The sequence below is a fragment of the Lactuca virosa genome, chromosome 7 (genome assembly GCF_052849685.1).
Source record: "Lactuca virosa cultivar CGN04683 chromosome 7, Lactuca_virosa_CGN04683_v6, whole genome shotgun sequence".
NCBI lineage: Eukaryota > Viridiplantae > Streptophyta > Magnoliopsida > Asterales > Asteraceae > Lactuca > Lactuca virosa.
Window position 1 is genome coordinate 6,432,176 of NC_136432.1, and position 60,948 is coordinate 6,493,123.

Consider the following 60,948-nt stretch of genomic DNA (forward strand, 5'->3'; position numbering starts at 1 on the left):
AGTTTTCCATCCTGCTCTTTGTGGGGAATCACCCCACACTTATGTGATGCCATTGCTCCAATTGTAATTTGCACTTCAGAAATTTACTTTACACCATTCTGACCATCACCTGTTTCTAAGCTGAAAAGTAACTTTCACAGAAAAATAAAACCATTAAAAAGCACTTTTATTGAAAACAAAAACACAAACTAAAAAGAAAATTCACACCAAACATACAGAAAATAAACACACCAAATTCAAAAATCAAAACAAACATCGGGTTGCCTCCCGCAAGCGCTTCTTTTTAACTGAGTCATGAGCCAGACTCTACCCCTCACTTAATTGTTTTCAGTGAGTTGGAGGGGTATATCCTCTTTCTCTTTTTTTCTTCTAAAGGTGGAACGACTGTGAAATTTGAACTTCGGGTCATATATTAGGGAATTTCTATCTTAAAGTGAATTGATTATATTGCATAAATTATTTATTTAATTTTTGTGTAATACTTTGACTATCAAATAGAGAACAGACAGAGAGAGGCAGCCGGGAGACAGGATCATTGAGAATGTTAAACATTTCGATAAAACAAACCCGATGTAGTCCCTAATGCCACTGCAATCTTCAATTCCTTAGCTATTTGACTCTTGAATCCCCAATTGTAGAAAATTGGTTCAAAGGTTGGAAGAAATTTGTGTATCAAAATGCATAATTGCAATGTCTTCTCTTTTCTTTCTCTTCTTGTGGTGAAAAATAGTGGTATTTATAGTAAAAATTGGGAGAATTAAATACCAAAAAGAAATAAATTGAGATTGGATCTAAGATCCAATCTAAATCTTATGAAAAAGAATTCAAAAGAAATAAAAAGATGGGAATAAAAGGTTGGAAAGTTTAAAGGTAGTGAATTATTGAGTATTGGTTGGAAAGGAATGAGTTTAAAATAAGAAAAAGTGGGGAAAAAATGGTTAAAAACGGAATGAATCGGAATTGGCAAATCTGGAGGCCAAAACGACGTCGTTTAGAGCTGTGAATAGTACCGGATCGGACTTGGGTCGTCAACCGGGTCGAGGCGCGGATCCTGTGTGAGAGTAAACGAATCGGATAAGCAGGTCGGAGCCGGGCCGGAATCTGTTCGCGGGTCAAAAAGGTGACATCACCGATGACGTCACAGGTTAAAAAAAAGCGCGGATCATATATCGGGTCGGATCCGGGTACCGGGCATCGGTGGACGGATTTGGCTGTGAGTGCATATGGTTCCGGATCGGATGGTTCGGATCAGGTTCGACTTTTTCGGATCTGGGTCGCGAGAATGGATCAGGGCTTCGGGTTTTGGGCTCCGATTTTGGGCTAGTTCCGAATTTTTTTTTGTTTCTTTTATATATATTTTTTTCTTTTTCCAATTTAAATTAAATTAAATTAATTTAATTAATATAAATTATTTAGAAATTAAATAATTAATTCCCAATAATTTATTTTAATTAAACATCATTAATTAATTTAAATTCTTTTTTTTATATTTTTATTTTGTTTTCTCGTCTTTCCAACGCGGCTATTTTTGAATTCTTTGACTTTTTGATCTCGTTTTTCTTCGTGTAATTTCTTTCACTTCTTTTTGCGGATTTTTGCACATTTTCTTCTCCTTTTTCTTCAGAAATGATTTTTAGCTGTAAAATGGAATTTCAAACTTTATAAGTACCTTTTATCTTAAATCATACCAAAATATAGCTAAAAATACATAAATATCGCTCGAAATATATGTATAATTATTGTGATATCAAGTACCATAACAATAAAATCATAAATAAAAGATGATAAGAAAGCAAAAGATACGCACCTGCAACATCGGAAGCTGCTCGTGCCTCCTCCGTGGTCAGCTAGAAAGCCCTGCTCCTCACCATCGCAGGGGCAGGTGCTATCACCTGTCCCGTGGTAACCAAACTCGGACACTGGGCATTCTTGTAGCCCCGCTGACTGCAATGGAAGCAGATCAGGTCTGATCCCTAGGTGATGGTAGCTGTACAATCTCTGCTAAAATGACCAATCCTGCCGTACTTGAAGCAGCCAGAATCACCACCACTACCACTCCTACACACGCCCTCGTGCGTCCTGCCACACTTGCCACATCGGCTGCGGCTCTGATAGTCCCTCGATCTCAATTCTGACCCCTTGGGTCTCTTGCATGAACCGGTGGCTACCTGAATCTCATCCGGCTTCCTCTTCCTAAGGTTCTCTAGGTCGATCTCCCTCTCCCTAGCTCGAGCAATCATATCCTCTAGCGTCTTGCAGCTGGACCTGCTCACAAACTTCCTGATGTCATCCTTCAGCATCTCGTGATATCGGGCCTTCTTCATCTCCTCATCCTCCACATATTGCAGGACAATAAGAGCCCTCTCCCTGAACTTGGCGGTAATCTCTGTCACTGTCTCTGTCGTCTGCTGAAGGTCCTGAAACTCCCACGTTAATTGCTGCACCTCAATCACCGGTGCAAACTCGGCCTTGAACCTGGCCGAGAAATCACTCCACGTCATCGCGTCCAACGCGACATCATCCCCAATGGCATGCCCAACCTCCTACAAGCTCTACAAGCTCTGAACTCTCGGAATTTCAGGGTACGCACCCCCATCATGGCTATCACCTTAGTACGGAAAGCTCCCAGCTTCTCATCCAAAATCTCTAGTATACCCTCCTTGACCGTACCGAAGATCAAAGGAGTCTGGTATAAAATATTGCGCGTAAGCTCTGCTAGAATAAACTCTCTCATCTGCTCCCCGAGCTACTCGGCTCCTGAGCCCGAGCCTGATCCCTCACCGGTGTCTGAATCGCCAACTGCTCTACCCCGTAGCATCACCATTTTGCAACATATCATAATCACCATCAGAATACTCATCACTTCTGAGGGATCACACACGCACTACAAGTTCTCTGGTTTTATCTCAGCCCTCTTTGATTCGAGTACAAATCCTCTGCTTTCAATAGTATGGGCCCCCACTACCTTCCACATCTATCCATACTTTCCTCTAAGATTGCCTTGACTCCACCGGATCCCTTGCAACACTACTATTACTCCCAACACTAATCTCATCCTAGGCTTGACCTAGGGAAATATATAACCCAACCCAGTCCTCAGCTGTTGAAGGACTCTTCATAATGCCAATTAACCACTACGTGAATACCACCACATGTAACGAGGCTTGGATAATCATTCGAGTAAAGGACTTATCCCTACAACTGTTAGACTCAAACGAGAGCTGTGCAATAGGGTCAAATCCAGCACTCTGAGATTATTCAACCCTGGTCACATGTGACTTATCGTATTCACCTAGTAACTAACTCCCATCACTCAAATTCCCACAAAGCACAAATCAAGCAGCATTCAGACCCACGGAAAATCTAACCAGAAACATAATCAAGCAATTTTGTCCATATATCAGGAATCTGTACTAGCATGCGATTCTAAACTCATACACATATAACAGGCACATAAGGCATCTTCCTAGATCCTTAGCCCTAATCTAGCATGCAGTTCTCATAAGAATATCATATCTAAACAAACATGTATGGATAATTTGGGAGAACTTACTTGAGCTCGGCTGATTGCATGCACCACACCCTTTTCTCTTTTCAAAATTATTTTTTCTTTTCAAAGTCCATTTCTCTTTTAAAAATTCCTTTATATAAAATTATTTTCTTTTAAAAAAAATTCATATCAAGTCCTCAGTTTGAGTTCAGACACACCCGAGAGCGTGCCCGAATCCCTCAAACCAAGGCTCTGATACCAACTTGTAACATCCCAAAATTCAAGACTAAAAATTTCATTTTTGATTCATTAATAAAACCATAAGTTATCAAACATTTCATCAAACATTGTCATCAGAGGTCCATATCAAAAATCAGAGTAAAACATCTCAGGCTAAACATCATGGTGTGTGCGATGCAGTCAGAGTAAAACGTGGGGCGTACTCCCTTGTACGCTAAGCGTACTGGCTGATGGTGGTGTACGCGGAGCGTACCTGCATGTATGCCCATCGTACTCCTCTGTTAAGCTACTTTTCCATTAAGTGCTTAATACTCCATTCCAGCAGCTACAATTATAGATCCAAGTCCTCTTCGACATCTTAATCCATAAAGTTGATTACTTGGTGGCTTGCAATCCACCAAATGAGCCCAAACTTAAAATATGACAACAAAGTTCCATAAAAAGGGCTAGATCTCATGCATGGCCACAAATGAGCCCTAAAGATTGAAACTTTACTGCTTATAGGACTCATATGACACTAAGCGCGGCAACCCTGGACTTAGAAACGTGCTTGAGTCATAAATATCCATTACTGGGACCAAAAGAGTCCATAAAATCATCCTAAGAGAGATCTAAGAGATTAATCATCAATCTCGAGACTTTATACCTAGAAAATATCTGAAGTAAAGCAACAATCCCAGATCTGAACCTTCTCTTTTGCACCAACACCTTGCCTTGACCTTTGTTTCCTTGAAAGGGTGGATTCAAAACACCAAAATGCTCTCACAAAGCCTTCCAAGCACCAAGAACACTCAAAGAAGATTAGGGTTTCATGAAAACTGTCTAAAGGTGAGAAGGAGGCTGACCCTTGAGGGTATAATGTTCTTTATATAGTGGCACACCCTAAAAATTAGGGTTTAGGGACTCTGAGCGTACGCTCGGCGTACGTCTCCAACACCCGCGACCAATTATCCCCTCTACGTTGGGCGTACTCTTGTGCTGGCCACCTTGCATGCATGGGATCTCCTTACCACTTTTCTCCACTAAGGACCAATAATGCCAATAACCTCAAAGTACTATAACTTCTTCATTCTAAGTCTGTTTCCTACGAACTCCATATCCACGAAAAGGTGGAAAGAAACCCTACGCTCCCTGCTCCACACCCAAGCCCTACAACCTTCCGAATAAGACCCGAGACCCATAAAAGGACGAATCGACAGATTATGCTTATACCCTTGGCCTCCGAAGTCGCTACCGAGCATCTTCTAAACTGGGTGTTACACATATGTTCAACGAGATGGGTCATCAACCTCCAATTACCAGCATCAGTCAGTTCAAGAAGTTCTCTCTGCCTTGTATCTGGAATTTTCTCTTTGGGATTTTTCTTTGATGTCTTATAGGTCAAAGTGTTGGGCTTGACAAAGCCAAGTTGGAACTCTATGCCCTAATTGTTGGGATATATTATGACTTGAATGTGGACGATGTTTCACAATTATGGGAGGAGTTAGGAACTGGTATCTCCCATACCAATGTTGCCAATGGAGTCTTGTGTGCTAGGTATTGGAGTTTAATTCTTCAAGATGTATATGAGAAAGGAAGGGATTCTTGTTCCAACTGATGTTCCAAAAGCTGAGTTCATAATTTATCAACATCCGAAGACTGTTGAAGATGACTCGAAGATTTTTCCTTCAGTTGCACGATTTCCAGATGCCATGCTTAATAAGGTGGATCCGACGAACCCTATGCTTATTGCATATCTAGCCAACATAAACCCTAATGTGGAGACGGGGGTTTTATTACCCAAAGGAGTTGAGGGCATTTCGAAACGAAGCAAAGGGTCCAGGAAAGTAACAAAGGCTGCTCAATCGAAGCCTAACATTGTGACAACTGAGAAGGAGATTGCGACGAAAATTCAAGATCCTGTTTCCCAAGCTGCCAAAGGTCCTGAAAAGGAAGTGGTTCCTTCGAAAATAGGAGTTCTTAAAAGAACGAAGAAGCCATCACACAGACCTCGTCATTCACCAGAAAGGAGTCCTATTGTCGAAGAAGTTCCTGAAAAGTCTCTTTCTTCACCAACGAGGGTTTCTGTTTTGAAATTCAAGAAGATTCGTAAACCTCAGCTAAATCGAAGGGGTGTGTTGATTCACGAGGTTCCAACTCCCGTTTCACCTGCATCGAAGAAAAGCCAAGCCAAGGAAATGGTGAAAAATATTAGGAAGAAGACGAAGCAATTAGAAGAACCTTTGGATGAGGTTATTCAGAAGACTGATTTCGAAGATGATAGTAATCCATCTCCAGTTCGCAATGAAGATATTGGCTTCAAATCACATCAGAGGGACTCTCCAGTCAAGTCGACTTTCGAGGCGACTGGAAGTCTGGGTGGCCCTATGAACGTATCTAACACAGACACAACCACTACTTTGGGTGATTCTTCAACGATTTCCATCCCTGAGCAGACAACAATCATACCACCCGAAGTCTCGATGGCTGAATCCGTTTCGGAGCAGGTTCGAACTTCATGCATCCCTGTGAAAATATCTCATATGGACACAAATGTTAACATGGGTGATGGGATGTCGACCTTCGAAGCTCAAGGTAACCCTCATGTTATAACTTCATATGTTCCTATTTCGCTCGTTCTTTCCTCCATAATCGAAACCACTATTATTGACACTTCTACTTCCTTACCACCATTTCATACACCTACTCCTACTTCATTACCGGCTTCCACTATTTCACCTACCTACAACAATATCATGAATCAACCTATTACTTCTTTTTTCTCTTCTCAATCCACCGAAGGTGAAAGATCAATTCCAGATGTCGATCCAGATGATGATGAAGTCATGGTTTCTTTTGCTGATATTCGGTTCGACTCAAAGGAAGAAAACATTCCTAATCATATGCTTATGTCAGGAAAGCATTTCAAGATTTCGAATCAAAAGCTGAATTCCTTAATCCAGATTCAGGCTGACACTGGGAGTCGAAACACTATTTCTGGGATTGAAGTTGATGTTTTGCTTAAAGCCCAAGAACATTGGTTGAAAATGGTCATGGAGAAGATTGAATCAAAACATAAAGAACATTTGAAGCGTTAGGCTACCAATTTTCAATCTGAGGTTAAGGATCTGAGGGTAGTTGCTAAAGAACGACATATTTTGTTTGTTGAAGAAGTCCAAAAAGTAGAGAAGGCTGTTAATCTCCAAGTCGAGGCCATTAAAACCGAAAGGTCAAAGGAGATTGTTAAACTTGATCAGAATTACTCAACTCTTCATTCTAAGGTTGATGTAACTGCTGATGTTGTTACCAAAGTTGAGGAGTTTTACAATTATCGTATCACTAAGTTTGATTCGAAGACAGAGTCTGATTCCAAAGTGTTTGCTAAACTGGAAGAGTTTTTGGGGAGTTTGAAGGAATCCCTTTCGACACTTAATGTTACTTCTCCATCTTCGGTTTCTCAGGAGTCTCTCTCAAAAATGTTTTCCTCTCTGGAGTATAATCTGAAAGTCGAATTGGCTCCTCTTCTAAAGCTTGTACATTTGATTCCAACAGATGCCCCACCTGTTAAAACAGGGGTGCAAGGGGGAGAAAATGATGTTGGATCATCAAAGGATTCTGATCAAGGTAAGTTGGTTGGGAAGGTAATGAGCACACAAATTCCAACTTCACTTCTTACTTCGATGTCAACAACCTCAACCACAATGACTTAGAAGCCATTGAACAAAGGCATATTTATTTGGTCTTCTGCTGGGGGGTCAAGCTCAAATCCAACACTTTCGAGTCAAGCTAAAGGTGATAGAGGGAAGGGCATAGCGAAGGAGTTAACAGAGGAAGAGAAAAAGAAAAATCTTGAAAAGGAGATTGAAAAACAAAGACAAATCAACAACATCATGAGACAAAGACAAGGTGATGCACCAGGTCTTGATAAAGGAGATCCAATAAAGCAATATTGTTATGAGACAATTGAGCATATTGTTTCTCTTGGGAATATGCATGATTTCGAAAAGGTTCCGAAAAAGAGCTTTGATATCGAAAATACATATTTCAATCAACTGGATTTTCCCATCAATCAAATGATGTTTATTTCGTCTCAATATCAGTTTGTAGATAAATTTGAAAACAAGGAAGAATACAAGAAGCTGAAGATGAGATTTCATGCAGTTCTTGGGAATAAGGAGGAAGAACTCTGGTCCTTAGTCAAAATTGTCAAAGTTTTGGGTGTTTCCAAGGATCAACTGTTCGACGGCTTACTACATAACTTTTGTTATCATGTAGTTCGAGCTAATAATGTTGCATGTGACTTCTCAGTTGCGGATTTTCCTTTGATGAATCTTAATGATATCATCTGTGTTGCGGAGATCTCGAGCAGTGTTGATGCGTCGAAACTTCAAGTAAATAACAAAGAATATTTCTTGTTAGGTTTTGCTCATATCAAGTTGTTCATAGACAATTACTACGATTGTCTATCCTTGACTGATGTGGAGCTTGCTTTAGCAATGGGAAGACAAGTGACAGTTCCTCAATCAATGTTGAAAGGTCCAGGAAGTCTCAGGAATTTCGAAGATGGGGAAAATTTTGTTAAACCTCTAGGTGTTGTATTCGTTGGGAAGAACAAAAACCAGAAGATGACCAAGTTCTTGTTCAAGGTTGAAGATATTGAAAGATATACAAATTCGCAGTACACGAGTCTTCTAGTTCGTCTTAACAAATGCAAACGGAATTCAGTTGGTGATAAGGCTGAGGTTAAAAAGACGATCATTTGGTACATGACGATTCGAAGAGTACTACATCAAGCAACGAAGATGCTAATGACATAGGATTTGACACTTCTCACAGAGGGGGAGAAAGTAGGGTTCGAAATATGTTGTGAGATGTCGAAGCATCTTGTGTCATGTTTAGTGTCGAAGTCAGTTTACATGTATTCGTTGTATGTATTTCATAAGGGCTGTTTTAGAGTTCGAAGCGTATGTGTCATAGCCCTTATGCACTTTTTGTTTACTTCTGGTGTTCCTATAAATAGGGATAACTATAAGGGTTAGAGTAACTTTTGGGCACTCGATGTACTTTACTCTTTCATTCCCTTGTATCCTTCCAGAAGTATTAAGTGAGTCAAACATATTATATTTACGATTTGTGTTCTTGAATTATTTTATACTCTGATTACGTTCCTATACTCGATTCATACGAACTACATATTTTTGAATACCCATGTAATTGATATTATCCGTTAAAAATTAATCTATTTCTAGCTTTATAAATCCATACATTTTAAATAGCACAAAAGAATTTTAGTAGTAAAAAAAACAAGTCCAATAAATTTAATTACTAATCTAAGCCCACTACCCTATTTCTTTTGTTTTTACGGTAGCTAAAAGCCTAAACGCCTTGTTCCCGAGTTTTTTTTGTAAATTCAATAAAGGAAGGGGAAGAAAAATACTGACAGGAAGAAAGATAGGGGAAGGAAAATTTTATTTATTCCATGTTCCCGAGTTCAAAGGAAATGAAAGGAAAATTTCAAGTTTTTTGTGTTCCCAAGTTAGGAGGAAAAAGAAAATAAAACTTAAAGATTTTCTTTCCCCTCATTTTCTTCTCAAATCCGTCCAATTTGGAAGAAAAATCTGGAAGGAAAATATGGCTCCAAAATCCTTTCCTTCCCCTCACTTTCCATCCATTAATAAAACTCAGAACATGATTTTCCTTCGACCTCCCTCACTTTCCCCCATATCCATCCATATCCCACAACTCGTGAACAAGCCGTAACGGCTACTTCCCGAGTTGTAGCAAAGAAAAGAAAAAAAGAGAAAAGAAAGCAATGAGAGAAAAGAAGAGAAAAGAAAGGAAATAAATTTGTCTTTTGTGTTCCCGAGTTGGAGAGAAGTGGAAGGAATATTAAACATTTTGTTCCTTCTCTCCAAATCCTTCCAAATCGGAAGGAAAGTTAGGAGGGAAATCAATCCTTCCATTTCCTTCCACTCCCTTCCACTCCCTTCTACTTCCCTCCTTTACACCCCATTCCCGAGTTCAACTTAACGAGAGAAAATAAAGGAAATGGATGGAAATGAGAAAAAAGTAAAAGAAATTGGTGTTACCGAGTTTCATTAAAGAAAAGAAGTTGAAGGGAGTGAAGGGAAATGAAAAGATCACTTTCCCTCCTAACTTTCCTTCCGATTTGGAAGGATTTGGAAAGAAAGAAGAAGATGATTAATTTTCCTCTCACTTCTCTCCAACTTGGGAACACAAAAGAAAACTTTTTTTTTCTTTCATTTCTCTTTCTTTCCCTCCTTACTTTATTTTCTCTTCTTTTCTTTTCTTTTCTTTGCTTAGACTCGGGAACTAAGAGTAAATGAAACTCGGAAAACACCAATTTGTTTTAGACAAAACTGCAAGATTGGTCTCTGTGGTATTCAAAAAACTTTGGATAGGGTCCAAAAACTTTTCAACTTGCATGGAAGGTCCAAAATCAAGAATTTTTCGTGATTTTGGTCCAAAAAAACTTGAAAAGACGATTATACCCTTTTAATTTATTTTTTCCTTTTTCTATAATTATTTTAATGTTATTTTATCATATGTTCATTACTTCATTTATTATATTTTAATTTAATGTTTTTAACAATGCAGCATGAATTGCTTTGTGTTCTCTACCCAGTATTTATCCACTGTTTCATGGATCTCATAGCAAAAGGCCATCTTCAAGAAGGTATACACATATACATATCTTGAATTTAGTTATTTACAACATATGCCACTCATTAGTTTAATTGTTATTCTCACTTTATTAAAAAATTTGGGTTTTCAGCTCGAGCATTCTTCAATACCTTTCGTGAAGATCATGAGATGATGCATTCACGTGATCTCACAAAATTAGAAGGTGTTCTTTCCCCATCTCATTTAGAGGTTAATTACCAAAACACCCTAAACTTATTAACTTTATATCACTATTTCACTATTTCGAAATAAACTCTTGTAAATATCCAGGAAATGGAGTTTGCTCACACTCTAAGGCAGAGCAAAGTGAATATAAAGATATGCCAGGTAGGTTACCTTTTGATCCTTATATTTATAAATTTAATCAATATTATATGATTATAAATTAATAATGATAGCCTTCTTTTATTTTTCTTTGTAGTATTCTTATGATCTTCTTATGCAATATCTACACAAGACACAATCCATTACAATGCTTGGTATTATCAATGAGCATATTGACTTCCAAGGTAAGTTTTTATTACAATCTTTTATATACATTATCATGTAAAAAAATGTTAACTTTTATTTGGACTATTTTTTTTTTTTTTTTTTTACAGTTTCTCCTGGACAACCTAGCTCAATTTCTGATGATGCTGAAGCCTTTTCACTTGTTGGAAGTGGACAAGATGCTGCTAATTTAATAAATCAGAAAGAAATACATTGGGGGGTTAGTAAAGTAAAAAACTAAATATCTCATTATTTTCACATTGTATGTAAGAAACTAAAAGTTATAATTTACAATTTTTTATAGCTGCTTGAAGATTGTTTAGAAGATCGGCTTGATAAAGCAGGTGGGTTGCTCTCAGATTCAGAAAAGACAGAAGGAGAAGGCAAAGAAGGAGAGATAGATGAGAATAAGGTATTTTTAGTTATTTATTTATTTTAATACACTTTTACTGTTTATGATGTTTATTTTTCAGAAAAAATCAGCAGATGGTGGAAAGCAAGGTGGGCCCCTCAAGAAGCTAAAGAAGGACAAGGTTGTTGGTGGGGCAGGGAAAGCTGCCCGAGGGGAGGGTGACAAGTCAACTGCTGCCCCAAGAGTCAAACCCGAGCTTACTTTGCCAACAATGTATGTTACATAGTTTTTTTTTTTCAACATTTGTTTTATTTATTTATTTTTTTAAATCTCAGATCAACAGATGTAGAACATTCTATTCTTGAAGACCTTAGAAACCGTGTACAATTAAACACTTCCACACTTCCTTCAGTTAGTTTCTACACATTCATTAATACACATAACGGGTATTTGTATTTCCCCTTTTACTTTAAAATATTTCGTGTCTTGTTTTTCTTTATCTTCTATTTATATTATTATTATTATTATTTTCTTCGTCTGTTTCAGATTAAATTGTTCATCAATATCCCACGATGGATCATTAGTAGCCGGAGGATTCTCAGATTCATCACTCAAAGTCTTTTTCCTTCATTTTATTTCTTAATATTCTAATACAAAATTACAAATCCGGTTTATATTATAATCTTATTAATATCTGGTAGGTGTGGGACATGGCAAAACTTGGGCGTATGGGGAGTTGTAAGTCATCTAAATTATTTACTTCAACTAACTTTTTAAATATGACAAAAAAATGATTAAATAAGACTTTCTGGTTTTCAGCTGGTGAAAATGATTCGGATGGATCAAATGGTGGAAAAAGGTGTTACACTTTGTATCGGGGGCATTCTGGTCCGGTTTATTCAGCTTCATTTAGTCCTTTTGGGGATTTTCTTTTATCATCATCGTCAGATTCAACAAGTATGTTTTTTTTTTTTTTTATGAAAAGTATTTCATGTTTCCATGTTGTAGAGTAGATTTATGAATATTTAGTGCAGTTCGATTATGGAGCACAAAGTTGAATGCAAATGTTGTGTGCTACAAGGGTCATAATTACCCTGTATGGGATGTTCAGGTAGAATTTGAATGGAATATTAAATTAAATTTATGTGGTAATTAATTATTTTACTCAATTATTGTATATACAGTTTAGTCCACTTGGACACTATTTTGCAAGTGCATCTCATGATAGAACAGCTAGGATTTGGTCAATGGATAGAATTCAGCCTCTAAGAATACTTGCAGGACACTTATCTGATGTTGATGTCAGTTTTCTCTCTCTATCTGATTTTTGCAATTTTGGTCCAAAAAATGTTTTTGAACAAGGACCCAAAATGTTCCAAAAACATCAATTAAGTACCAAATTTGCAAAAACCAGCTATACCAAGGGACCAAAATGTACTTTACTTTTTATCTAGACAACACTTGCTGGAAAAAAAAAACAGTAAGAAAGTTGTAGTTAGATAGTTATAAAACTTAAAAAAATAGGGTTAATCTCATAAAAGACCTTATATTTTGTGTTTATTTCAACTTTATTTTTTGCCTGAAAAAGACCTTGTATTTTTTCATTTTTTCCAAAAAAAACCCTCAAATTTGTCTTTTTTTTTTCCGAAAAAACACTCAACCTTCTAAATGCTTCCAAATAAACCCTCAAACATTTTTAGTTTTTCTTGAAAAAACCCTCGCATCTTACATTTTTTTTTTTGGAGTTGATCTCACAAAAAACCTTATATTTTGTATTTTTTCTGGATTAAACCTCAACTTTATTTTTTTCATGAAAAGACCTTGTATTTTTTCATTTTTTCTGATCTGGCCTTTTTAGTCATTTTTCTCCAAAAAAACGTTGTAAAATGTGAGGGTTTTTTCAGGAAAAACTAAAAAAGTTTGAGGATTTATTTGGAAACATTTGGAAGGTTGAGGGTTTTTTTTTTCAGAAAAAAAAATACAAAGTTGGGGTTTAATATGGAAAAAAACACAAAATGTAAGGTCTTTTATGAGATTAAACCCTAAAAAATACACAAACAGGACGTGTTATGTTTTTTTTTAATAATAAAAAAAGGATATATATATATATATATATATATATATATATATATATGTTTTTTGGCAGTGTGTAGAATGGCATATGAACTGCAATTACGTTGCAACGGGATCAAGTGACAAAACAGTTCGTTTATGGGACGTACAAAGTGGTGAATGCATACGGATTTTCATTGGTCATAGGAGTATGATTTTATCGTTAGCCATGTCACCTGATGGTAGATACATGGCATCTGGTGATGAAGATGGAAGTATCATGATGTTTCCAATGCTCGATGTCTCACTCCTCTTCTCGGCCATACTTCTTGCTTTCAGGTACCCTACCTAACTCATTCACATCACACAACACCTTCTTCTACTTGTACTTACACGGGCTTTTGAACTGATATATATATATATATATATATATATATATATATATATATATATATATATATATATATATATATATATATATAGTTTAACTTAATCCATGTGTTGTTGGATTTGTTAGTAAAAGTGGAAATACAAATAGACTGAGATCACTCAAGACTCTACCTACCAAATCCACCCCCGTTTATGCTTTACGGGTAAACACTCAACTTTATCGAAATAGCAACCTACTTTCATCTATTTCTGGATTATTACTTTTCATTTCTTTTTATTACAACATTACTTACATATTTTCTTATTAAGGCAAAAAAAAAATTTCTGCCCAATGATATAGACAAATAATGAAAGTACAATGCTCTATTTCTTGTATTTATTCTTACATATGAAAATTTGTAATGATGACATTTTTTTTTGTTGACAGTTTTCGCGAAGGAATCTTCTTTTTGCTGCTGGGGCTCTTTCTACAAATGTGTAAAATTGGCATATATCTTAAAAAGGACGGGGTGGGGCGTGTTTTTTTTTTTTTGTTGCTTTTATGTAGTTGTGTTGACTTATTTTTATCTTGTAGTTTATTTAGTTGAATCATTTGACTATCTAGTGAAGCAAATGCAGTTAATTTTGTTTTTGTTTTTATTATTTGTTTGTTAATATTTATTTTAAAGCATGTTTCGCTTCAGTTTTTAACCAAATCTGAAACCGAATTGAAAATTTCTGTTTCTGACTTTGTAAAAACGAAAGCAGTTAGTTTTATTTATTTATTTATTTATTATTAGGTCATCCTAACATTCAACATAAAACAATAAATTTACTAAAAAATAATGGTAGACGTTGTAAATGCATAAATGCATGTTTATTATTTTAATTTTCAATAGAAGGTATACATGAATTTAACGTACTTAATAAAATAAAATAAGCATGTATCAAGTGACATAATTTGGGTATTTTGGTTTTGGTTTTTTTGTTTTTTAGTTTTTATGAATAAAAAGGTGAAATGAAAAAAAAAAAGTCAAACGGTTGGCTTTTCAATTTTTCATTTTTTTTTTTTTTTTGATTCGGTTTTAGTTTTTGGTACATCCATAATTATAAATATTTATTATCTAAATGGTAAATTGAGGGGGTGTTTGGATGAGTTTTAGAAAAAAAAAAAAAAAACACTTTTGATAAAAATGCTTATTAGCTTATTCAAAAATATATTTTTTTTTCAAAAAAATGGTTGGAGTTTTAGTTAATTAAGATCCATACTTGTCTTTTTATCTTTGAGATGCTAGAAGTGGGTTCAAAATGTCTGCATCATTTGAACTTTTTAGAATCTCTTTTGGTCTTAGGAAAAACCATTTTAAAAGACTAGTTTACTGAATATACTTTTAAATTTATTAACTTTTTAAAAAAATAAATAAGTCATTAAGTTGTTTTGAAAAAATTTCAAACATCCTTAAAACCAATAAATCAAAACAATTTATTGATCTTTTTAAAAGTCGATAAAAAAAATGTTTAACAAACTTAAAAGTAGTTTTGAAAACAAATTTTTAATACATTTAAAATGGAGTTTCTAAGAAGTAGCTAATTTTTGACTTTTTGAAATAAAATCTCTCTCTCTCTCTCTCTCTCTCTCTCTCTCTCTCTCTCTCTCTCTCTCTCTCTCTCTCTCTCTCTCTCTCTCTCAATTATAAAGCTTCTTGCTACCACAAATGTTAATCAAAATACTTTTTAAAATATTCCTTTTTCCACCACAATAAATCAATAAACATTTTTGCTAAAAAAAAAAAAAAAAACCTTTTGAATTCAAAAAACACTCTAAACACAAAACCAAACATCTCAAGTTAATTACAATGTGTCAGAAGTTATTAATATAATTGATATGTTTCATTTGTTGCACTAATTCACCAAAGTTTTGTCTTTTTGCAACATTTGTTGATGGTTCTAAACCGGCAATTTTGCCCCAAATTCATCTCCATAGTCCTCATCTTCTTAAATCAAAACCCCGAAAAAAAAAATCGATCCCATTTATTATAAACTCTATAATCAAAACAAATTTAATCATAACTCAAAAATTGAACTAAACTTGAAATTTAAACAAAATCAAAATCAAGATACAAATAGAAATTCAAAACGTCTAACCTAAAACTAAAAGATGACGTTCTTCCTTTTTATTCTTTGTTTACACCTGATTGTAAAATTAAGCACACAAAAACCAACACATACTAGGCACAAAATTAACAACAAATCAACAAAGTTAGTCATAACTCACGATTCCTCAAAAGAATTCAAACCAACGTTGTGTCTTTATAACTCTTATAAAAGAGGTCATCCAAATCAATATGGTTCAGTATAAATCATGTGTCTTGAACCATATTCATTTGAAACGCCCACCCTTTTAACTTATATTAACTAATTGATTGGTTAATTGAAATATTTTATCTATATAAGAACATTATTTTCATGTTTGGTTACATATATTTCGTCTTTTCTTTTTTCGTTATTGTTATTTATATTGGATGAAAGTGAATAAAAAGATGCACATGTATGATTTATAAAAGAAAGAGTTGAATGGTGAAGTATATTGGGGAGAACTCAAAGCGTGATTAATAATCAAGGTTTTTGAAAGAGTAAAAGCTATATGGTGCTATTGTTTTTCAGTTAGTTTATATCCATATATTTTTCATGCTACTTTCTTTATATTTCAAGAAAAGATTTATGGTTGTATATTTAGAGCCAAAAGAAAATGATGATAACATTTTAGTTTAATTGTTATAATTTTTTAAAGATGTATGTTCTTAGTTTGCAATATCTTGTTCAAAAACAAAAAATTGGTCAATATTTTGCTTTTTTTTTGCTCTTGATATCAAAGTAAATTACCTTGATCAAAATCTAGCAAATAACCTAGGCATTTGCAATTCTTGATAACCAAAACTTAACATGTTGCTAAAATATTTGATATTTTGGTTCTATATGTGTAGAGTCCCTAAAAATATAGAGTAAAATTTTCATTTTGAGATATAATAAAACCATCCAAATATTGCTTCCTCAAAAGATAATCAAAGTAATAAGTTACAGTTTCAAACAAACATTAGAGTGAAAATCACAAAAACAGATAGTGCGAAATCTCCGGTGGATGTGATGCAATCAATCATGGCTCTTCCCCTTGCTACAAAAAGTACCTAAAACATTTAAACTTAAAACCGTAAGCACAAAGCTTAGTGAGTTCCCCAATATACCACATACAACACATAACAATGGGCCCCACCCTAGGGGTATATTTCAACCTGCTATGGTCCCCCATAGTCTTTCATACAATTGCTATGGTCCCTCACAATATTTCATGCAAAAGTCACAAATACAATCTAACATATCATGACACCTAGTGTTCTACATAGTATAATGAAAAGACTTGCTTGGATCACAAACTGAAAACACAAACTCTCGGCCTCACAGGATCATCCACACAAACCACCTATAACAAACAGGGTCACACCTCAGTCTACAAACCTAAAGTCATCAATCTGACCAAAAGTCAACCTGGTCAAAAAGTCAACAATCAAAGTTAACGGCCATTTTTTCCAATCCATCGCGTTGTGGCGAGACCTTGGCCATGTCGTGGTTCGACTTAATATCTGCTATCCACCTCATACTAACAATAGGCTTCTTCTTCCCGAAACACTCAAGAGTCCCACAAGCGCAAAAGTCACAAAAAAGGGTCACGGGCCCTGAACTGTCCAACAGTTAGTTCCGCCCGCAAGGTCCGCACATGCCCATCCATCATCTCAATCAACTCGAAACCTTTACAACAATCAACTCGCTCAACTCAACATCGCTCGACTCTGTACCCGAGCCTAAACCGAAACCAGAATCACCTCCCTGACGAGTCATCACCATTCTAAAAAAGCAATAGAAAGGGTCAAAGCATACACATGGTGCCACACACACTGCGTGATCCTTAGAATCCTTGTGACTTTTCCTGATTCAAATACATATTTTGTGCTTCTAGTAGTAAGGACTCATACTACCTTCAATACCTATTCGTACTTTCCTCAGGAAAAATGTCATTTCAAGCAATTTAATTTTAAAACGGACCAAAACTTAAACAAAACACCTATTTTGGACCGGTGGTGCTAGTCCAAATTTTTTTGGACCAAAATGACAATTTTCGACTAAATAAAGGGACCATTTTTTTTCAATTTTGACCTAATTTTACAATTGAGCAACTTAGTGTGTTATGATAATGTAAACTTATTGAAGAACATGTCGTTAATGTTAACGGGAAACTTAAATTGCAAACTTCCTTCTAATTAGGGTAAAAAGTGAATAAAATTGAAAGAAGGCGTTATTATTGTTAAATAAAAAAACTAGTTAAAGTCTTAAACGTAGGACTTTGTTTCATTTGTGTCTAACGAACTATAATAGGGAAAAAGAGAGAGGAATCCAAAATGAAGAGACAATTCATGAAATTGAAGAGTTTAGAAGGATTGATGCAAACTTATTGTAACATTCTGTTTAAAATAAATAAATAGATAAAATTAATAATTGAATAATAGTCCTAAATCCGTGACAATTTGTCAGTGTTAACCATGAGAAGTTAAATGATATAATTTTTGGAGTTTTGGGGATCTGTATTGAAACTTTGGACTTGAATTGTGATGAATTTTGGATGTTGGGGGGCTGTTTTGTAACTTATGGGCTTAATTCGAAAAAGATCTGGTGGGGAGGGGCCAAACTTGGAAATTAAGCTAATGTTGAAAGGTATCACAAGAGTTAAACCCGCTACCTTTCCCTCTTGTTTTGGTGGATAACAAACCCTAACCCTAGCATATCTTTCTCCAGCCGCCACCACCTTAGGAGCCTTCTCAGCCGCCGCTGCTATGTCGATGAACGCTACCACCATAGTTCCACTATCGGAGACGTTGTGAGCAGCCGGGATGACCGCCGAAGGCCGACGAATGGGCTGTGTTCGTTGATGCGTGGGTCGTGAGCGACAGGAAAGTTCCTGCTAAGGTTATCTGCCACTTCTCTCTCCTCTCCTTCGTTCCTCTCGGTGCGTTTGACGTTGTGTACGTCGTTTGCTGCCGACGGTGGCCCTTGGTCGTCGTTTCTGTTTGTTCCAGCTTCATCAGCCGCCTAGTCGATGGTTAGGAGCTTGTGGTCTCGTGTCATGTATGTACGTGTGTTGCTGCTAGAACCCGTGAAGCATGTTGACCGGAAGTGAGGCGAACCACCATGGCAGCCAACCATGGTGGCTGCCATTTTCTGCCATCCCTTGCCGCCGCCAGCCACCGTAGGAGGTGGCTCTGTGTGTGTGTGTATTATGGTGCAATTATGTGTGTGTTTTAATGGTGAATGTTGTATCAGTTTTTCTTAGTCAAAAGTGAAGAAGACCACCACCACCGCCGTAAGATGGTGGCTTGTAACGACCCAAATTTTAAAAGAAAATTTTGATTTTTAATTTAATCAAACACATTTGAATGAACCATGAAATCCCAGAACAATCGTTTCCAAATCCAAATTTATTACAACTTTATTTAAAACATCAGAGTGTCCCGTAACATAACAATGAGAGATAGAGTGCACGCCGCGCCATCACGCCTTGCCCTTGCCCTTAGGCTCAGATTTACCTGAAACAATTCTAAAAATTGTAAGCGGATGCTTAGTGAGTTTCCCAGATCATACCACACATACAATTCAAATATCACATATCGTTCTAGCCCTAAGGCTACATACATCACATAAGCCACGCATACAACATATATGGATGCCCTGGAAACCCTCCAAGGTCTTACTCCGGGTGCCTCGGGAACCCCCCGAGGTCTTTATCGATGATGCTTTGGAAACCCTCCAAGGTCTTATACCTAGGTGCCTCGGGAACCCCCCGAGGTCTTTCATGCAAATGTCACAAATAATTAAGAATAACACATCACATAACAATTAACGGGCCGACCTTGGTGCCTTAGACCCATTGGCATGGTGAGGAGACTCACCTCTGTCTGCTGAATACAAAAGCTGCTCTCCTAACAGTCCGTAACTTCCCGTGCTGAATAATAATATTAATTAATGTTAGGACCTTACTTAATCAAAAGAAACCCAAACTCCAAACCCTTCCATGAAGCCCAATTATCCTTCCCTTGCTAATGGACCCAAAGTCCAAGTCCAAAATCATTAATGGGCCTCTTGGCCCAATAAGGCCCAACCAAAATATCCATGGCCCATAACAGATGAAATGGACCATAATCCACATAATGCAACCGAGTCCAATAACCAAATGAGGCCCAGTGGATCAAGGGACCAAAACAGATTCGGCCCAACTCTGATGCGTACGCTCGGCTTACCATCCTGGTACGCGCATCGTACTGGGGTCTTGGGACTACGCGCAGCGTACACTGGGTACACCCAGCGTACTACCAGGCTAAGCACTTTCTCCATTAAGTGCTTAATACCCGATTCCTTTACGTCCAGAAGCCAGATCTAAGTTTGTTAAGACGTCCTAAAGCATAAAGTTGGCAACTTTATGCCTTTGCATGGCTCATATACACCCAACACCTCCATTAAGACCTTTTCAAGGTCTTTAACCCATGCATGAGGCCAAAACTTCCACCAAGACTCCATTTTTATGTTACTAAAGGACCAAGGGACCTCAGATCTGTCATTCCCATCTTCTGGAGTTGCTTAACTCACTAATGGAGGTCCAGAATCAACCAAAAGGGACAAAGTAGGAAACCCTAGCTAGATCTAGAGATTTAAGTGGAAAAATGCAAGATTTTTACCTCCAGAAGCTTTGAAAGATGACCAAGATGCAGATCCTTGAAGCACCAACTCGTCCCAAGCTTGCTTGACCACTTCCTCTTCTTGGAATGAACACTAAAAAGGACCATAATGCACTCTTAAGGCTCAAAAGCACTCACAAAGGTTATTAGGGCTTCCAGGAACGTTTGAAGGTGAAGGAGGTTGTTAAAGGTGTGGCTAAAAAGAGTTAAAGGTGTTTATATAGGTCACAAGTCCGGATTTTACGGTTTTGGCCCTCTGTTGCGTACGCCCAGCGTACCCTCACGTACGCCCCGCGTACGCAAGGCTCTTTCGCGATCCTTCTACCATAGTACGCTAAGCGTACCCTTAGGTACGCCCATCGTACGAGAGGGACCATTTTTGCTAATTAATCTATTTTCAAGGGTTTTAAGGTGTACCTGATTTAGAGTGTTACACGGCCGCCGTTGTGAGCCGCCATCGAACACCACCGCCCGAGATGGCAGTGGGTGGTGCCCGACCTAGTGAAACCCTGATTAACCTAAAACTTAACTTTGGACTTTGTGGCATGTGCTTGGGTTGGAAACCCTAATTAGGGTTTAGAAAACCCTAATTTTGGAGATTTAGTTTGGGATTTGCCGGGACCCACATTTTGGACCGTTGAAATTGAATTATGAATTATGCCCGACCACATCGTATGATTGACCTAGTAGAATGATGGACTTAATGGATTAAGTCATTAATGGGTTAAGTGTTTTTACTTAACCTTAATTGTCATTTCATGTAAAAACCCTAATTGTGTATGGGCTCGAGTTGGGCCTTTTCTTTTAGGCTTAGGTGTTTGGGTTCTTAGTGATCCATCTAAGAATAAGTGTATGGACTAGGATATTTGGATGAGCTTTAGGGTAAGGCCCATGTAAGGATTTTGGGCCCAATTTGGAAAATTAGGCCATAATTGGGCCTTGGTTGATTATTTGGCCTTTGGGCCTTCAGAGTGTGTGTTTGGGCCTTGGCCTTGGACCAAGCTAGGTTAGGGGTAAAATGGTCTTTTTACCCTAAGTATGGACTTATGGTTATGCCTTGGAACCCAATTGTTAATTGGGTATTGTTTTGATGATCAACAGTTCGGGGATCTATCAGTCAACAGCCAGGGATCGTCTGTGTGATTCAACAGTGTGAGGTGAGTCTCCTCACTAGGTTTAGCGGGTCGAATGCATCAATGTCGGCCCATGATTTATATGTTGGGATGCTAGATGTCTGCGTGACTCTTGCATGTGTTGTATGATAGTATGTGACCGTTCTGTAAACTTTTATCGCAAATACAAGGAATAACACCTTACTTTAATTCATATTTTATTATAGCTTTCGATTTATGTTGCTTTAAGTTATAAAAATTAAACTTTTTAACTTCTTACTTTTCTAAAATAGTAAACAAAACATTATACTTACAAAAGTTTCCTTATTCATGTATTATACTTTGGAAAATCTACTCATTTGTATCTGTATATTATCTATATTGGTCAATTGAATAAAGTATGATGTTATTTCTTGTGTGTTTCTTTTTTATTACCATTTTGATATACTATTACACATGATGGAGGATTTACAAACTTTAAAATCTAAAAAAAATGCAACATCATTCTACTTGTACAAATTTCAACATAAAATAATTAGTCGAAACAAATCAATTCTTTACTCCTAAAAATATATCAAATCAAGACAAATCGACCTATTATAATTTAGTTTTTGGGATATTCAAATTACAAATCAAATAAATAGTTAGAAAATGAACGCAGGTGGTTAAGGATTTAGAAACTAAATTGTCACTAAATACAAACTTATAAAACAAGTATACTTTACCCGAGATGACAATAGACTACAACTTTTTCAACTTTAGCTTCAAGTATAAAAATAAGTTGAAAAGCATAAAATATAAACATACCAACATCTAATGATTGAAACTCTTAAATTTTCTATATAGTTTAATTTTCTAAGCTGTCAACTCATGTAATACACGAGTCTCCAGCCTTGTGTGTGTGTGTGTCTCTCTCTTTCTCTCTCTCTCTCTCTCTCTCTCTCTATATATATATATATATATATATATATATATATATATATATATAAACTCATGAAAAGAACCAATGTTCATAACGGAACATATATGTTCATCTATGGACATATGTATATCTTAGTTATGAACATACAAAATGTTACCAAATGAACATAATTATTTTTATGTAGTCCTATACCACGGAATAATTATTCATTTGTAAGAAATATCAAGTCCTTGATAATAAGTTTGTTTGTATAATTTTAAATGTGCTTTGTATAGTTGTATATTTTCTAAACGTAGATGAGAAAAACCATCAAATTAAAGTAGCAAATACCATCCATGAAGATAATTTCTCAACATGGTTAAGAAAAAACATGATGGTTCTACAAATGATGGAAATAGCCAATAATAATTTGTTTGTCTTAGCTCCAAAATCTTTGAATCCGGTATTACGGGTATTGCTTTTAAAATTATCAAGATATTTTCTAATTAGTGTAATTAAAAATGATAAAAGAAAAGTTGTCATATTGTTCTTAACATCCTCTTCATAACGTATAATTTTGCGACATTCATAAAATCCAGATTGCAATAGACATGTGCTTTTATATATGAGATTTAGATTATATATGAAAACATTGTTCATCCTATTTACATAGAAAAAACCCGATTGATTTATGAGTTCATGAAGACAACCCCGTTTTAAGAAATTCTTGTTATAAATTTGTTGCTCAGATAAAGACAAAGACAGTGTTTTTGAGATGTAAATGAAGATTGAAGGAAACTCTTGGTGCTCTTAAAAGAGGATGTTGTCTTGGTGCTCTTAAAAGAAAATGTTGTGATGATACATGGCCACCAAGATAAAAAAGAAGCACCAATTTAGCAAAGAAATGTGATATAGCTTGTCAAAATAATATAATTAATAAAAATATATTTAGATACCCTAAATGTTGAAATAAACATCAAAAAATAAAGAAGAATTTTCTATTCAACTTTAACCACTCCTTCATCTTCTTTTATTTTCTCACCTTTTTAGGGCTTCATTGCAAGTGATAACCCATAGTTTATGGGCTCAATACAATTTTTATTTTTCAGCAAAAATACTCAACCCATATTTGACTACAAAACATGCTATTTTCATAGAGTGAAGACCATATACAAAACCCTAATCCTAACCCAACGCAACCATTAAACTTAGTTAACAAAACCATGGTTGGATTCAACATCCTTAGATTATAAGTACTCTATTCACTATTTTCTTTAAAGAAAAAAATCCCTAATGTCTAATTCCTTAAAATCCCTCTGCCATAAATAAAATCCAAAGGGGGCTAAAGGGAATGAATGGGATAGAGGGCAAAAGACAAGCCCCTACGCCCCACAAAAACTGGTAATCGTTCCCTCTCTCTTACATCTGAGAAATTGATTGATTCTTTTGTCAAAAACTGTTGAAGATCTTGAAAAGTCTCCTTGCATATACTCAATACACTCTTGGTTTTCTTAGCGAGAGAGAGTGTGTGGGGACTCCGAAAGTTAACCTAAGTTTTATCCTATTTCCATGGCCTAGATCAATATCATCTTCCCGCCAAAAAACTCATAAAAACCCTTACATTGTTGGATAAAAACATTTGCATAACTTGTTTTCTTCAGATTTTTTTTTTCTTTTCCGAGATTTTTTTTACTCGCTGTTAGATCAAATATATAGTGTATGTGATATACTTATTGGGTTTGAATATTTGAATCAATGGCAGGGTTATCAAAGCAAACATATCGGTCTGCATTGGATTGCTTTAGAATCCTACAAGGGCTTCACGAAAATGGGGATTCTATAAAACGCGGAGAAATTGATCACAAGCTTCGTAAATTATTCTTTCGTCTTGTACATTTAAAAGAGCTCTATTATAGTTATTTTAGGTCATTTTTCATTGTCGTTGAGATTTGATTGCTGAAGGATCTGGGATTTATTAGATTGTTTCAAAGAGTTTGAAACTAGTTTCTGTGAGGTATACAGTACACTGAAGATAACATTCATGGATCTAAATCTGGATTTGGAGCGGTTTTTCATAGATGTTAATATGAAAGATGAAAAGAAGTGTGTTGGTTTTAAGGATGTTGGAGGTAAAAACTGTGGTGTTGGTGAAAAATATGGTGTTGTTAATGAGTTATGTATCGGCATTACAGAAGATAACAAATTGATTAGAAAGAGGAAGAAAGAGTCATATCTGGCATTGTTGGATTGGGTGAAAAAAGTGGCTATAAATCCTTGTGATCCTGCAATTGGATCGTTGCCTGAAAGGTCTAAGTGGAAGGCTTATGGAAATGAGCATTTATGGAAACAGGTTCTGTTGGCGAAAGAGGCAATGTATTTGAAGATTAATGATGATTCGAACTCTAAACAATCTATTTGGCAGGTAATTCATAATCCCCTCTGAATTTATTGGTTATTGTGCTTAACCAATTCTATTATCATTGCACAGTTTTATTTGTTGAACTTGGTTTCATGTTGTTAATGGTTTATACTTTATATGATTTATGGTTTAATATCCAAGAATGTAGTTATCACTTAGTGTGTATTCAATCACATTAGTGATCCTAGAAACATGAATGCGAAGAATATAGGGCGCATTAAGGGTATTTTAGGTATTTAACCACTTCCACTAACCTATCTGCTTAGTTAAACATTGCATTTATATTAGAGGGTGTAGTACTGTTATAATTACAATTAAGTTAATAGCATTGATTTGGGTTCACTATATCTTTTTATTTTTGTTTTGGTTGAGGATATTTTAAAAATCGACTTTATCTTCAAACTGTACCATTATGACCTGCTATAGCAGGTTTTACCGGTTTTGGTTGCGGACAATTTAGTCAATTTGGTCATTTTTAATATTTTGGAACTATTTTGTATGTTCTTATTTAGTTACTTTACTCATTTTATTTTTATTTTTTATATTATATTTTATAAATAAAATAAAAAAGCCTTTCACTGAAGATGAACAAACTCAAGGCTGGTTACTAGTAGTGAGTTCATCCAAAATGATCATTCATCTTTCAAAATTGAAATCCCATACGAATGGAATAAATAATAATATTTAATATATGTTGTTTATTATTTGAATAAAATCGAAAAAGCTTTCATTGAAGATGAACATTTTTTCGCATATTTTCGTCTTCCTGCATTTGTTAAATCAAACACATGCTATTGATGTTTGTGATTTTGGAAGATGAAGATGATTTTGGTAGCCCCTATTTTAAGTTGTGGTGTTCAGTCGTTTCAATTTGGATGTGGATTTTGATTTTGGAAGATAAAGATTAAATAAATATAAAAAGTAATATATACTTGATATAAAATATATATACATTTTGACCAACATTAGTTGTTGGTTACGCTCCCTGATATTAAAATGACTAAAGAGACTAAATGAGAAGTGAGAACCTTCAAAATAAGTCGGTTGCTAAATATGAAACTAATAGCTAAACCCGGTTGAATGTTATGTTTATTAGAGAGTAATAGTTTTTAGATATATGACTAGTAGCTAAATACTTTCATTCATTTGTATATTATAGCATTCTACTTTCATCCAGTTATAGCACTAAAAATCGATTTGTATTTTGACAAGATTGTTACAATTGGGTAGATTTTAAAAGTACGACACTATACTACAAAAAAAAAAAAGTAAGGTGCTATAAAACAAATGAGCAAAAGTACATTACTATTTCTTGCATTCGACCCTTAAAGACAACCCATTTTTATTTTTGTAGAAAAAGCAAAAGATGCATCCAGACATGTATGAGGATGAAACCAAGAAACTGATACCAAGATGCAGCCAAAGAATCATTATCGCCAAAGAAACCCAGAAAATCTTTCTATCTAGAAACCCAAGCCCAAACGTTCTAGAATGTTCCGGGTCGTTTGACAGCTCGAGTGATGTAGATGACAAAGATTCCTTATGGGCCATGAATTATAGGAAAAAACGAATCCCACTGGGTCGGTTTTTTCAGGCGGAAGTTCCACAATGGACTGGGGAAACTTCCGGAAGCGAAACAAGGTGGCTTGGGACCCGCGTTTGGCCTTTAGAAAGCACCGAAAAAAGAAACGGTTTAATCGAAATGGAACGAATGGGAAAAGGGAGACAAGAATCGTGCGGGTGTCAGTACATGGGATCATTAGAATGCGTGCGGTTTCATGTGTCTGAAAAAAGATCGAGAGTTAAACTTGAACTGGGGTCCGCTTTTGTGAAATGGAAATTTGGAACAATGGGTGAAGAGGTTTCGGTTGCCTGGAGTCAACATGAAGAAAAAAAGTTTGCAGATATAATTAAGTCAAACCCCGAGTCTTCGGGTAGAAGTTTTTGGGATGAACTTTCGGTTTATTTCAAGAATAAAAAGAAATCGGTTTTGGTGAGCTATTATTTTAATGTCTATTTATTGAGACGTAGGGCCCACCAGAACCGGTATGATCCAAGTAATGTTGATAGTGATGATGATGAACTTGAGAAAGTTGGGCTCGAGGTAAAAATTTCAAGTTTTTGAAGGTTGATCGATATTTGGGTTGGTCCGTTGGTTGGTTAAAAATGTGAGAATTTTGGGGCAAAATTTTGAAATTGTTTTTGTTGACGGGTGTATATGGAAAAGAGGCATAGGTTGTTGAGGGCTTTGATGCTTGCATGTTTTTGGTACATTTATTCAAGTGTAGGCAACATTGCTTTGTTACTCTTGTTTTTGGTTATAATTTTTGGTTCTATACTTATATAAGTTTTAGCCCAATTGAGTAGGATCAGTTTAAATATACGTTTTGGATGCTCGTAAGGTTGAATTATTCGATACAAACGTGACTAATGTTTACTGGAGGAATAAAATTGACAGTTTTTAAAGCTTACGTAAAAATGTTCTGTAATATAGTTTAAATATTTCACTAAAAGCTTTGATATTATGTTTTTCTCAGTTAGTCCAGTCACGCTTGTTTTTGCGAAATAGTGTCTTTTTGGTTCTTTTTACAAAATAAACAATGGTTAGTTTGTTTCAAAATTTTTAAAGGTTGCAAAATGGGGCTTTGGGATGCGTCAATATATTGTTAGTTTTTTGTTTTTATAAGTATATTAATATTAGTTAACCTCGTTGAATATAAATAGTTGAGGAGGTCAATACAGTTTGAGTAGTTTTTGATCGGTTTATACATGTGACATATCTGACCAATTGCACTTTTCGCTATGTTTTTAACTCATACTCATATGGTTCGTTTCTCACACCAATAATTTTTATAAAAAGCCATGATAATGTCCATTAAGTTCAAGGTTATACCTTGTGCTTAAGTGGTGGTTTTGCTCGGTTTCTCATAGATCTCTAATAAATTGCATCCATTTACAAAGCAATTACTTTTTTTCTATCAGTATAGACGGGATATTTTATTATTTTACTAAGAATAACAACAAACTTATAATTTCTTAACCATTTTCTGTGATAGTTGTCCAGCTGAATATGCTTATGTGACAAATGGTGTGAGAGTGAGAAATATTCTCAACTTGAAAAGATAAAGAAGGTGATTACAGAGAAAAAGTGGTGTCAATTTTTTAAATAATGAAAACATTGATTTTGTGGTGCGATTGTATAAGTAACTATAGACATCTTGCACGTCTTATGAATTAGATTATGCATCTTACGACAAATTCCTGTATATAGTATATTTAATATTAGGCATTTTACGTATAATTTTATACATCTTATGTTTAATTTTGTGCTAACTCAAATAAATTTGTACATCTTATGCAAAAACTAGCGCCTTACATAAGATGCACAAAATTATACATGAGATACACTTAACAATCTTGTGATTCACATGATACACACAAGTTAACGCATGAGATTCATAAGTAATTTACATGAAATGCATATAATTATACATTTTTTTTGAACGACGAGTATAACCTTCTCCTAGTTCCACGTATGCCTCAAATGAGATTTGAACCCTCGACCTCATGGAAAGAGGAACACCTGATACATTTTTTTATACATGAGATGCATGTTATTATGACTGATATGCAGCTAACTACAAAATTTGCAGGTTTTAAGCATATTAAGCATAACTTTTTACTGTTTTTGCTGTTCCAAAACCCATGGATACGGGCATAGGCATACATATCGATTATAAAATTATAAATAGAAGTCTCTTAGCCGAAAAGCCATTATGTTTTACATATATCGACACTACTAATATCGGACAGAAGCTTCATAAACAATCGCCCATGTGTACAATCTGCTTGCTTCAACACTAGTACTCACGGGTCCCACATAATATAGTCAACTCCCAGCCAAACCCTTATAAATTAACAACACCCACCCGAAACAATCACATATGACTGGGCCGCCTTTTCCCTGCATCCGTCCTCATCCGCTTTACCGGGTTCGCCCAACCGACCCCACTCCCCGTCCCCGGAGACTGATTATTTGACCAACCCTGTTGACTTTGACTTTGACTCAGTCGGGTTTGACCCGGGATCCTAATTTCACGACCAATCTCTGTTGTTGAAACCGAACCGCCACCTGACCGGTTGCCCGGTTTAACCGCACGGTCTTTCCGTTTCTTCTTACAGATCACGAGCTCACCCGGATGGGTCAATCTCGGTTCATCTTGACCGTCGATCGAGTCCTTCCCGAACCTTGTGTCTCGTTGAGTCATAGACCCAGGCCCACGGGAAAGCACCCGTGGGACCGGGGTAGGTTGCGGGTCAACATCGAGTATCTGTTTTTGTCTCTTGGGTTGACCAAAAGGAGGTACGCTTCTTGGAGACGACGCGGATGCTGATGCTGATGCGGCTAATGAGCCCGAGAAAGTGAGTGCGCTTCGGGCTTCTCGGAAGTCGGTATCGGGAAATGCAATTTTTAATATATCGAAAAACAGATCATGCACCTTTCTTGCCTCCGATCTCACCTGTATTTATTTATTTCAGATTAATAGTCATATTTGACAGGTTAATTTGATTTTTTTTTTGTTTTCCAAAATGATCACAAAACTTTTTTTTGTACTCGTAACTTCTCTCAACAAAAAAGAATGTTCTTATTTAACCCTTTTTTTTGGGCTTTTCAGACAAATATTAAATGCTAGTATCTGATTATCTATATTTTTTATTTTCATATAAAAAAATTGTGTTTTTGTGCTTTTTATACCATTTTTGGTGCTTTATTAAATAATAATACGGTTTGTTTATTCATATTTCACACTTTAGATAATTTAGAAAACAAATTAAAATCGTCTCAAAAGAATGTATTTCAGTCCCTTAATGAACCTAGGCTTAAATATAATATTTGGAAAAATAAAATGGAGTAAAAGTAATTTCATCATACTGTAGTTACTTGAATAAGAATAAAATGACAAAAAAAAAAAAAAGAAAGAATAAATTTACTTGTTCGAAAAAAGAATAAAATTACAAAAAAACATTTAGTCGACCTACTGTTCTGTTACCTCTACTAATACTAAATTGTAATAGGAATATTATATATGAAAATAAAATATAAATAATTACATACTAGCATTTAATAATGGTATAAAAAGCACGATTTTTTTTCAGGGACCCTAGGTGTGGAAAAAAGTTTAGTGACCATTCTCAAACACAAAAATTTGAATTAATTGGTTTGCTATAGCTGGTCATAAGGGTGTAAATGGGCAAAAAAATTGTTTAGGGATCAAGCTGGGAAACTTGGAATAGTTGGTGGATTTCAACTTTTTTTTTCCATTTTCTAAACTACGTATGTGTATATACTAAATCGGAAGAAATGATGAATACCTCATGTGAAAATCCAAAATACTGCATTCCGCTTTTCAACATAACCTGCACGTCGGAAATCAACTCCGGAACGGAATTGTATTCCAGTCGATCCACACGAAGTTCAATCTTGTGTAGATCGAGAAGACTATTCCCATGACTTTCGGTTCTTTTCCAAAGATCAGTCAACAGAGGAATAATTTGTTGACCTTCCTTATCGATTCTCCTTTGGATCTTTGTTATTACATTTTTGCACTGCAAGCACGAATCATAAAATTCAGTCCATGATGCAACTTAGGGGATTGTTTTCCCCATTAAGTCCTATAAGGGCAATGAATTAGGTTTGTCCGTCTGAATGACCATTGTATCCTTACATTCCAACAAACAAATCTTAACTCTTTGGCTGAGAACCCATTCAGTCATTCTGGTTCAGATTAAGTAAAAAAGAAAGAGCCGCCAGTTAGTAACACGAAATACAAAAAGACAAACATACCCTTCTTTGGATAGCCTCGGACATCTTGTTCCCGCCGAGAGAAGGTCCTACTTTAGCATCCAAACTTTCTTTGGGCTCCTCTTTGAGAGGGGCAGAAATGGAATTTCCTCTGGTTGGTCTCACGGGAGCCTTATTATTTGAGTTTTTACGAGTAGGAGGAGGAGTTCTTTTGGTTTGAGGAATTACTACTGGTTTTTGTTCAGGTGGTTCGGTTTTTACATGTAATTTAGTACGTTCACGTTCACGGTCAGGTTGAAAAGGTAAGCGGGAAGAATCACCGCGAAGGAGAGTTGGTTTTTCTTCAAACCGCTCAGTGGTTGCATTTCTTGGTCGAAGACGGATGCTTCGTTTCCGTTTTATATTCGGTTGTAAAACTTGTTCATCTTCACCCGATTGTTGAAGCTCCATATGAGAATCTCCATAAAATGCAATCTCACCTTCCTCCAGATCATCATGCTATTGCAGGATGCAAGAAATCAGTAATATGACTCGTACAAAAAGCAGGTCAAAATTTTGACAAAAATGGCTAAATTTTAGGGTTAAATATTTATGTAAGTAAGATGCTATATATAATAAACAAATGAATGAAAGTTATTTTTGTTTAAAAAGAAGACATACATACCATCCTTTTCGAACGAGAACCAGGCCTAGCATCAAGTGCAGAAAGCGAACCAAACTTCGTTGCAATCGGCATCACTTTCCGACTATCAGAGGATGACCCTGAAGACCGAGCTTCTAGAAGCTTTGCAGCATTAGGTACCCGGGGATATTCATACCGGTTTCCGGTCGCCGGAATCTCCTCTTCCGATTGGCTTTTTACAGTCACCGGAGTTTCATTTTCATTTTCATCATCTTCACCTTCTCCTTCGGATGTAGCCTCCGAAAACTCCTCAATATCATCATCTAACTCCGCATAATTTGGGAATTTTTTATCTTTATAACGCCCTCTTCTTTTTGTAACATCCATTTCGGGCTCGATATTTTCCGGATAAATCATGTTCTTCAATGGTTTTTTAGACAAACGCGCGATTGTAGCGTTCACTTCATGGGTCCCGGCGCGTAACCATTTCGGGACTTGATCGTATCGCGTCATTTCATCGGACCAATCGAATTCCTCATCCATTTGGTCAAAAAGCTCGACTTCTTCCTCACTTCTTGCAATCATTCGGTTGACTTCTTGTAACGAGGGGACATCGTGTACGGTTTCTTGGTATCGTTCTTCATCGCGTAACAATGTTTCTAAAGTCGATCGTCTCTCTTCGTGTGTTGTTCTTTGATCGAATCTTCCCGCATTTATAACTTCATCCGCCATATCGATTTTGTACTGTTGAATGTTGTTTCGTATGAGACTCTCGATTGACCCGATGTAGCGGTCTTTTCCGGCGAGGTCGTCATCGGAATCAACGATTCCTGAGACTCGGAAATTGTCTTCTTTTTCATGACTGGAAACTTTGTCAACCACGGCTTCCATGTAGATGACTTTGACTTCTCGGGTCTGCCCGATTCGGTGAGCTCGGGCAACCGCTTGTTCTTCGTTTTTTGGGTTCGGGTCAGGGTCGTAGATGATGACCGTGTCGGCTGTTTGGAGATTTAACCCCCGCCCGGCTGCCCGGATGCTGAGTAAGAAGATGAAGCAATCAGTATCCGGGCTGTTGAAGTCAACGATAGCGGATTCACGGTCATCTAAACTTGTTGTTCCATCGATTCTTCTGTAAACAAGTCTTCTCCACTGTAAATATTCTTCCAAAATATCTAGAAGTTTTGTCATTGTACTGAATAAAAGAACTCGATGCCCTGTGCTTTGAAGTTTTATTAAAATTCTGTCAAGAATAAATAATTTGCCACATGATCGGACGAGGAAATCTTTGGAGAAATCGTTGAAATATGGGTAGTTGAGTAGAGGGTGATTGCAGGCTTTTCGAAGCTCCATGCATCTGTTGTTTAACGGTTTATATGTTTTTGGTTGATACATTGGACTCTTTTGAGCCTTGCGTTTCTCATCTTCCGGGTCGACCCGAATTGTACCCGTGGATTTGATCCAATCGTATACAGCACCCTGAATTGCCGACATTTTACATCGCAAAATGATGGAAATCTGCAATAGTAAGAGATATAATATTAATTTCCAACATTAAATTTGAAGAACTGGGTTTCAGTTTCTTTTCTTGAATTTCATAGATAACTGATAAAGTAAATTTGATTACATATAATATAACTAAAATACTTTCATTTATTTATTAACTACAACATCCAACAACCATTTTTTCTCTAACAACATCGTACTTTCAACTGTTTTCTAGCATTGTACTTTATAATATCTACTCAACTATGGCATTGTACTTTCAACTTTTTCTTATTATCACTTTGAAGAATCTACCCAACTATAGCTGTGAAATTGTTTTGCAATTCCATGACATTCCTATCATCGAAATGCAAGAAATAACAAAATACTTTCATTTATTTGTTAATTAGAATATCTACTTTCATTTTTTCTTTTACAGCATCATATATTCACTCTTTTCCTATTAAAGCATTGTACTTTAAAACATCTAAATACGTTTTTTTCTCATTAATACATTTTATTTTGAAAAAAAAAACACGTCAAACTATAGCAATAAAATCGTCTTGTAATTGGATGAAATTGCTATAATTGGGTATATATCTCAAAGTACAATGCTATAATAAGAAAAACTAAAAGTGGGATGCTACAATAAACAAATAAACAAAGGTAAGTGTGTACCTTTGGAGGAAGTGAACCTTCAACATCTTCAACACGTCGTCTAAGCATAAAAGGCTCCAAGATTTGATGAAGTCTGTGTATAATAATAACCTTTTTCTCAGTTTCTAACCAATCATCCTCAGCTGTGACTGCTTCTTTTTGAAAAGGCTTTGAGAACCAATCATGAAAAGCTTTTCGATTGTCAAAAACTTCTGGAAGTAACAGGTTCAATAACGACCAAAGTTCTTTAAGATCATTCTGCACAACACAAAATGACGCATTTGCCCTTCAGAATCTTTACAGATTATTATCGAATGATGGGATTTGGAAAGCGATTAAAAACCTGCAGGGGGGTCCCGGTGAGGAGAAGCCGTCTTTGACACCTGTATTTGTCAAGATCACGGGCTAAAACCGATTCTCTGTCCTTCATTCTTTGTGCTTCATCAATTATAATATACTTCCAGTCAACTCTTGAAAGCTTTGACCGATCATACATGATGAACTCATAGGTTGTCACCAGCACATTGAATTTCATGGCACAAACTTCCTGAAAATTTAAAGAAAAAAAAAACATGGTCACACCGATAGAACTTGTAAAAAGGAAAAAAAATCACAAAATATGAACAGTTTTTGCAATCTATGATTAAGAAAAAAAAATAATAAAAAAAAAATAAAGTAGGTTTTTTTATGTGGTGGGGATCATTCAAAAAGGTAAATTCTGCAGCAGAAAGTGATTTTGCAGTGGTCCCATTGCGAAATATGTGGTCATTTGTGTCAAAAAGTCAAAAAATTGGTCCTTTTGTTAGATACCTTGCCCCATTTTGGTCATTTTTGTGATTAAAAGAGTTAAAATATGTACCTGAGAGAATAGTTTTGATCGTTGATCCTTGTTACCAACATAGTAAATGCAGGATACATTTGGCAACCAACTATGTAACTCACTCTGTTCAAAACAAAGTTAGAAAAATACAAAAAATAGAGATATAAAATTATAAAAGTTCAATGAAAATTAACAAACCTTCCAATTCACGAGAACGGCATTTGGAACAATAATAAGATGTGGGCCGTAGTTGCTTTTGAACTCCATTAAATAAGCAATTAATGCCATAACCTATACAAAGAATACATCACATCATCATACACACAAAAAAATACTAAAAAAATGTTTTTTTTAAAACCTACCTGCACTGTTTTCCCAAGACCCATCTCATCAGCCAATATTCCGTTTAATTTATTGTTGTACAATGAAAGCATCCATTGTAACCCAACCTGAAAGATTAATCAACTTATTATGATATCCAAATACATTCTAAAGCAACAAAATTACCAAAATAACCCAATATCCATTGATGTAGAAGATAACGAGACATACAAGCTGATAGTCACGTAATGTTCCACAGCGTAACATTGATGGCTGCCTTATGACCTTTTCATTCACAGCATGTGCGAGAGTATAATACCTGTTCACAACATAAAGAATACATTTTTAGAAGGCCAATATGCAAGAAATAGCAACATACTTTCATTTATTTGTTTGGTATAGCATTACTCCCATTTTTCTATCATAGAATTGTAAAATTAAGACAAGCTAATTTGGAAATGACTTTCAACTTTTTTTCTTTATTCTTACATTGTACTTTGAAAAGTCTACCCATTTGTAGCAGTGAAATTGGTGTTTTATTTGGATGACATTTCTATAATTGGGTAAAATTTTCAAAGTACAATGTCCAAATAAGAAATACTGAAAGCACAATGCAATAATTGGGTACATTTTTCAAAGTAAAATGCCTTGATAAGGAAAAGAATGGAGTACAATGCTACAATAAGAAAAAAAAATGAAAGTAAGTTCCTAGTATAAACAAATTAATGAAGTATGCTGTTACTTTTAGAAAGCTAAAATGCAAGAAATAGCATCTTACTTCCATTTTTTTCTTATTAGGGCATTGTACTTTCAGAAGTCTACCCAATTATAGAAGTGAAAATTGCTTTATATTAAGATGGTGTTGCTATAATTGGGGAGATTTTTCAAAGTACAATATTATAATAAGTAGAAATGAAAGTATGCTGTTATTTTCTGAACAACTTACTTGCTAACAGATGAACCATCTTGTGGGGCATTCATTTCAGAGAAACGATTTCTTATCATAACTTCTTCTCCAGCACAAGAGGCTGCAGCTCTCACTTCTTCTTCAGATAAACCCTTCACCAACAAATACAAAATCTCAAACATGGATATATATAAATTAAATTAAATTACATTTTGGTCCCTGAATATAGCTGATTTTTTCAAATTTGGTCCCATCTCTTGCAACTTGGGCCCTTATTTGAGTTTTTTGTAACATTTTTGGTACCCGTTATGTAAAAGGACTATATTTTTTGGACAAAAGTTGCAAAAAACAGCCATACTCACGGACCAAAGATAGTCATTTTACTTGGATCAGGGACTAAAAACGCTACAAGAACCTCAAATATGGACCAAAAATGCAAAAGAAAATTTTTTGGAAACAAAATTGTAAAACTCAGCTATACTCAGGGAACAAAAATGTGATTTACTCTAAAATAAGGAATTCATAACTAAAAAAAAAAAGCAGACATATCACATATGTAAATATACCTGAGCTCTAGCAGCAGCAGAAGCAGCATTTGCCACCTCAGCAACCTCCTGTTGATTCTTTGCAGCCGTAATTTTGCTCCCAAGTTTTTGGAGATAATCTTCCGTTTGTGACAAAAACGATGAAAGAACCTCGTACCTCTCAGCCGCCTCACCAGGCATACTGGTTTGTTGTTCTAGAAGAATTTCTCTATACCTTTCCACATCATTATTCTTCAAAGCCTCCATTCTCTTACTTCTATCATCATCTTTTCTCTTTGAAAACTCCCTCAACATCTTCTCATGATACTTAGCAATCCCCCGATTCCTCTGAGTCCTCGCGTCACGTATCGCCCAATGAGATTCTAGAAGCTTCTTCCTCCACTGAAAAATTAATTTCAACTGTTTTTCCCGAATTGCCCTTTGAGCAGCATTCACTTGGCGATTCATATCGTTTCGTTGTCTTTCACATAACCGGATAAATTTCCGGTAGGGTCGATCCGGCATCGACATTATCTCTTGTTGTTCTTTATCAACTCCTTCCCTTACCCTTTTCTGTAAATCTTGTAATTTTAATTTCTTTTCTTCGATCTGTAACCTTAAAACAAGATCCGGTCTTATTCTTCTTCTTTCTAGATTAACTGTTAGTAAATCGTTAATCTTTTCAATACTTTCGTTTCTTTTTTTGTTGACCACTTCAACACCCTCTTGAGAAATCAAATCTTTTAAGTCATACGCGAGTGTAAGATTGTTATTGTTGTTGAGCATCATGCTTGACCCGAAAGCATCATGCTTTCGGGTAAAGAACGGAAAGTCAAACAACGGGCCATGGTACTTTTTAGGCCCAGAATCTTTCGGTTGAGGTGGATTTGGGGGACCCGCTTGTAAAGCTCGTTTGCCTTGAACATTGTCGGGGACAACAACCGGGTCTGAAATTACCGATTTACCCTTGTCCATCGGGCTGTCACTTGTAGGAGGGAAAGTTTTTTGAATCACGGGTTCGACCTCGTGTTCCTGTTTAGAAGGAAGAACAGGTGGAGTTTCCTTCTGCATTGATGTACCTTGTGCATTAACTGTTGTGACATTCTCCTCATGAGCTTCTCTTTTTACATTGTTTAATCCAGCTTGAAGATCTTTTTCGTTGGACTCTAAATGTCCTGTCTGGTCATCAGGTTGACTTTTTACATTAACGGTTTGACCAGGGGAAGCTGACTGTTGAGTTTGTGCTTCGAGGGGTGGTGGGGAAATAGCTTGAAGCAATTCATTCGGTAGAGTTTTATCTCCTTTCTGTTTTAAACCATATCAACAAGTCCACAATAAAAAGGCAAAAAGATTATCCACCAAAAAAAAGAATTCAAAAAGATTTCATTGATGCACTAAAGTAACAATCTTTTTGGCAGACCCACAAAGTGATTTTGGACAAAAAGCAAAAAAACACTTTTTTTTTTTTGCATTTACATACCTGCAATGTGTCCAAAGTCATTCGTTCTCGAAAACTAGTGTTTTTTGGCATTTTCACAATGATTAAATGCGAGAAATAACAGCATACTTTGGTCAATTGATTTATTATATCAACCTACTTCCATTTCTTCTATTAAAGCATTATACTTTGAAAATTCCACCCAATTATAGCAAATCCAATCAAATACAAAACAACTTTTACAGCTATAATTGCCATATTTTTCAAGTACAATGTCCTAATAAGAAAAAGTTTGGAAGTACAGTGCTAATATTGGATAGATTTTTCAATCTACGATGCCTTAATAAGAAAAAAACCATAAGTTCAATGCTGTAATAGAAAAAAATGAAAGCGGGATGCTATAATACACAAATAAATGCAAGTACGTTGCTATTTCTTGCTTTTATCCCTTTTGTCAAGTGCTGTTGGTTTATAAAATAGTCGCTCAAATATCAATTTAGGGTACCTTTATACGCCTAAAAGCTAGTATCTGTGCCTTAAGAACATGCAGTTGCTGTTTTGTAAACCCCGAATGTGGTCCCCGCTGTGACACCTGTCCCTTTTGAGCATTTGGAGGTCCAGCACTGTTAGATGAAGCTGTTGGTTGTGGAGAAGATCGATTCATCTGTTGACCGGTCAACAAGCTCTGGTTCATGCCCATGGATGATTGTGGAGGTTGCATAGATGACAACACACCACTACCCTGCCTTAAAGGAAGCTGTTGACCTTGAGCTTGAGCTTGACCAGGATTTGCATTGTTGACTAGTAACGGATTCGATGTTGAACCAAGATGACCTGGCGGCATGGTCTGCTGACGTGGCTTGGTGTCGCTAGAACTTTTGTTTTGTAGGCCCATGTTGCTTTCATTCGCCTTTTGCATTTTTGCTTGCATAAGAGGGATTAATTGAGCCACAAAATGAGCATTTTGAGGAAGTGAGAGATCAATGTTACGTTCGAGAGCCAATGCCTGCATTGCTTGCATTTGAGCAGCCATTGTCATATTCTGTGTCCCTTGTTGTGGGGCCATCATGGGGCGTATACTATTCCCCTGCATCAATTGACTGCCAGATGTCGGCACAGCAAATTGTTTCTGGTTTTGGGTTTGATCGGAAACCGCCAGGTGTCCTTCATCTGTCGGTTTCTTGGACAATGATGTTTGTGGCTGATCTTTTGAAGGCCCCACTCCTGCCATTCTCATCTTCTGTTGGTTTTGGAAAGCGTACTGAGCGTATGCTTGGTGAACAGGATTCATCATGTGTTGATCAAAACCCGGATTCCGATTTTGCCCCTGTTGCATTTGAATAGAATTGGCTCCTCCCAAGACTCCTTGAAGATTTCCAGATTGATAGGCTAACATTGCTTCTCTACCTTCAGGGTTTCGAAGCAATTGTTGTTGCAATGACTGCAAAAAATAATTATTCTGTTTATAATTCTTTAAATCATAATAATCACTTTGAGACTGCACATCTAAACACCTCCTATCAGTACTCAAATCCTCAATTCATACTTTTGTGGCCAATTGAATGATGGTATTGATGACAAAATTGGTAAAGATTGAAAAATTGGAACATAAATTGATGACAATATGGACAGTAAATACAAAAGTCAGCTAGATGATTTCATAAATGAACTAACTTTTACTGGTTTTGAACTATACAAGCTATTTATAAACAGAGAGTGCTTTCAGTAACTATAAAAAGCTCTAACCTGTCTCTGCTGCTGCTGCTGTTGTTGTTGCTGCATTGGATCAAACCCCAATTGGGGAGTGGAAACAGCCGATGATGAAGATGACGGAGATGCGGAGGAGGATGGTGGTCCGGGCACCATGTTTCGCCCATGCCCACCCCCTCCGTGCTGGACCCCGCCACCGGATTGCATGCAAAAAAATTATATTTTTCAAAGGAAGTTCCTATATTGAAAACCAATACATATCCCTCCAAAAATCCAACAGCTATCGTTTAAAACCTTACGATCCCCTTCAACAATTTTCTCTCTTGCTCACTTTGTCTGTATAAAAATCAAAACTTCCTTTCCCAAATAAGAAAAAAAACGCCGATAATTCAGAAATGGGGTTTAATTGCTTTCTAATCAAATTGGGTGCGCCACTAGTGGTGATGGATCTTGATTCTTGAGACGGCGAGTCCCCGAAGTTATCGTAAAAATCATCTGATCTCCACAATGACCCGATTTCTCTCTCACCTATTAGTGTGTGTGTGGTGCTTGGATTGCAGTTTCACACACCAACTTTTTCGCAAATTCATCCGTCAAACCCTAGAACCGTATCAATTCTTACACCCGATATTTGTAATTTCTTTCTAAAACGAAACGGGTCCGATAAATTTGGGTTAACCCGAATGGATGTAGCTCTCGTTAAGAACTCAGTGCCGATAAATAAAAAGGAAACACCCATTAAACGTACCAGTAGGTCCAGTACCTATTATTCACCATTCTTATTTTACGAATCAGTTTTATAAATAAAACTATATAAAAAATAGGATGACAAAATAGACATGTAGTAGGTAGGAGTGTTCGCGGTGCGGTTTGATGCGGTTTAGAGTCGAAATCGTAAACCGCACCACATATGTAGTTTGGGATTTTTGGAAACCGAAAACTGCACCACGAAGATTATAAACCGCATTATGCGGTGCGGTTTGGTACGGACGGTTTTACGGTTTTTGTGCGGTTTATATAGTTTGATGAGCATCTCTACTTCTAATATTATGTATTTTTAGTTTTATATGAAGACTAAATTTAATTACTTATTTATACTATACGATAAAGTACATAAAATCAATACATAAAAATAATAGTTAAATAAGTAGTTGATGCAAAATAACATAAGTTGCCTTCATTTTAACCACACACATCATCGTCCAATTCAAAATAAACAAATGGCGTGTTCGACAAAACTAGCTCGTAGCGGGTAGCTTCTAGCTTGTAGCGTTTTGTTAAACGCTACATGAAGTAGCATTTGGATTTGGAACGTTTTGTTTAAACTAAACGCTAGAAACTTGTAGTGCCGAACAAGACTTTCTATTCTGTTTTGTCAAACGTTAGAAGCTATAAGCTTTCAAACGCTCTCATACGCTCCATGCCGAACACGCTCAAACAAGATAAATAAACTGCAATCAATTTATATATAAAAAGTGTATGCATCAATTAAATCCAAATTCGACAACAAAGAATACAAATTTTTAGTATTAGTGTGTTTTTACGCTTTTGTGCTTTATATCTTACTATATTATTATACAAACCTTACTATTTCTAAAAATAGATTTAAGACGTTCAAGTGTTTAAACACAATGTACAATATCTAATGCATTATATATCTTATGTGTATCAAAGACCCCCTTAAGTCTCGCATATTGTTTCCTCCATAGGCCATATATCATTTTATCTTTTTTGACCTGGCATTTATTTTTCATTTGAATTCCCACTTAAAACTAAGTCAAACACGTTTGGATTCAGTAGACGGTTTCCTCAATCCCGCACACTAATCTCGGCCCCAGTATAGCTCTCCCATATTTGATCCTTCCATCTCCCTTATTTGATCCCTCCATCTCCCTTTATCTCCAAAAAAAAAAAATATCAGTTTGAAGATTTCATTCAGATTCCTTTTCGCTTGCCTTTCTCACACTCAACGCAAACCCTAACATCGATGATGACGAAGAACTTTCTATATATGACTATTAATTGTGGTTGTGCAACATCAATTTTGGTGAAGCGGTTAAGAGAGTTAGTGATTTTGGACTTTCATGTAATTTCTCTCAGGCCCATTTATTTTTGTTCTTTTTTGATTAAATTTCTTTTATGCTACTTAGTTTATATATTTTGTTTGACATGTACAGATTTAGATTCTTAAAGATTGAGATGGAGCATGATGTCGGTTAAATCTTCTTCACTACTCTTATTTTCTCTACGGATGAGTGGCTGCAGGTTTGTGGTTTTCTTGCTATATATCCCTAAAGGCTAAAGCTTTCTTATAATTTTCTTATGGTTGTTGTTTTGGCCCAATGTTGTTTGTCTCATTGCTGCCGTTTTGCCAAGTTTTCAAACACTTCGACCATTTTACCTCCATTTGGTTGTTCCTGCTGTGGTATTTGATTGGTATCATATTACCAAGTTTCCATCACTCATTCCTCCAACTTTTTAAGACACCATACTTCCAGTTTCCAAGGTTTGGCTTTGGTCACGACCTCCTGTTGAGCATACGCCACTTCCTAAGAAGAGAAATAAGTCATGAACTATGTGTTTTATGCTTGAAATGAACATTATGTTTGTTAATGTTTATGGATTAAATCTAACTGCAACAATCGTCTTTTGTAGCCAACTAGGTAAGCTTGCGTAAGTTCATTTATATTGTTTTGGATATGATTGTAAGATTTTAGCGTAACAGTGTCCAGCTTGCATAAGTTGGTTTATTTTGTTCTGTTTTGGATATGATTTTACAGGACATATTCCGAAGAAAGTGTTTCACTTTTTCAGGTTTCTGTGACAAAATTCAAGTAATATTTCTTCGTGTTTTTTAATGAATATATGATCAGAACTTTGAATTTACATTGTATAGTTTGTTTTCTTAACTGTTAGTACCTAATTTTAATTGTCAGAGGGTTTTGTAAAAAACAACCCTTTTGATTCGTCCCATAGTTACTCCATTTTAAAGCTCCAACAGGCTTCTTGTACTTAACGAGTCTATTCTCTTGCCTTTTCAAAATCTCTACAGTTTGTGGTCGGAACGAATTCATTTGGTTGTGACAGATGATTCAAGGACTGCATGGGAGAATGATGGGCAACAGTACAGATCAACTTGGGTAGGATGCATCTAGGTGAAGGTGTCTTATGGATTTGTAGAGATGTAATTGTTATCTAACTAAAAATATTACTAAAATCCCCCCTGTGAGAACGTGTTTTCATTCATTAATGTTAATATGTTCTGAATACAAGACATGGTGGCCAGAAGGAGAAGAAGAATACTCTCTCCTACAAGTATTACTACATTCTCTTCTTTCTCCCCTCTTTGTTCCATGGTATGTTTATGTCAACATTTTTACCTTTGCTTTTTATCTCACTTGATGAGATGTTTTTTATCCTTAAAGCCCATGATAGACCCCTCTCATTTTCTGGTGCTGGCTCAAATCCAGGTGTTATAATGCAAAGATAGTTTTTTGATTCCACATGATTGTTGATGAATTAATCTACATGATTTTCGATGAATTTGTAAGTATTTAAGTAATGGACCTATATCTATTTGTTATTATTATGCTTATTGTTAAAAAAAGTCGTATCATATTTGTTAATACAATTTGATATTATAATTTAAAGATCAAGTTTTCTTTTGTGAATGTAGGGATTACGAAAGAGTTGTTAAATTTAGTAGAAGAGAAGTCATCACCAACTTTATGTCGAGTATTATATAGGGGATATAAAATTGGACTAAATTGATGTAGGGTAGATGCTTACTATTCATTTCTTGCAACTCCTGTGGTTTATACACACTTGAGTTTCTTCTATACCCACTAGCTGCTCTGCACATCTTTTTAAACAAGGGTTTAAATTTTTTGGTATTTTGATATTTATACAATTTTGTGATCAGTATGCTATCAGGAAAGCTAAAGAAAATGATATTAGTAATGGTGTTCGTGCACTTCTTTTGAGGACAAATAGTCATCAGAGGGTGTCAAGATATCTGATAGCAAGAACTGAAAAAATAATAATAATAATAAGCATGTTATTCACTGAAGTTCAGCCTTTAGTTTTCATATGATCATTGGATCAGTTAAAATCATAAAATCAAAATGAATAGTAGATGATTTTCATTGTTAGTTTCATAAATTTTAATGATCACAATGAGTGGTGGGAATATCATTATGTAAAAAAACTTGAAAGTAAAGCTTTCGATTTCTTTATTTTGTATAAGGAGACACATGTAAATATATCTAAAATAAGTTGCTATTTTTGTTTTGTTGGAATATTGTAATGATAAAATTTTAAATTTTTTTTAGCTAAGCATTCATTTTTGCTCCTAAACGAGAAATCATTTATTCACCTATGATATGAAAATAATTGTTCCAATGCAAATCTACCTTGTAAAAGAATGTTTATTGACCATTTTACCCGTGGATCAAAACTGAAAAAGTACAATACCATAGGGATCAAATTTGTAATATTCTATTATGCTTTACTTGAAATTTCTAATATTTGCAAAATTGGACAATTTTTTAAAAATTTACATCGAAGTTAGGATAAGAGAAATTACAAACATTGTTACCGTGTATAATTTGTTTTAACTTTTCAAGTGCAAAATGACGATTATTATAAAATTGAAAGGTAGGCTATTCACTTAGACAACTTAGAGACCAAAATTAACAATAACCTAAAAAAACCAAGATAAAATATAAGTTATTAAATAAAATTATAGTGCTATTAAAAAGAGAAGAAAATTATGTTTTACAATAACTATTTGCATATTTTTATCTTTTAGGGAAAAAAATTCATCTAAACTCTAAATCTAAAACCCTAAACAAATATGAAACATTATAAAGGAAACCATTTGACGAAACATTACATGCTCTTTGTAATATGACAAATTATTTGTCGAAAAGAAATAATATCTCCAATAAAACTATCTAACGCCCACCAAAAAGACACTATCTTCCGATTGAAATATTAGTCGAACAGAAAGTATTCACCGCCCCAGATTCCACGCCCGTCACATAAAGTTCAGAGACAAATAATGCCAAAGGTAGGTATTTTATCTTCCATAATCGGTTTTCTCTCACGGCCAATTTTATGTAGAATTATCCAGAGGGATATCACATGTTAATATAAAAGTATTAGTGAAACCTGACAAACAATTCAACGACAGTGAAGTCTATATATCAAATGTGGTGTATAAAAAAGTGTTGCACGATTAATAATGTACAGTCAATCATGTGTCCGTACACATTTATAAACAATCCTAACTCTTCATTTTTTAATTCTTATTTATTTTGTATTTGTTAGCGTAACTCTTATTGATAATTGTTTAAAATGTAGTAAACTATTTGGGCAAAAGAACTAAATATTTTTTTTGATTTTTTAACGATCTATCTTTTCAATACTTTATTTTTCTTTTAATTATTATTTCTTTGTGTAAGTTCTAAGCACTGACGAACAAACGACACCACGAACCACCAGGAATGGCCACATACATATAGTACCATCATTACCGGCCATCTTCAACCTTGGTAGAATTTTTGTTTCATAAAAGGTAGAAAACCTTATCATCTGATCTTATTTTAATTGTTTTTTCCCTTTTTGATTTTGCATTTAGAATCTTGATGGTCATTTCACTTGTATTTAATTGGATGGTATTGATGTTGAAGTAACCACATACCCTGATGTTGCATTTCATCCAAGAAGGGAGGTTAAAACCTAAGTTTCTACAAACAAGTAGAGAATGAAATATATTTTAGCTTTTGGTTTGTATTCATCTGGATGTTTATTTTTTGTTTTAAACTGTTTTGTGATATGTTGAATATCTGCATATTCTTTGTATTTTTTGTTTTGGTTATAGTAAAGGTTAGGATCATGATTTCACTAAAATTATAATGTACTTTTATTTGCATTGAAGAATCAAAGATTTGCAATTAAGTTTATTTAAAAATCCATTTGTTTTTATTAAAAAGGATATATTAAAAAAAAGTCATATTTATTAAAAACTTTTTTAAATAATTATTTGTTAAGAAAACATACATAAGGCATATCTTAAAGCTATATTTAAAAATACTGTAAACTTCAATTTTTTTACCAAAAAATTATGTAGAATGTTATTTCTGAGAAGAGAATTCTTGAAAATTTTGTTCGGATTTTGACAATATATATATATATATATATATATATATATATATATATATAACTTTTGTTCTAAGTTTAGCTCTTTCATGGTTTAGAACAAGCCCAACTGGACCACAAACATATTGTTATGGACTAAACCGGTTCTGTTCCGAATGTGTCTTTATGGTTACAAAGTCATGATCCAACCTCATTAAGTCATCTTCCAGCCTAATAAATCAGTTTCCGGCCCATTAATTCATTTTTAACCCTATTAAGTAAATTTCTAAGTCATTTTAGTGTACCACGGCTCAGTTAAAAGTTGGATGTTCGGTAATATTGTTACAAAATATTGACCAATCAAATGGATTGTGTAATTACACCATATTGATATGCAAAAGTTCACAGCACAATGTCATTGTGCAGAAATAGTTGTTGGTCAACATCCTCGCAAAAAATTTTCTTCCAAGGATTCCTTTTTGTTTGTCCGAAGATGACATGTTCTCATTCAGGCTTATGTTTTGTGATGACGATTAATAAAGCTCATTGACAAACAATTCTGAATGTAAGTATATATCTATCAGAATCGGTATTCTCGCATGGACAACTTTATGTTGCATTATCCAGAGGGACATCACTTAGAAAAACAAAGGTATTAGTGAATCCTGAAAAAAAAAGTTCAAGGATGACGAAATATATACCTTAAAGGCGGTGTATAAAGAAGTGTTGCATGATTAATATTGTACATAAATGGTCCATGTGGTTTCCCAGAATCTTGGTGTTCGGCCCAAACTTTTTTGCGTTGCATATAACTAGGTATTTTTGGTTATAACTGGTAAAAAAACCTCACCGTTTTACCTTGATTTTATTCAAATTTGACCGATAAATCGTTGATGTGATTCTGTAAGGAATGTTTTTTTATTTTTTGGATATTTATTTTAAAAATAATGTCTCTTTGATATGTTATTTGCTCTAACACTTTTTTTATCCATTTCAGTTCCTTTTTCCCTCAAAAACGCAGTTTCCAATCTTATTAGCCTTTTGTTCATCCTCAATGCAACCTCTGATTCTAGGCTGGTGAATGTTTCATTGATTTGATAATGTTTATAGTTAGGTTTAATTAAATATTGATTTTATTATTTCTGTTGAATGTTAACTGTTCTAAAGGAAAATCGATGTTTTCATAATAATAGATTGAAGCACTATTTTTTTGAGTGAATTAATTTTTGTTTTGTTATAGGGGAAAGGTCCGTGACAGGCTCTAACTAACTAGCTTAAAAGATCGAGGGACTTTGGAAACATAACACTATTTGCATCCTTTTTTGCTCAAGTGGTTAATGAAACTGGTTTGACAAAGAAAGATATATTAGGTGCTTGAGTAGACTCAAAGAAGGAATCAAGGTAAGCATGGAGTTACCACATAAGTGATTTGCTACTAGCAATGAAGGTTTATATATTGATCTCTTTGACAATAAAAAGGATAAAACGAAAAAAATAGAAACATAATTTTTTCTCTTGACCAATATAGGAAATGCATTGCGTTTACCTTTTATATATCAATTTGCTTCATTTATCTACCAATAATAGCAATCTACTAACATTTGTTTGCCAGTAATCATATGGTCCAGATGGTTTTTGTCCTGAAAAAAAAAAACTAATTGCCGAAACAATATATTCGTCGTCCGCTGCTTTGCGCGGGTAGGCGGCTAGTATATATATATATATATAGTGCGGTGCAGTTTGAACCGCGGTTTTACGATTGAAAACCGCAAACCGCACCACATAGTGTTGTTTAACAAAATTTCAAACCGCACCACAGTAGTTCTAAACCGTGTTATGTGGTGTGGTTTGATGCGGTGCGGGTGGTTTATGCAATTTGTGTGGTTTTATACACACTCCTAGTATTAGGTATATCGAGGGGTCTCGTTAACCACTAGACATTTTCCCACTACCACACCCTCACTACAACATGGCAAGTTCAACAACCCTCTCGGCAATAGTGTGTCAAGCTCTTCCCTCTTTGACCAACCGATCACAAAGGCTAAATTTTTTAATTTTTTTCAATAATAAAATCTCTACAAACCAGTCTTCTAAATGTCAAGAAAATTAAGTGGTGTGTCAAATCATACGTATTTATTTACTTTAAAAAATAAAGATAATTGTTTACTTATTTTCCTAAAAGGAAAAGTCTTGCATTAAATCTTGGAAAATCTGCAGAAAAGTCCTAAAGTTTTGGCCAAATTAATATCCACTCTTAAATTAAATTTCTTTAACGAAAAAAGATAAGATAACAGTTAATGTAATCACTTTAGCCCTCTTTTATTTTTTCAACATGTTACTGCTGAGGTGATAGTTAAGTGGTCTGTTATTACGTAAAAAATACATATAAATATATTAAATTTAAGATCTACTCCTAATTAAATTTCTTTAATGAAAAAGGATAGGATAACAGTTAATGTAATCATTTTAGCCTTTTTTATCTTTTCAAGAGATTATTGCTGAGGTGGCATGCCAAGTAGTCTATTATTACGTAAAAAATACATATAAATATATTAAATTTCTTTAACGAAAAATGATAGGATAACAGTTAATATAATCATTTTAGCCCTCTATAAATACATTTTGATTACATATTATTACGTAAAAAATACATATAAATATATTAAATATATAAAAACATATTTATGTGTATATATAAGTATTTATTCGTTATTATTAATATTATAAAAAATACACGTATAAATAGACTTTAAATAAGTTTTTTTTATGTATAAATATATTTAAATGAAGAAAAAAAACTTTTAAAACATTTTTAAGGGATATATATATATATATATATATATATATATATATATATATATATATATATATTATGAAAAAAATACGTATAAATATGTTTAAATGAAAACAAAACTTTGAAAAAGTTTGTTTTAATGTATAAAACATATAAATGCTTTTTATACATATTATTACATTTATATATATATATATATATATATATATATATATATATATATACACGTATTTAAAATATATTTATGCATGTATTTATTTACTAATATTAATATTGACTATTTAGAAAAAATATTTATTTGTGTTTTTTATAATAATAATAATAATAATAATAACTAGATAGGAAATCCCGTTTCGCGGGGATCGGATTCGCCGCTAATATCAAAGAAAACCGACTGAAGACATTATGTAAAAGATGGTGTCATCATTTATCAGTTGTTCGTCATGGAAGTAGGATGCTATAGTTGGTTGACTATGAAAGTATGATGCCTAAAAATGAAATACAGTAGAAGTAAACTGAGATCTATTCTCTTTTTAAAACACATATGTTGGATTCTTAAAGCTACACAGATAAACAAAAACACATATTCACAATTTAAGTATACATCTTTAATCACTAAAACAAAATGCTTATATAAAAACTTTACAATATGTGATCATGTCATTTGGTTAGAAATAGAAAGATATAAACAAATGGACAGAGGGTAGAATTGGGAGAACATCTATTGGTTTAACTTTACTTATATCAAATTGAAGATGTCATTGTGCAGTCCATCACCCCCATCATCCTGAAAATAAAGCAATATTTGACTTGGCACATAGTTACATAGGAAATTTTGACTATTGACCAAATGTCTAAAATGCCCTTTATTTTGATTAATAGATACATACATTGGTCACATATCTGAGACCTTTTTAATAAAGGTGGAAGCTAGCTACTGATAACAATCGATCCTGGATTGCCTCAATCGTTTTAAGAATATCCATGATGTAGGAAATCATGTCAAGTATAAAAACAAAATAAATAAACAATAAGTAAAATAAAAACTGAATTTGAAATATTTGTAGTCAAATAAACTATATAACAGATGAAACAAATAGAAATGATAAATTTCTCAAATTTATGAACTGAAGTTCATATAAACATTTTCTTCATATTTTGGAAAATATTGAGACAGAGACTGGGCGTTCGTTCCAAAACTTAAGTTTTGAAATATTTTTCTTTGTTTGACTGTTCTTTGCACACACAAAGCTAAAAAAACAAAAAAAAAATGTAAGTATCTTATCTGTATTTGTTCCAATTATGTCAAAGTACTTACAAAAACCTACTCAAACATAACAACTTTCATTTTATAATTGGTTAGATTTGTAAAAGTATGATGCTTTAATAAGAGAAAAGTGAAAGTACAATGAGTCAATAAACAAATATAGAAAAGTAGATTGCTATTTCTTGCGTTTAGCCCTATAAAAACTACTTACCAGTATTCCGAAGTAACTTTTTTTCCTACCAAGGAAAAAAATGAACGAAGGCTGGAAGTGATGGTAGCTGTTATGCACACAATTTATTCCGTCTAAGAATAAAAAGAAAGTAGTTCTTACTTGTAGAGTATTAACTTGATCTGCCTTCTTAAGAAGTAAAGACCAAATAGGTAGAAGGAAATAAGAGTAGACGGTTAACTCAAAGAGCGGAAATCAATAACCTTACCTTGAAGAAAACAAAAGAAGAACGGATGTTTTAAATGACAAAACTACCCTTGATGAAAGGCATATACAAAAGTAAAAAAAAAAAAAAAAGGAATGTCTCTTAACCTAGTAGATGTTCTAAATGACAAAAATACTCTTGATGAAAAGCATAGACAAAATACTCACAACGGTAAATATGACCGAAATGTCAACCTAATATAATGCAAATCTCGAACAATAAGTTCTTGAGTTGGAGGTTGCATTGAAAAATCCTTAAAGGAAAACATGGTTTTAATATCATTTTTTTATTTTACATCTTTCTATAGGAGGTGTTAAATATTCCATCCAAAAAGAGTACATCTTTGAGAATAGTATATTTGGTATGATCATTGCGTAAATGTAGATCAAGTTTTATAGATATTGCATTCTTTGACCTGCATTGTGTGTTTATGGAATTGATAAAAGGGTGATAAATCGAGGATTACCGAATCTTGTCTAAAGGAAGGTCCAATTGCGTAACAATTTCTTCTACATGTAATCCTGATTCCTTTGCTCTGAAACAGACAAACAACTTATAAAGAATTGGAATTTCACATAATAAAACTAAAATAAACCAAAGTAAACAACTTACAAATTGGTTGGAACTTGCAAAGAATTTATCACCCTTTTATCAATTCCATAAACACACAAACAACTTATAAAGAATTGGAATTTCATTTTTATTTGAATATCATGTGTTTAATGTTAAGAAAGTTGGAGTAAAGTTGTGAAATTTTACCATTAAATTTGTGTTGTAAGACTGGACATATATGCATTCAACAAAGTGATGTGTGATCTCATCAAAATCAGTCACATGCCTGCAAGTTCAACAAATATCATAAACGGAAAAGTGATTTAGGTGAAAGATCAAATGATTAGAGAAAAAAAGGAGTGGAATATGGAAATCATACCTGATGCGAATCCAATAAAAATCAACATTAAATTTAAAATAGTCGATTTTAGGCCTGTCTTGGACACCATCGATAGTAGCAGAAGAAGATCATTTGTGAACCATGGTCAATTTCAAGTTAGAAGGAAGAACATCCAAGGCGAAGAGGGAACTGATTTCGTGAGAATCATCGACAAAGAGAAGCTATCGATTCAAAATTTAGGACCATATTAATTCAGACAATGAAAGCGTAATCGGTTTCGAGAAACAAATAAAAGAAAATTTTGTGTGTCTCATTATATGTATACATACCTGCAAATGGTTCTAGGGCCAGTAAGTTTAAGAGCTGAAAAAATTAAGGTTCAATCTCCTGAAGATGAGAAAACAGTTGAAATCGCCGATGCAGTGGTCCTGCGGTCGTCTTCTTCCTTTGACAAGCTTCCTTTTTCTACAGATTGAAACATCGACTCCCATTCTATCATCCATTCTTCTCTGGTGGGATGCCCATAACCTATTTGTTGAAATGCTTCAAAGAAGTTTGTTATTCAGAAACACGTTAATTGGTGGGTATGCTCTTATTAGTTGCAATATATCTCCTATCTTCATCTTCTTCTGGAGGGTGAGATTTAGGGAGTCGGGAAGAATGCAATGAGGAAGGAGGCGGAAGGTGGAATCGATCGGCTGTATTTGTAGAACTCACATCCGATGGCGGTGGAGTTGAACGATTGGAGGAAAGGAGCGGAGTAAAGAACAAATGTTAGAGAAAAAAATAGAAAGGGATGGTTGATCGATGATGGAGCGGTGGATTATAGGAGAAACGGTGAGTAGTGAAGAGAAAAGGTCGAATGGCAAACACGTAGACAACAGATATCCAGACGCCACCACGTGTACAGGAGGCTCTCAATCTAGAAAAAAAAGAAGCGGTTGCATTGACCAGCAAGGACCAAATTGCAATTTGAATAAATTATTGGACCAATTATGATATACAACAAATAGGTGGATCAAAGTTGCCAAAAACCACCAAGTTTACCGTAGATAAGTAAGGATGGAGAATTTTAATATATATATATATATATATATATATATATATATATATATATATATATATAATAATAGTTGTTGTTGTTGTGACAAAAGTAATCAAGCATGAAATATAACAAAACAGAAACCCAAATAAAAGGAATTTATATACAAGATTCACGATCAGAAAAATACTTGAATGTTGATGTTTTAAACAGAATCACAAAACACGAAAATATGTAGATTGAGGCTTGCGAATTGTAGTGTCCTAAGACAAAAATTGTCGTGGTATGGGTTCGTCTTGAGGATACAATAATCAATTAAAAAATAGATCTTGAATATGTTGAAAATCACCATGCTTCCATGTTTATATCAAGAACGAATTTTAGAGAATGTGTGTGTTTTTCATAGGCCTTCAAATTTTGTCTGACTTCATGTATTTATTGTCTTTCAATGGTGGTTGTAAACCACCAACCGAAATTAACTGCTAAAAATTGTCATGCAGTTAATTCTCTAATTAACTATTTGAGTAAATAAAAATTAATTAAATATTAATTTCATAATTATGAGAATAAAAATATATTAATTATTCAAGAAGAGCCCAAGAGACCCAAGGCCCAAGGCCCTATTTTTGATTATTAATATATAATTAATCCAATTCTTCTACTAGCCCAATATGACTAGTCCAACATCATAACCCAAACCCAATATGCTTAACCCATTAGTTGGTCTATTTAGGTAAATGATTGGGAAAAGTCTTATAAAGAGGGAGAAGGTTTTCTTTCTTATGTGGGACAAGTCTCACGTTGGTATGTTTAGAGCAAAGTTCCAACAATACCCCAAATTTTCTATTCAAACTCCAAGAATACCCCACATTTAAATAGAAAATAAGTGAACTTTGATATTCAAATAAGGAACACAAGATATGATATGCATCTGAAAAGGTGTTGGTAAACTTGAACCTTTCATAGTGAGTATCATTTGAATATACTTTGTGGGTAGTGAACTATAAGTCTTGAACACCACTTTGTGTAGTAGAGTAGGGCAAATGGTACCACACATATCATCACAAAATGTGGTTTATTTCTTACCGTTGTGTTCATTTCAGTCGTGAACTATCATTTCTTCATGAAACTTTAGAGAGCTTAGCCACATCGGCTCCCAAAGATGCAACCTCACAGCCATCTCACATAGGTAATGATAATCTAGAATAATTCATATTATTCCACTATAAAAGCTAGCAACATTATTAAGAATAAAGATTCATCCATATATCATCAACGGAAAACACAAAATAAATATCATAGGAGTGAGCATACCTTTGTGTTAATGCTACTTTGAGTCTTCCCCAACTAGTTGTCTTATTAAACCTAGACCATGGGATCTCGAATGTTGCTAGGTTAGGTTTCCGCCAGGTGGTGACTCATTGTGTTGGCTTTAAGCCCATTCCCCTTGATGTGAAGAGAACTTGCTCTCTACTAAGGTCTTTTGTCAAAGGATCATATATATTTTCCTTTCACTTTATGTAACTAACGGAAATGATTCCATTCTTTAACTAGTCTCTTATTGTAATGTGTATGTGCCTAATGTGTCTCGATTTGCCATTGTATATCTGACTTTATGCTCTAGTGAGAGCAGCCATGATATCACAATGTATACCAATGACAATAACAGGTTGAGGCCACGGAGGAATAGCTTCTGGGAAGCTTTTAAGCCATTCAAATTCTTCATCAACCTTGTCTAAAGCAACAAACTATGTTTCCATTATAGAACGAGTATTCACAGTTTGCTTAGATGATTTCCAAGAGATAGCAGCTCCACCAAGAGTAAACACATATCCACTTGTGGATTTTGGCTCAGAAGTATTAAAAATCCAATTTGCATCACAATATCCTTCAAGAATAGGAGGATACCTCGTGTAATGAAATCCATAATTCATTGTATGCTTTTAATATCCAAGCACTCTCACTAATGCATACCAATGATCTTTCCCAAGATTGTGGGAGTAACAGCTCAATCTACTTATACTATATGCCAACTCCGGTCTAGTACAATTCATAATATACATTAAGCTACCAAAAACTTGGGTATGTTATAACCGAGATACACTATCACCTTTATTCTTCTTAAGATGACTAGAAGGATCAAAAGGGGTGACTATCGGCTTGTCATCATAGTGTTCACACTTCTTGACTACACTTTCAATATAATAGGATTGAGTAAGAGTATATCCATCTAGTCTTCTTTGAACTCTTACACCAACGATCATATCTACTACTCCCAATTCATTCATGGAAAAGGAGGAGTGTAGCATTTTTTGGTTTGATTTGTCATATCCAAACTAGTACCCATTATAAGCATATCATGTAACATCCTATTTCGAGAAGTTTCTTATTTCAGGATTGTAGACAATAAATGGATCAAGTAAAGGCCTTAGGCTTCAAGGGAATAGGTTTTAGAACCTATTGGATGTTAATAATATTGGTTATAAGATCCAAGCCCTTGGTTTGTCTTTTGGAGTCAAATGGTAAAAATGGGAAAAGTGATATTTCAGACTTCTTTCATGAACTAAGGATTCTAGTTCAGTATGTTTTAAGTCAAAGGTATTTAGATAGAACTCTGGGGCTCTTCAATACATTTATGTGCATATAAAGAACGCCGAAAACGAAGTTGAAACGAAGAAGTTATGGTTGTTTAAGTTGGAGTGGAAATTGGGGGTTTTGTCCTACGTTGGGCGTAGCTGCTACACATGGCGTAGGAAAATTACGCAGGGTGTAGATGCTGAAATATTGGACGCGAGTTTAATAACCTACACATGGCGTAGGTTATGCTACCCAGGGTGTAATCGTGGCAGATCAAAACCCTAATTCTTCGGTTTTGAGCCCTATTTAAGGGCTCTAACTTATGAGAAACCCTCTCATGACCAACCTCCATCACCTAAGATCATCCCTTGAGAAACCCTGCCTCCTCTTACTTGTTTTTGAGCCTTGACATCATTTATGAGCTTATTTCTCCATTGGAAGGTTGAATCTTGAAGATCAAGGTGGTGGCAAAGTGTATAGAAGAAGGGTTCAAGTATAGATCCAACAAGGTTATTTCATTCTTGGACCATTATGAGTAAAAAGCTTCTAACTTGCTCATTGGTTTCATAGATCTAGTTAATTATCATATTTGCCACTTTTTGGTCCCTTGAGCCTGTGTTTTGGGAGTTGTAAGAACTCCACCGCCTTTTGAGTTATATGGAACACTCTTGGGACTTATTGGACTTGGAAAGCTGTGCTTTAGTGCTTGTTCATTAAGCCATGCAAGTTATGTTAGCATTTTTGGTCATTTTAGTGCATAAAGTTTAGATCTTGAAAATTTATGACATTGTAATGGTCTAATGGATAAAGTTGGAAACTTTATCCATCTAAACATCATATTGATTAAGATCGGAAGGTTAGAGACTTGGACTTAATGGATTAAGTTAAGAAAGATGCATTTTTGGTCCCTTTGAGACTTAAAGACCACATCTTGTTTGTTTGCACCATCCAAATGGATAAAGTTGGAAACTTTATCCATTATGAAGCTATTAGGACCAAATATGAGCTTTGAGTGAAAGGTCTTAATGTATTAAGTGCTTAAACTGAAGTTTGGCAATAAACACTGTACGCAGGGCGTAATATGGGCTACGTTTGGTGTAGCCTGATTTTCACATGTTTTCTTGACAAGGCTCTATGCCCTATTTAGAGGTAGGTATACATTGTGTGTAAGTCAACGAAAGGTTGACTGTTTACTTTTTTACCAGTTTGACTTTTGGTCGACTGTGAGGGGTTGAGGACTTAGAAGGGCAAAATGGTCTTTTTCCCAAGTGAGGATTTATCTTGGTATTTGGAGTTGTTGAGTTGGGTATTTTTACCTTAATTGCTAATTAGGTTTTGGTTTGTGGATATGTTTAGTGGGAGGGACTTTAGCACCCGCAGCTCGTGTGTGAGATATATTCCATTACCGATCGAGGTGAGTCTTCTCACTATGCTCGTGGGTCGAAGGCACCAATGGCGAACCATTGGATTGTGCTGGTTGTCTTTGTGACTCTTGCATGTGTAGATTTGGGTTGGGCCCATTTGTATGCTGGGTTGGGCTCATTATTATGTATGTTGAGCTGGGCCCATTTGTATGTTGGGTTGAGCCCATTGTTATACATGTTGGATTGGGCCCATTATCATGTATGTTGGGTTTGGTTGGGCCCATTTATGTATGTTGGGTTGCCCCATTTAGTTATGTGTTAGGCTGGGTCCAGTTATATTGTATGTGGTATTTTGGAGAACTAACTAAGTTTTGTGCTTACGGTTTATGCTTAAATATTTTTAGGTACTTCTGGTTTCAAAAGGAATGACCTAGATTGATCGCACTGCATCCTCTGGAGATTTATTTTGCATTGAATGTGTGTGATTTACTTTGATGTTTTGAGAATACTTTGACTTTGATCGTCTTTTGGAACAATAAATGAATAGTTTTTTTAAAGAGATAATGAATGAATAGTTTTGACTTATTTAAAATGAAATTTTTACCCGATATTTTTGGGACTTTACATATCATCCACATACAAGCATATGATGACACAAGCATACTTATATTATTTGACATAAACACATTTATCACATTCATTAATTTTAAATCCATTAGAAAGTAATGTGTTGTCAAACTTCTCATGCCATTGCTCTGGAGCTTATTTTAGTCCATTAAGTGATCTAACCAACTTACAAACTTTGTTTTCTTAACATTTAACCACAAACCCTTCAGGTTGATTCATATATATCTCTTCATCTAGTTCACCATACAAGAAATCAGTTTTCACATCCATTTGGTGTATCTCCAAATTATGAATGTCTCAATTGCTACCAATGTACAAATTGATGTATTTGTTGTAATAGGTGAGTAGGTGTCAAAGAAGTCTTAACATTCCTTTTGACGATACCCTTTAGCTACTAAACGAGCTTTGTACTTCTCAATGGTACCTTCAGGGATAAACTTCTTCTTGAATATTGATATGTGCATATTTAATCATGTATTTTGTGCATATTTATAATACTTTTAGCTACAATTATGCTTATTTTGGTACATAAGGTTCTTATTATGTTTGAAATATGTTTTGTAGTAGCAAAGACATGCTCGGGATGAAAAAGAAGAAATTGCGGAGCTAGAAGCAGGAGATAGTGGAATGAGACAATCGAAGACAAAGAAGGCATGAAATTGGAAGCCTATGGTGTGGCCACTCTACACCACGTTGTGGAAATTGGAAGATTCACGATCATTGAGCTGACTTGGAGAATACGGAATTTAACATAAGACCACGATGTGGAGCCTATTCACCATGTCGTGGTGATCAGATTTTTAGGAAACTACATATATTCGAACATTAGGTCGAATTGAGGGACTTCTGGCTGATTTTTAGAGGAGGATTACGACTAAAACCCTCTGGAAAACCTTGGGACGACCAGAAATCAATTGGAGCTAAATAGTAGAAGAAATATAGAAGAAATCTACATAGATCTATTCAGTTTGCTAAGCATTACTCATGTCTAGTCTAGATTGCATTGATTTAGTGTGTTTTTCTATTATGATGAGAGGTAAAAACCTTATACTTCTTTTTGGTGAAGATGAACTTGATCTTTATATGTTGATTTCGATTTATGGATGATTTATGTTGATTTTACTTGTGTTTGATAATTAAAATCCTAGCATGTTGAAGTTCTAGTTTATATTGCTCATTAATCAAATTACGTGTGATAGATGATCATTCTAGTTGCATGAATTTGTTATCTAATTGTTTATGATCATTAAATAATTAGAGCTAAGATTAATCACATATTAGATTATGTAATTAAAGCTGGTAACTTTAACTGTGTTAGAGATCATAATTAATCTTAATTTGTGCTTGGTTGCTTATCTTGATCATAGGAAAGTAACTGTTAGATTCATCATTCATAGTCCAATTTGTGCTTATATCGATTTTGTGTTTAACTTGTTCTTGATCATTGCATTTTAATCCATGAATTGATACAACTAGGTATTTGATCATAATAACTAGTAATTTAATGAATTGGTAATTAATTTAATCCATCCACTAGAAATCAACCATATGAGAATGGGAAATCGGAACTGAATAGAAGTACTCTTTAATCTTGAAGGAAATTCATTTTCTTTGTTTGCTTAATTGATTAGTTAATAATATAGTTTGATTTAAGTTCTTTTGATCTATCAATACCAGTAACCCCCCCCCCCCCATTAAAGTTTGTTTTCTTAGTTAATTAAAAGTGGTTATTTCATTAATCAAGTTTCATTCCTTGTGTTCGACACCCGACTTACCCAAACTATTCTATAATCTGACTAGGTACATTGTCTATAGGTGCATAATTTAGCTAAGTAGTTAGGTTCATAAATTTAAAGCTAGATAGTATATAAATTGCACATCAAGTTTTTGGTGACGTTGCCGGAGAATGGTTGTTTCAGTTAAAAATAATTGATTTTACTTAATCGGTCCTTTTTGTGGGGTAAAAGCTGCAAAAAGTTATTTTTTTACATTAAATTGATTTTTTCTGCTTGTTCAGCAGCCACGTCGTGGGCAATTTTTGCCACATGGTGGTCACTGTGCAAACAGTCTAGTTATTTATTTTTAGTTTGTTTTTACGTTTTTGTTCTGCTTTTGTTTTAGTGATTTATGGCCGAAGGATCACAACTTCCTATCATACTACCACTCGAAGATCCAAAACCTGCTTTCCACAAGAGGAAAGATAAAAAGGTTGACGAATCAAGTAGCAGTTTTCAAACAGACAAGGGTTTTGAAAGCTTCGACAACACTCCTAACGAGAAAGGCATTGGGCACGAACCAGAAACCAAGGAAGATTCAGAAGACGACATAAAAATCGAGGGATAAGAAATGGCTGACATCACCAGAATGACTATGGAAGATTACAAGAAGCGAATCTGTGATGATAATGGACCGGGCCTTGTACTACCAGAAATTTCAACTGCAACAAACTTTGAGCTCAAAGGACACATTCTCTCGATGCTCAAAGACATTCCATTTACTGGCAAGGACTATGAAGAAGCTTTCAAGAACATTGATGAGATGTTAGACATAGCCAACTACTTCCATGTGCCAAATGTTTCAAAAGATGTGGTACTACTCAGGATGCTTCCAGTGACATTTAATGGGGATGCAAAAGTATGGTTGAAGTCACTTGAGGCGGGAACAATTAGAACCTGCACCAACCTTCGTGAAGCCTTCATTGAACAATTTGTCCCTCCATCAAAGATAGCTAAACTCAAGAAAAAAAAAATAGCTAACTTCCAACAAGAAAGTGGGGAGTCTTTATATGAATCTTGGGAAAGATACAAATGATTGTTAAGACATTGCCCACAACACGATTTAAATGTTCAACAAGAGGTTTCTATTTTCTATGATGGGGTAAATGTGACCACAAGGAAACTTCTAGATTCTCAAGGACCGATGCCAAATAAGGAATCGGCGGTGATCAAGACTTTAATTGAAGAGTTCGCAAAACACTCGAGGGAGTACCACAACCCTCGTGATGATTCTACTAGAAGAAAAGGAAGTTAGGATGGCGAAAACAAGAACATAGCGGCGGTATTGGAAAAGCTAGAGAATATGGATCGAAAAATGACGAAGATGGATCAATCCATACATGTCATACGTGTGGGTTGCGAGAATTGCAATGAGCCGCATTTAACAAAAGATTGCGATCTAGATGAGCACGGGAATAAGAATGCCCAAATGTGTTATTCAAGTGGTGATAAGTATGATGAAGATTGGAGAAAGCTACAGAAATAATGGTTGCCATATGAAGAGTACAAGAAACAAAAAGAAAAACGATCGGCAAATCGGACGTGGCTACTACCAAAAAGAACAACCACTCGAGAAGAAGAAGGAAAACCAAGCTAGGATCTATAAGCTCTAAGCAATCCAACTCTTCTCCAATGAGTTCTTCTTATTCCAAATGCACCAAAAACACACCAAATTCACTCAAAAGCTCAATAATCTTCCATATGAGGCTAGGGTGTTGAGGAAACAACTTAAGAGGGTGGAGGATGAATGTAAGGAGGTTTAGAAATGAGTTAAGGCCTTTAAATAGGGTCCAAGACCCCAAAATAGGGATTGAGTATGAGTCACAATCGCCCAGCGTACATATGGTACGCCCAGCGTTCCCGAAGGAACCTTCGCGATCACTCAGCCACGAACGCCCAACGTACATTCCGTGTATGCCCAGCGTTCCTGGCTAGCCCTTTTACCATTCTAACTTCTGAAGGTCATTACTTCTGCGTCCCAAGTCTGTTTTCAGCGATCCTTATATCCACGGAAAGGTGTTGAAGAGCTCTACAACCCTATCTATTTACTTTTGACTTAAAACACATCGAACTGAAATCCTTAATTTCAGTAAAAGATCGGAACCATTACTTTACCAATATACCCTTGTGATCCAAAGCGCAAACCAAACTATTGGATCACAAAATCTACATTACCCACATCCAAACGGGTCTAAACATCTCTTTCCCCAAGGTCTGAAGCCTTATAACAACTGATCTTCAGGTCATGACCCTGAATTAAGAAATGACTCAAAACAGGGTGTTACAACATAAGAGTCAATAAGCGTGAAAAAATCATGGTGTGCGTGCAATGCGATCATCCCGAGCTCTTCCCCTTTGAACCGGAAGTACCTGAAAACATAAACTGAAAACCGTAAGCATAAAGCTTAGCGAGTTCCCCAAAATACTGCATACCATACATATATGCCAGCTCAAGGTTGTGTCGGGTCTATTTCACCCATGGTTCTATTTCAACTCATGTGTCAGCACAAGGTTGTACCAGGTCTATTTCGCCCCAAGTCTATTTCAACTCATATGTCAGCACAAGGCTGTATCGGGTCTATTTCACCCCCGGGTCTATTTCACCCCACATATATATAGCAAACAGGCACACATGCATACAACACATACAACAGGAGTCACAAAAACTACAAGCACATACATTCCCTAGTGTCCTATAGTATAGTGAGCAAACTCACCTCGCAAAGCAGCTCAAAAGTCAACACGTCCTCAAAATCCCACAACACGTGCTAAACGCTACCTAGATAATCACACAAGGAAAAACCTTAATCTACCTTTCAGGACATTAATAGTTGAGCCAAAATCTACAAGTCAAAAGTCAACCC

The 60,948-nt window shown here is 35.1% G+C and overlaps 2 protein-coding genes, 1 long non-coding RNA gene and 1 other non-coding gene across 4 annotated transcripts; 1 reads left to right on the plus strand and 3 right to left on the minus strand.

Annotated features, from left to right (window-relative positions):
* Positions 1-23,757: 23,757 nt before the first annotated feature.
* Positions 23,758-27,234, plus strand: LOC145123584 (AT-rich interactive domain-containing protein 1-like). Its single transcript, XM_079058793.1, has 3 exons — positions 23,758-23,869; positions 24,231-24,890; positions 26,242-27,234. Exons 2-3 carry the CDS (start codon positions 24,510-24,512, stop codon positions 27,010-27,012), a joined length of 1,152 nt encoding a protein of 383 aa, XP_078914919.1. The 5' UTR covers positions 23,758-23,869; positions 24,231-24,509; the 3' UTR covers positions 27,013-27,234.
* Positions 27,235-28,533: 1,299 nt separating this feature from the next.
* On the minus strand, positions 28,534-39,873 carry LOC145124082 (chromatin remodeling ATPase BRAHMA-like). Its single transcript, XM_079059304.1, has 14 exons — positions 39,208-39,873; positions 37,967-38,902; positions 36,066-37,328; positions 35,539-35,651; positions 34,824-34,911; positions 34,634-34,720; positions 34,470-34,562; positions 34,311-34,394; positions 33,795-33,998; positions 33,473-33,709; positions 31,355-32,827; positions 30,733-31,188; positions 30,261-30,494; positions 28,534-29,407 (listed from the first exon to the last, which is right to left on the minus strand). Exons 1-14 carry the CDS (start codon positions 39,376-39,378, stop codon positions 28,826-28,828), a joined length of 6,021 nt encoding a protein of 2,006 aa, XP_078915430.1. The 5' UTR covers positions 39,379-39,873; the 3' UTR covers positions 28,534-28,825.
* A 10,460-nt stretch (positions 39,874-50,333) lies between these two features.
* On the minus strand, positions 50,334-51,278 carry LOC145123774 (uncharacterized). The gene is made up of 3 exons (XR_013715293.1): positions 51,029-51,278; positions 50,739-50,920; positions 50,334-50,645 (listed from the first exon to the last, which is right to left on the minus strand). It is a non-coding gene; the product is annotated as an uncharacterized LOC145123774 (long non-coding RNA).
* Positions 51,279-59,039: 7,761 nt separating this feature from the next.
* LOC145128045 (small nucleolar RNA R71) lies at positions 59,040-59,149 on the minus strand. The gene has a single exon (XR_013716647.1). It is a non-coding gene; the product is annotated as a small nucleolar RNA R71 (small nucleolar RNA).
* Between the last annotated feature and the right edge of the window lie 1,799 nt (positions 59,150-60,948).

Coding starts and splice junctions, on each gene's coding strand:
- LOC145123584 (XM_079058793.1), top strand. CDS start 24,510: ATGGATCTAAATCTGGATTTGGAGCGGTTTTTCATAGATGTTAATATG. Junction 24,891..26,241: donor CTAAACAATCTATTTGGCAG/GTAATTCATAAT, acceptor TTATTTTTGTAG/AAAAAGCAAAAGATGCATCC.
- LOC145124082 (XM_079059304.1), bottom strand. CDS start 39,378: ATGCAATCCGGTGGCGGGGTCCAGCACGGAGGGGGTGGGCATGGGCGA. Junction 34,721..34,823: donor CATTACGTGACTATCAGCTT/GTATGTCTCGTT, acceptor TTAATCTTTCAG/GTTGGGTTACAATGGATGCT. Junction 31,189..31,354: donor GTTCTCGTTCGAAAAGGATG/GTATGTATGTCT, acceptor ATCCTGCAATAG/CATGATGATCTGGAGGAAGG.